The 63,631-nt window shown below is 40.9% G+C and overlaps 3 protein-coding genes across 5 annotated transcripts; 2 read left to right on the top strand and 1 right to left on the bottom strand.

The window, feature by feature from the left end:
- Positions 1 to 12,336: 12,336 nt before the first annotated feature.
- Positions 12,337 to 18,650, bottom strand: LOC119726672 (testis-expressed protein 264-like). The gene is made up of 3 exons (XM_038198449.1): positions 18,309 to 18,650; positions 17,109 to 17,330; positions 12,337 to 13,482 (listed from the first exon to the last, which is right to left on the bottom strand). The coding sequence occupies exons 1-3, from the start codon at positions 18,561 to 18,563 to the stop codon at positions 13,192 to 13,194; spliced, it is 768 nt and encodes a 255-aa protein (XP_038054377.1). The 5' UTR covers positions 18,564 to 18,650; the 3' UTR covers positions 12,337 to 13,191.
- A 2,888-nt stretch (positions 18,651 to 21,538) lies between these two features.
- On the top strand, positions 21,539 to 41,172 carry LOC119726673 (nuclear protein MDM1-like). Of its 2 annotated transcripts, none has more exons than XM_038198451.1 (15): positions 21,539 to 21,752; positions 22,686 to 22,800; positions 23,791 to 24,019; positions 26,024 to 26,240; positions 26,442 to 26,579; positions 27,331 to 27,513; positions 28,175 to 28,320; positions 29,609 to 29,762; positions 30,284 to 30,465; positions 31,265 to 31,408; positions 32,423 to 32,583; positions 33,443 to 33,553; positions 36,417 to 36,550; positions 36,975 to 37,293; positions 37,550 to 41,172. In XM_038198451.1, the coding sequence occupies exons 1-15, from the start codon at positions 21,735 to 21,737 to the stop codon at positions 37,903 to 37,905; spliced, it is 2,607 nt and encodes an 868-aa protein (XP_038054379.1). In that variant the 5' UTR covers positions 21,539 to 21,734; the 3' UTR covers positions 37,906 to 41,172. The 2 variants fall into 2 exon arrangements, with proteins under 2 accessions (XP_038054379.1, XP_038054378.1); XM_038198450.1 differs by lacking the exon at positions 21,539 to 21,752 and adding an exon at positions 21,819 to 21,988.
- Positions 41,173 to 47,307: 6,135 nt separating this feature from the next.
- Positions 47,308 to 59,712, top strand: LOC119726674 (monocarboxylate transporter 12-like). Of its 2 annotated transcripts, XM_038198452.1 has the most exons (5): positions 47,308 to 47,409; positions 48,573 to 48,833; positions 49,283 to 49,426; positions 56,136 to 56,993; positions 58,319 to 59,712. In XM_038198452.1, exons 2-5 carry the CDS (start codon positions 48,638 to 48,640, stop codon positions 58,447 to 58,449), a joined length of 1,329 nt encoding a protein of 442 aa, XP_038054380.1. In that variant the 5' UTR covers positions 47,308 to 47,409; positions 48,573 to 48,637; the 3' UTR covers positions 58,450 to 59,712. The 2 variants fall into 2 exon arrangements, with proteins under 2 accessions (XP_038054380.1, XP_038054381.1); XM_038198453.1 differs by lacking the exon at positions 49,283 to 49,426.
- The last annotated feature ends 3,919 nt before the right edge of the window (positions 59,713 to 63,631 follow it).

Below are 63,631 nucleotides of genomic sequence, written 5' to 3' on the forward strand. Positions count from 1 at the left end.
AGGTGTTTCACATGTAGATCTTTTAAAGATATACATTTTGTGGAACCGCAAACTACACCTCAAAATAAGGGTCAAACATAGTACATATTTAGGTTGTGTACTATCGGCATGAAAGCGTAATGCATGAATGGCCCATTGGCATTTTATTGAGAAGGGTTTATAAAGTGTGTCTCGGTAAACCGCGTACGGTATCTAATTTCTTTACAAATTATAATGGTGGATAAATTCCGCCCTAACACAAATATTGTATTGACAATGTTTCAAATGTTAACGGTGTTCGATTTCAATGCTGCCCGGACGGCTAAGTGCAATCGCACTGCCCAGCTTTATAGTGCAATGTCTTCATATCGCCGATTGAATAGTCGGGTCCGGTCCGGTCTAGATCCAGACTCTCTACACCAATGATTAGTCTGTCAGCATCAAAAGGCTAAGAATGCCCCACAGCTGTTAGCAGCCGTATAATGGGATAGTGTTACCCCTCCTAAAAAGGGTTTTGTAGGCACCTTTTGTGCCATACAAGTAGCCCGATACTCCAGATCTGTGACTACGATCAGGATCGCTCTGCAAAGATTCACTTTCCATGTGCAGATGTGGACCCCAGACAATGGCAATTGCGTTTATATATAGGAATGTCTTCGGGCCAATCTTACTGGATTCGATAAGAGATCTTCCACTAGAAGTCAACCGGTTATCGTCAGGGAGGCGGGAACGATATCAGGAATAAGATCTCTCAAGTAAGCCTATTCAAGCTATAAAGTGACCATCAGCCGTGCATGAAACAAAGACCAATCTCATCGGTTGCATTAAATCGAATCGGTGCGCCTTTATCAGGACATACCTTCTTGCGAAGCAAGACTGCCCATAAGACACGTTCGCGTCATTGCTGTGTACAGGCACTGTGTATAGACCAATACACACCTCGTTCCCAGGGTTTCGAGCAGTACGCTCCCACCATACCCCAAAACACGTAATACACGTTGGAAATAACAACACCAAGTACACGATATAAATCCATTACCAGCTACATTTAATTGCACTATCGAATCAGGATACAGGGAACGATTTCCCATACCAGGGCTTACTTTTGGAAACGAGGTTGAAAATAAAGTAAGCCCTGGGGACGAGGTTGACCAACACGAGCACGCTATGCTGTACATTTAGGGGAGCCCCTTCAATGGTGAACGCTATCGTACAAAATTAAAGCGACAATAGATTATGGCACATCATGACGGATCATCTTACAATGGCTCGCATAATGCTTTGAAGGTGGCCTCCGTGAGTGTACACTGATAGGCTGATAGCGTGCTCGGAATGGTATAGTTATCAATATGTACTACGTAAGAACAATACAAGTTGCTGACGATCTATCTCTCTTTCAATCCAACCATGTAAAGGGCCCTGGCTTATGCGGTGTGAATACACCATCGTGGGTACTTGAACTAAACAGTCGAGCAGCTGTGTGAGATGATTTCTGCCGTTGTGTAGTCTACCATCAGCATAGATGCATTATTTATATGACGTGTTCCTGTTCCATAATCTGCTGTATACAATTATCTATCTCATCGCGCTTTACCTAAACCATGCATCAACTAATTCTAAAGTGGGGACGATCCTATAAAAACTCACAGTCACGCGCACCCCAAAAGCCGCCTCGAGCCAAGGCTAGCTTATCTTTTGGGTCGTTATTGAGATCCGAAACTTGAAACCTCTTGTCTCAGCCTGTTTACCTTAGGTCAGAGGACGGACCTAACACTTCCCGCGCCGGCCAGCCATGGGACATACTTTAGTCAAATACTCCTCCCGCCCGCCAAAACTGTTCCCCCTTCTCAATTAACTGCTCGTGATGTACCCTTTGGCCGTTATCTGAGCTATTTTTACTGGACGCAACTCTTAGCCTGTGCGATGAAGGGTGGACAGGCTGTCATCACAGAGAAGTAATCTTATTAAGACATGAAAAAGAGAGGTAGAAAGATGCATAAGACTCAGATGAGTGCAGAGGATGTTTTTTTTTCCGGGTGCGTATACAGTTGTTGACATGCTTCAAGCAAATCTTATTTGGTGTTGCCTTGCTCTGTATTATGCTCGCTGGTGATCATTCACTGGTTCCCTTTCTGCCTTACTGCTCTAAGATGTTCATTTTATGCCATTGGAATTATGCTGCTCGTTGTGTGTTGCCTTGCGATATAGATAGTGTTTCGTTAGTGCAGTCCATCTGTAACCAAACGAATTAATGAGAGGATACAGCACTACCCTGAGGTATTAATAGCGATACAAAAAAATCTAGGGTATCATTTTACACCGATGTTGACTTGGTAAATTACTTTAAAAAGTGGCGCGTCCAGTTAGTCACGTCACTTGGGCCTCAAGCGAAAGTCAAACGTGCAAATGTTATGCATGGCTCCCGATTAGCCAATGAGATGCAGTGCACGTATCTAGTCTGATAATGATTGGTAAACATCATGTTTGTCATTTACTTTTGTTTGTGAGACTCAAGATGTGATGTGAGCACTAAAATCGTCCAGACGGCATCTTTGGTGAGCAGTCATGCCTGTGGGTGCCGTTTGGTATAAGTTAGCGAGACTAGTGACTGACCGTATGTAAAAGTAGTGAAATGCGGCCCAGCACGAATATTTGCCATTGTATAACCAAGTATTTTCTGCTCAGAAGTCCATGGAATTTGTCCTTGCTGATCTCCATACAGAAAGGCGTGTATACTTGCACTACATGCTGCCATTAATTCCCGGTTGCAATAGGTATTAATGCAGATCACGCATTCACGACGCCCAAAGTGCCAATATTGCAGACATTGCAGAAAGCAGGTGAACACGCATCGTGCCAAGGGACCGCAGAGGCACGCAGAGGCGTTCTGTTATTGCTTTGAGTCTGGTGCCACCTTTGCACCTTGGTACCGTCGCGTCTGCAATTATGTATTTTTTCCAAGTATTGTCAATAACCATTTAGCGCATGCGTCAGTTGGTAACGGAATGGTTCTCGGACTTAACTTCTTTTTGAAAAAAAATCCTTCGAAGCCATGCATGCATGAGAAGAAAAAGGTGACATTTATTCTATCGATTAGTCGGACTTGATTCAACACAGTTTAGGAAAGAAAAAAATTCGCCGGGGATTCGAACCCGCAGCATTGGACCACCAGATTAGCGTAGCGCTCCACAGTGAAGCCACGCTATCCGCACTGGAATATAAGCTTTACAAAAGTTACTTCAAATCATATTACATATTTTTTTGTTCACGTGAGATATGTTTCACGCATGCGTATTACGGTCAATAATTTTACTAGCCTGTAGAAAAAAATGAATGCGTCCCGTCTACTTTCATTTCATCGTTGACCGACTCTAGTTCAAGCTTCGCCTGCTGAAATAGTACAGTTTATACGTCATAGATTCAAACTGCAAACACAATGCTTAGGCTAAAAAAACATTGTGCAACACGGCATGTAGGTTTCAAATTAAAATAAGGACTGGAAATTAAATTCCAAAATTACGAGCAATATTTACCGACAAGGGAGACGGCCAGTCGGAATAAATGCTGAATTATATCAAGCCGGCGCGAAACATGAATGAATGAACTAGATGAATTGGAACGAATGCCGCGCCGCAAAACTCAATAGAAATTTAATTTATCAGCGCGCATGACATGAATCCACCAAGCTCGAGATGAAATGAAAGGGGATCTGCCACATCTGCCGAGTCTGGTTGGTGATGTTTTGATGTTTTAAAGTCGCTGTTTCTGTTTACTTTCTGCGTCTGCCCCTTGCGAGGATGTAAAGATTATCATTATTTAAATCCTCGCCTTATTTTTAGACCGTTTGTGATGGCGTGTGTAAATATATGGACGGATTTAAAATGAAGTTTGCTTCTTTTTACTCTCCTTAATTCTGATGAAATTTGTGGAAAAAGCCAAAACTGCTGATTAGGACTTCTGAAAATAATATACTGTAAAACTAAAGTACCCGTTATATAGTTACCAGTTAAATATGTTGTGTACCTCTTTAACGCCAAAATATTCTAATCGACACATCACACTCCGTTTGCATGCATGGTCCGTTCATTGTTCAGCTGGGAGAAACCTGCTTATGTTAAATATGGCATGGTCAGTCAATTTTAGCAGTTTATTTTGGCAATGCTTCCACCGTTTATACAAGTGTTCTAAAGGTAAGTCTGTTCTGTGAAAGTGTAAGCGTGGTCAATTTTGTAAAACGCTCGAGTAGATTACTTGAAAAGTTAGAAAAATATAATAGTTTTAAAAAAAAATAAGCTAAGAAGATATCTCGTATACGAAATTGCGTTGATACTATGTCAAAAGAAATACACCGTGCAAGGCTTTTGAGGCCTAAGCCGTTATTAGGTTGAGAGAAAAAGGCTTCCTGGGAAATTATGTGAGCTATCCACTCTTCTTCAATGAAAAGCACTGCTGGGAGACATTTCAGTGAGACAGGATATATGTGCATTCATTGTCGCGTCCGTCGCCAGAGCAGAAGATGATCCCCACACAGCGTCCATTCAGCTGCCTCTGGAGCACGCATTTACCGCTCTCAATTGCCTGGATGCAGTAGCCTTTTCTTCTAAAGCCGGCCATTCAAATGCACGCGGCCTTTAAACCAACATTCACAGTTTGTGATGACTGGAGATATGAAATCTTATACGTCCATAATTGCGTGGGATCACTATGTTATGAAACGAAAGAGAGGCTGTATACTTGCCAAAAACAAAGGCTTTTTCTCAAGTTGTTTCCCAGTAAAGGCTGTTATGCGCTTAAATGGCTATTATAAAAAAAAGTTTCAGTGCAATCCTTGAATGCACCTTTGTGTCCCATCTTTCCTTTATTTTCAACATTCGTAATTCCTTTTCAATGGTGCTGCGGTGCTTTTTTGGTTTTTATGTTGATGCGAAAATTAATAACAATAATAATACATGTAAAAATGTGGCACTTAGTGATAGCGCTTTATACCAAAGGTTAAACGTTTTATAATTAAATTTCATAATCAAAAACTGTGATGTTATTCAATGCAGAAACTGCATTGACAGCAGCGGCCGCTTCTGCATCAAAAGTTACCGGGAATTGGGTTGGGGGTTGCCACGGTACATTTTCTGTTTTGGGTGATTCATTGTTATTTCATGACAGCAAAGTCATTGAGCGAACTTTTTGCGAAAATGTTTTCGATGAGCAATACTTTGGGCTCCCAATTTGAACACAAAAACACCGTGAGTGAAGGGTGTATACCAAAAGTGACATCGCAACAACAATCTGATTGTGCATCAAGCTACCGTGCGAAGGACCCACTGACCAAAGATCGTTTCACGGATACCGCCATCAAAGGTGCGCAGCTTGCTCATGCATATAGATTGGGGTGTTTTTTTACTCGAGGAAGCCACGAAATGAGGCTAATCAAGCGTCGCGGGTTTTTTTCGTCTGGCATTCTGGGAAATTAAGGTCAAAGGTTGTTGTATGGCGGGACTTTAAAGTGTAAAACACCATGCGTACTGTTGCTGAAGATATGCTCTGAACTATCAAAAACATGTCTGTCAAATATTGATCAAATAACGTAAATTGCATCTGGTGGTTGACACTGGGGCAGCCACGAGTATCACGTGATGGCTAATCGAACCTCTCGTGTAAGGTTTTTTTTATATCACACGTGTAACCTAATCGAACGCACCCTTTGTTGTAATCTTATGAGGGGCATAACATTGAAAGTACGTCCCAACATGTTCAGGGTGCAGTGGCATGATGGGATGTATATGACCCCCACCACCACCGCCACCACTACGAACTAAAACGCGTGACGACAAAGATGGCCGTATCTGTGAAATGGCATACATTGTTTGTTGTGGTCACACAATTAGGAGTAATAAGGAGAGAAAACGTGGCTGTATGTTTTCGGAAACCGGTTAAATCACAATTATAGTGTCACAGAAGACATGGTTAAAGAACACTTGATTTCAAATAAAAAAGTAAGGAAAACTCATGACTCTTGAATATTCTGTTTTCACAGAACAATTTTCGTAACGAATTTTAATTTATTTTTTTTTCAACGAAAAACAAACTACATTCATTCCGATTTTGGGGGCATCTGCAACCCTTTAAAAAGGGATTTCATTTTGTGCACAAATAACCTGCCCTGCGAGAGCCGAATGACAATCTGTCAGCCAATAATTCGAATCTTGTGAAGAGATAATTCAATAACTAAACGTCGGTGGAATTGTTTTGTTTAAGGTCTCAATCAAAAGTGAATATAACTTTCATATTGCCAGGAAAATAGCAATTGAAACAATTATTCTATTTGTCGAGGTTATGCTAGCTCATGAAGCTCGGGGAATGCATAGTACTGACTCATGGAAAAGCTGGCCGCAACTTAATAACTGCATGACGTACGATCTGAAAAAAGGGAAAAACAATGCAAATAACGAAGACATTAAGAGACCCAGATCGAGTTTTGTGACCAGCGTTCTTTTCTCGTCACTATTTCATTAAGTGAGGGTATTTAAATCCAATAAATCGAAGCCCTTCATATTTCTCTCCCAATTCAGAAATCAGAAAATGTCATCAAAATAAACTCCTCTCTACCATTCTTCGGTTACCGAGTGTGTTGCTTATTTGACATTCAATATATTTTCTGGCCCCGTTTTCCGACATGTTTATTGTTCACATCTGGGTATTTTTGTGCCGTCTTGAGAGAATTCTGCTTCTGTAGTCACTCATGGTGTCGGTCTGATTACTCTGGCGGACTGTCCACTAGATTGTGTTAATATCTTTTTAGTTGAAACCAGACATGTGGGACACTTGTTATTTTGGTGAATTGAAATGTGATCTGCCAAAACAAAATGTTAACTGGCGTTGTGACTTTCTAAAATTGCCTCTGATCGACACAGCTTCATTATTGAAGAGGATTTTTCCCCAGTCACTTTTGCAAGACAAGTAATGATGTCAGAACTGGTTCAAAACTGACATTCAATATCATTATTAAGACGTATACATCCAAGATCTGGAAATGATGTAAACACAGGACCAGGGTATAGGGTTACAGATGTGTGAAGTAGTGTTTTAAAACTCCATTATAATTAGCTAGTAAAAGAAAAATGTCACACAAAGACTGCCTTCGTGCCGGCAGAGGGCGCCCTCCTAGGAAATCGGCTGTTGCATGATCTTTCGCGTATCGTCCCTTGCACCATGAACAACTTATTACATGTACATGTATTTTCAACGATTGAAATGCACCAGCCAGAGCGCCGGACACTATCAAGGTTTTGCGGACAGCGATCATATACAATCATGATTTGTAATGTATTTCATAGTTTAAGATTTACAATGCTTGCTTAATTGCTAGTTTTCTAGGAAATTTAGCCTATACATGTACTTCTAAACGAAACAGCGAGATTGAGAAAATTCAAACCAAGTTGAGCTGCGGAGTAGTTAGTTACCAATTTTGATTTTTTTGCGGCACGAAGTATATTTTCATCATTGTCATGAAGAGGATAAAGTGTTCAATGAAACACCTAATAACTTCCCTTTCAGATTAAATAACCTGACTCCCAATCCACTGAAGTACCAGCATATTTCAACTGTAATAACTGCTCACGTGTTATGTGACAGCGAAGGCTGAAATAAGAGAGCATGCAAATCACTTTAAATATAAAGAAAATATTCGCTATTTCCGAGTTTTCCTTCCTGAGCTATGACTTCAAAATCCACTCAAATGACAATAAGTCCGTAAGGGTTGTTGCGAGGATCAAGCTATCGGCTGAGCGTTAACACCAAAATCACCTCATATAACAGTAATAAGCAGACCTTCATCAGCTGAAACTAAGCTCTTGGTCAAATCCTCTGAAACCAGTACATTTTGGAACATTTGATTTTTCGAAAAAAAATATAAACCCCTTCTTTGATTCAGCAAACAATTCGAATACAATTCTGATGCTTTCTATAAAGATTTATTTTAATTGGATCGAATAAAAAACAAAAGCTCCACTCCGGTAAGTTCATAAATTTCGGATGTAGAAATATTTGCTTTTCATTTTCACCAACGTTCAAGGATCAACCCGCATGTCATGCAACACTTTTTCTGTTTGCCAACGTACTAAAAAATTCAGCCAGCAATTTTTGTACAAATATTTCCGGTCGGTCGGGTTACATTTGAAGAACAAGTGCGAGTGTACAATAAGCTCTGGCCGAGTGCAAAATGATCCCTGCCAGAGCTTAAAAATGCGACGCCTAAAATGGGACGCCGATGGCACATATGGAACACCATACTTTAGATTTATACCTAGATTAATAGCGACTTGTGATAAATACCACGTGCCTATAACATTACTGCACATATTTTGCCTCCATTTACAAACTTTTCATAAACATCTTTCCGAATTGTTACAAACAATTTTTGGGAAGTATTTAATTTATTGTGTTTGCTTTTTGGAAAATTAGAATTTAGTATTCATATTTTATGGTAAACTTATGGGGCTTATTTTGGTCAATTTTCCGGGGACAGACAGACAGACAGAATGACGGACAGACAGACAGACAGACCACAAAGTGACATGTAGAAGCTCCTGCCAGAGCTTCAAACGAGATTTTTGTACACTCCCGGTTTTACGCCCAAAATACAAAGCCTAAATAACTTTGCAAACTCTGTAAATACTTGTCTCGTTTAAGTTTATTTAGCTCTTGTTTCATCCACTATATTTTAGGCAACATTCAACGCTTTGTTTTAGGCATTCATCATCTACGATAAAAAAATCAAATAAAGTTTAAGGTTTCACAACACTTCACGTGAGATTTCTTTAACAATCAAACACAGAAGAATATCAATGAACCTTCTTGTTCGACATCATGTTTTCCCCTGCATTAACATGCAACTAATCATTTTAACTTTCTATTTCAACAGTTTATTGTACTGGACAAGTTATATACAGAACGGGTAAACTATTACCAAAGGGTAACGGCGCACAACAACAAATGGTAGCAAAACACAAGAAAACCAAACTTATTGGGAAGAGGTCGTCATTTGTCATTTTGACTTAACCACACACCTGATTTCAATTGTCAGACAAATATACATGTAGGTGCATATTATTACCGATACTGGCAGTAAATAATAACACTTAAATTCTGCATTAAAAGAAAAGAACGAATTAGCGGGTTTACAGAAAATAACAAGACATGTGATTACCCGGGTGTTTGGCAGTTTATCATATAATTTAGGCAATACTTATTAATACATGTACATATAGAACACATATACATTGAAAGTTGTGTCATTTAATACAATACTTTAACTACATGTACATTTCTGATTTGAAGAGTACAGGCATACCAATGTAACTTTATAATACTTGTTGGACCCATTTTGCCTGTTAGGAAAGTATTCAAAATTTTATAAGCAATTACATGTGTACATACTTTTATAATAATACCACATCAACCACGTTGATGCTCCAACTTAATAAAACTTGATTTCTCACGTGAATTGTAGGTCTAGTAAACGGCATAGGCCTCGGAGTAGGCGTGGCACAAAATGGTACAGAATTGTAGTAGTGTGTGGTCCAGTGTGGAATTCCAAATATACCCGCTGACGGCAAACTTTAAGGCTGAGAAAAATTACCGTTCTAAAAGTCTGGCTACCAAATACATCAGAAATTCTGACTGACTCGTCCATAACATACTAGGTACCGGTAGATACAGAAAATAGAGTAGCTGAACACCTAGACAATGTCGTTTCTTCATTGGTACATGTATATAGAACACTACACATGCACATGTACATTCATGTGACTGCACCAATTGGGATGTCATCATCAGCATGACTAGCCTGGGGCTCTATCTAGAGATCATGTCACCCTGGCTGTACACGATATGGCACCTCTTTAAGGTGTCAGGGTGCTAGATCCACACCCTCAGCAGAAAAGAAAATGAGCCTGACCCGGTGAAGACCGGGGTGTGACAAGGGCGCATCAGGCAAGGGGCGCATCAGGCAAGAGGCACACGTGGAACATTCGCCAAGATTAAAGGGCTCATGACATGAATTTTACTTGAGAACATATTTTGTGCAATTTTCTACTCCTCTTAAAATGTACGAAAACAAATCGACATCCCTTTTTGGTTAATTGTATTGAAAAGTGCACTTCTTTAAACATTAAAAATGTCCATGCCTTTCCAAACAAATGAGGGCGCTATTGCTAAAATGATGTCATTTTAGGAAGACACTGTTCACTAGTTTAGGGACTTTTTGTTTAAATTGTGAACCAAAAAAATTGTGCTCATTGAAAACATTTTGTGAGAAACCTTTGCTCATTGGCCCTTCAATGTACTGAAACAACAACGAATCAACAAACAATGACATGACAAAGAAAAGAAAATTTTCGACAGCAAAATATCAAACATTCTGGATTTTTTTGTGCTGAAATAGCTGCAACACTAAATTTTCTGCCTGAAATGACATCACACTTTTGTTCACGAATATGCAAATTTGTATTATCAAAAACAAAAAAGGCGCCAAAAATGCCCTTAAATTGGCAACATGAAAATTTAAAATGAGGTCAAATGGGACACAATGGTGCATTTTCAAGGACTGCATTCAAAACAATAACATGAGCCCTTCAAATGACTGTGTTCTGCGGAAAACAGTCAGCAAATCTTGCCTCCATACCAGAGTGCAGGGAGTTAACGTTTAAGCTGGTGACAGTTCAAAACCGTTCAACAGACTAAGGCAATGATATTAAATTTGTAAAAGTGGCCAGTGTTTGTTTGTTGAAACAGAGATATACAGAGCTATTATCCTTCATCGAAATATAACTGAATTTATTATTGATATTGAAATGAATATGGAAGATAACCGTGGTTGTTCTTATTGCATGTAATATTCCAAGATGTGGCGATCTTCATTACTTATACATGTACATGTAAATCACGTAGCATTTATGCTGAACTATTAACACATAACATTGGGCTATTTTCTGATCTACAACAAATTTGTGCGCTTCTTTTTAATACAATACTTATACATAAACACAAAATCTGTTTTAAGTTGATGTTCACATTTCCATTGAGCCATAAAATGGTCAATTTTGATCTGTTAAACAAAAAGTTACAATTAAAAAATTTCATCTCCCATACCAAAGCGACCAGAACCGCATATAAACTGTGTACATGTATAAGCAGTAACAGACAAGGAACACAGGAAAATACAATTCAACGCCAATCACCAACAGGGGTCCATGAACATCTTGACCTAGGCTCGACAAACAACTCAAAAAATGGTCACTTGAAAACTGCCATAATTCACTTCAAAGACATTCACGGCAGACACCAACTAAAAGGTTGCCACAGGCACAACGGGAAGTCCAAATTGACATCAAAGATAATGGAACTTGTGGGGGATAATTGCAAGATTGATTATCTGACAGGATTGAGGGTCTCTTCGAATCAAAGAAAAGAAGAAGAAAAAAGCTCTTTTACTAAGTGACGACAACTTAATTGTGAACTCAGTCCAGGAAAGAGTGAAGTGTTCTGTTCAAGAGTACTTAACTTCCTACACAGCTGTAGGACACCGGACATGCCGGAGCATGTGTGTGCTCATCCTTATCAAGTTCACTGACCTCAAATAAGAAATTCATGAGTATTTCTAGTACCATTTACAAAATAAGGCCGGGTAAAACAAATAAGTAGGTTCTGGTCCGGCATTTTGGCGAAAATTAAGGAGGCATTTTTTTTAATACTTTTTTGTTTTGTTTGTTTCACAGATTTTCCAAGAAGGTGGATGGATTCTTCAATTTTCTCGACTATTTTGCTGATACAAAATTGTGTCCAAAGGAGCCATAACCCTTTCTACATAGCTACAATTTTGTGGAAAACAAATTAACCCTAACTCTCTAACGTCTTTTACTAGGAACTGGACCAATTCCATCAAAATCCATAAATCACTATGTGTCTAATACAAAACTGTACATGACATAGTGGAATCCACCACTGACGCACTGGTTGACATTTGTGGATTTGCTACACATGACTTTTATCACAATAGCAGTACAGGAAGCTAGGCAAAATCAATCATATAACCCTAGCACTGCTTCAGGCCATTAGGCCTAAGTCCATCATACTCCATCAATATTCAGTCACGCCAGGCCTTCTGGACCAAGTCCCCCAAAATCCACCAAAATGGGGGGATGGATTTTGATGGAGTTAGGGTGGTTAGGGTAAAAAGACAATATACTGAAAATATATGTGTTCAAATATTTTGCAAATGTATGAATATAAAAAAAAAATTAAAAAGGAGGCAGCCAGGAAAAAAGAAAAGCTGGCGAGGATGAGAAACTAGTTTATATTTTAACATGGCCTCAACTCACAAGAACAATGTGACTTCTGGTTCAGTACTTCAAGTTCCCGGAGCATCCTAATTCTACCCTCTTTTCAATAATGAAACCAATTTTCGACGTTACAAAATGATGAAGTTTATTTACAGCTATTTTAAGATCTAAGTAACTACAAGGTTTTTTTTATCACTAACATACTGGGATAGTTTAACTGTAGAATGCTGTTCAGCTTGAATTTATATTCAGAAATACAACGACAAAACATTTCAGGGAGATCACTTGGGCTCTTAGTTTGCACAAGAACTGAAGCAAAGTCATCCCGGAAAAAAAAATGACAAACAAATAGCAACAAAACAAAGCAGGACAAAAATATTTTAGAAATACAAATTACAAACTTCCTTTCTCCCTTTCATCAGTCAGTTCCCTATTTTCTTACTGAGCGGAAACTCTGTTCTAACTGAATGGGTCAACAACTACTGAAAAGAGAAAAAAAATAATAAGTTGTTCTCTGTAAACAATTATTTCAATAAAAAAAGTCCCTTTAACTTTTGAAGAAATCACAAGAACCCATACTATTTCAACAAAAACCTGCCATAACATTAGGCCAAATGGCCGCCGTTTGGACTCAGGAAATGACACACCAGCTTTATATGGGCAAACACATGAAACATTGTAGGCCTATGCAACACACAAAGAGGCCAAAATGATGTCAATGTTTGAAATTCATCATTTTTTCGGTTTAAAAAGAAAACAATAAGGAGGCAGCCTCCAGAAAGGAAGCGGGTGGGGACGCTAAACTTGTTTTTTTTTTCTATTTGGCCTTACACATGCAGGATGGGCAAATTTCCCGGCAAAATAAGCAACAAATTGGCTAATGTGTTTCTTGGGGATCTACCTGCTCGAATGAGCTATCGCTGTTAGTACTTTCTTCGCCCGGGGGTACAGCGACTTTCTCCCTGGGCTCCTCCTCTTCCACGCCGCTTCGTTGGGGGTCTTCCTGATCTTCGTCTTCGTCCATCTGGTCAGCTGACAGCTCACTGATCTCCACAATCCCGCCTGTCTCGGGGACATAGAAGTCCTTCTGTTTGGAGAGCGGAGCTAGGAAGTGGATCAGCCCGTCGGCGTAAAGCTCGATGAAAGGGTAGGCACACAGGTCATTTGCCTAATGAAAACAACATTTTTCAAAAATTGGATAGTCAATGCACTTAGAATCAGTTTGTACTCCATACTAAACTGCAGCTACAAGTACCCCCATTTACCGTGCACATGTAACCCAAGCAGTTAAAACTGGAGAGTTGGGGGAGATTCCTGGGAGGGACATTCAAACACACAGCTGTCAGCCCCTGGGGCCAATTTCATGGGGCTGCTAAGCAAAAAAAAATTGCTTAGCATGAAAAGTCTGCCTTGGCAAAACCATGTGATGTATATTGCTTGCAAGTGATTGGTATTCAGCTGTTGTTTGCTTGTCATGAAAATCACATGGAGTTTTGGCTGGTAACCGGCTTTTTACTAGGCCAGACTTTTTGTGCTTAGCAAATTTTTGTGCTTGTTTTGTGCACACAGTTTAAGGCTTCCATACCAGTACGTTGTGCGTACATTGCGGCATACATTTGGCACAAACCAGTGCACTCATGTGTCACAAAGGGCCATTTATTGTCCTTGCATAGAGTCCACAGTTGCTGGAGCTTTGCATTGTGAAATATCTAGAACAGGAGCGTCACCAGACCACTTTGAATGGGAGGGGGGTGACAACCAAGCAGACAGACCATCCGTGCTAAAAGGTCTTTTTACCTGGCCACCCAGCTTCCACAATATTGAAAGGGGGGGGGAGGGTGGGGGAGGACATCAACTTCAAATAGGGGGCGCTGTTCAAAGCCGCTGATCATGGACACTACATGTATCTGACAATTGGGCATTCTTCCAAAATCTTTGCCGAAGGACACACAATTTTGCTGACAGGATGATTTTGCCGACAAAACAAGTGTGTTGTGTTAAAAAGCCACGTTTTTACTCTAAAACGATGTGTCCCTGATTTTTTTAATCTGAGCCTGAGAATAATAATAGGAAGCAAGAGCTTAAGAGGAGAAAACACAAAACCATTCAATCCTTTTATTTCTACAACCCTTTCTAATTCTATATGTTTGTTTTGATTTGTGCAATAAGTTGAGTGGTAGGTCAAAGTCTGCGCTGAATATTCACCTGCACAATTTATGTCCCACTAAATCTGCATTACTTAATTCTATTCATAACAACAAAATTTGAAAAGTGAAAGATTGTTTCAACACTGCTGTTAACAATGAAGTAAGAGAAACAAACTAAGTTTTTGACAAAACACTGTTTTGTAGTGTTGGAGCCTTATCAGCAAGGGTACATGTAAATGCTAATATGTGACATTTGACCACCAATGGCAGTTGTAGAATTTGAGGTATGTTTGCAGAGCGAAGTATTCATCAATTAATCACAATTCCATCGAGTGTGAATTTGTTTAGGCAGGAGATAAAATAACACTGCACAGAGATGACTAAACATAACATGCCAGTGAGGGGAATTATATTCATGCCTGCACATTTGGCATCACAAACTTTGAAAACACAGGTGCAGAGCACATGGTTGGAACTAAAACTAAACTTGAAGGATTGAACGAAATTTTAGCGGTTGTTGATTTATTTAAGGTGGTGTTCTACTGTGTACATGTAGCAGTCTGGCAAAGGGGTTATAGCATTAATTAAGACTATAAAAATGTTTGACATTTCTTTTTATGCACTTCAGATATTTTTCCAAAAACAGTCACTTGACAGATAGAAAATTTAAAACTAAGTTACAATGTACTACTTAAATCATTCAATATGCAAAGAGAGAACTTTACATGTGCATACATTACAAGTATGAGATGTACATGATGTACATGAAGTGAACAGAAATAATGGAATGTAATAATTAGGAACTCTTTGATGAGTAAAAGAATGAGTCAAGTGTAGAAGAAACAAAAATACGTTAGTACTCCTAGATCAAAAACACTTGGATTGTAGTCAAGTGTTAGTAAACATGTACATGTACTTTTACAGGAAAAATATGTACACGTGTATACAATACTTTTACAGGAAAAAGTACATGAACAATGTACTTTCACAGGGAAAAGTACATGTACTTGTACTTGCCTGTTTTAATTAACAATCTATTTAAAAGCTCACAATATTGTATGCACAGCAGGCATGAAGTGTTATGACTACCTACATTGTAAACACACCGGGAAATTGTTGGGGGGAAAAGAGGCCTTACATTTAATATTGCTTTGAAAGCATGTCTTTTTCCTCTTGGTTGGGTACAGGTAGACACTTTCTACTTTTATCATTAGCCTTTGGCAGACACAAATGGGAGGTTACTATTCACTTTGGGTAAACTCGTTTTCATTTGGGTATTTGCTTTTTCATTTTTCCAAATAGCGCCCCCCCCCCCCCCCTGCGCCCCCTATATTATGTTTGCCAAATTTCCAGGGAAATCACAAACAACTTGTCAGACCACACCTGGATTATGCTGTGCAAGCATGGAGCCCACATCTGGAAAAAGACAAAAGAGTTTGTGAAAAAAAGCAGGCAAGAGCTACGAAACTCATCCCCAGCATCAAGAACCTCTCATAAGAAGAGCGATTATTCACCAGACTGAACCCGACTACACTAACGAGAAGACAAAGCGGGGACCTCATCCAGACATACAGGATCATGAACCAGATAGACCAAACCAACCCAGACTCCATCTGTCCATGTTCCAGAAAGATACATACCAGAGCACATGAGGACATCCCCATAAGTTTGCTAAGACAAAACCAAGACTTGACAAAAGCAAATTCTTCTACAGCCAGAGAGTAGTTGAGTCTTGGAATAAGCTTTAAGCAGGAATTGTGAAAATTTGGGGTTTTAAATGGGTAGAAAAGCCCCCTCAATCCAGCCACACTTTTCATCACAACAGTATGAAGATGGAGGTGTGGCATCCAAGGTAAACCCAAGGTAAATCCAAAAGGCTCACTGGAATATTGAATTGTAATAACAAAAGCTGATCTCAGCAATGCAGGGATCTACATGTATAGCAATATTCCAACAAGTCCTGCAAAACTTGTATCACTATAACAGTACTAAGGCAAAGACAAATAAAGTTGAAAGTGCCCTCAAGATCATCCAAATTCAAATCTTTCAAGTTTTTGTGCAGCGTTTTTTCTATTTTTAATGGCACAAATGGGAAGTAAAAAAAGAAGAACAGGAAATCAGTGCCTGATCCGAAGAAAAGGTGCATGCCTGCTACATGTACATAGTTGCGCAAATGTCGTGGATGTACTACATGTACATGTAGGTCAAGATCTTGAAAGCAATAAGAGCAAAATTGCAGTCGTATCTCTAGACAACAGGGGTGTGAGTGACCACTGATAAAAATAGCTGAAAACAGCTGGAAAAGGTGTAAAAAAAACAAGCTGACATTTTGAAATCTCCTATACTTTTGTACAAAGCAAGTGAGGGAAAAAGCTGAAATCCAAAACAAAAAAGCTGAAATCAGCTTTATAACTGAGATCTTACACCCCTGACACCTGAGACAAGAACTCCCTTTTGTGTGTTTTGTGTTGTTAGAGGAACCTGAATATTTCGACAGTAAATATACGCTCTGCCCACTGTCCTGACAACAATCACAGCACTGCTGAGTTTCTACCGTTTCTTTTTAGAACCACACAAAGTTGCAAAAAAAAAATTCCTTGTCACAAGGTGCAACGGCAAAACTACCCTTATAACCATTTGGACTCACCGTCAAATAGTCACTTAGCGCAGCGTAGACTCTGTAGACAGCAATGTAGATAGACAAGGTGGTGACATAGGGGAATGTGGTTTGGACCATGTTGGACACCTCAGGGAAGTCAGCAATCTTGAAGCCTTGGTTGACCAGTTGTGTTTCCAGCTCCGCGTCGGCCTGGTTGTCGCCCTCGCTCAGGATCGTGCCCACAATGTATCGGAGGCTCGGAGCAGGATTCTGGTAAGGGAAAGCGTATTTGGAGAAAAACTGCAATTCACTGGGATTTGAAATTCAAGTCAGCCATTATCTTATTGGTGGCAGAGGATACATGAACATTATAACTGTGATACTGTGCAACTATTTGTGCTGATTTCAATATTGGGTTTTGTCGATATAAATCCCCTTTGCTTACATAACTTGTTTTTAATCTTTTTATCAAATAAATTGGGAAAGCACTGCACAGGATTTTGTCTGCCAGTCTGTTCTCATGAAGGGACAGGCGTGTCAACAATGTGTCACATCCTCATCGTTTGTCAAATTTTGAAAAAAAAGTGCTACAACTTCAATTCCAGGATTTGTTTTGTCTTCGCAACAGTTGGTTTTTCTTTCTTTCTGAATAGTGAAGGTTTATTATTAATTGTTCATTTATTTTTTCTTTTGCTAATTTATTTCAATATTTCATAATTTAAAGCCACCACCCTGCATAAACATAGCTAAACATGCTAAATGAAACACATGCACACCAGTCATGACAGTTGTATTATGCGCCTATCAATTGTCCCCCCCCCCCCCCCCCCCGGCTGCCCCACCCAAGACGTGGGGATTTTCACTTTTGAAGAGACAAAATCCAGGGGGGGGGGGGGACATTTGATAGCCCAGGGATAACAATCTTACAAGTTACATGTCTTAACAAAAACTAGTGGGGTCATTTCTCATGCATACTCCAAATTTCCAATGTCTACACAAAATGTTATCTATATCTGCAATTTAGTGCAGATTTAGTTGAGGTCGTGTGATCTGGTGATGTGACAAAATATACATCCTGACAACTGCCCTCTGTGTGTGTGCTTTAGACAGTGACAGTTGCAGTTTTGTATTTTGACAGTAAACAAATCAAATGCTCAGAGAAAAGAGCGCTTCAATATCTGTAAATGTGCTGTGATCATGCCAAAGATATTCTTGTTGCCAAAAACCTGTTAATTCTCAGCCGTTTACCGTTTTTGGATCGTCATAATACACTGCAAAACATCGGAGATTCGGCGCGGCTTTCGACACTTCAGTCCACAGTGGTCCGCCATCGCTGTAACTTCCACGAGCGAATTTGTAAGCTACGTGGATTTTAGAGATAGGAGACTTTTTTGTCCCAATATCAATGGAATGGAACAGGCCCGAATAGACAAGTAGGTAAAACACCGTGACCACTATGGCAATTAAAACTCCAATAAGTCCGAGTACTAAAATGGACGCCATTTTTTTTTACTAGGAGTAGGAAGTAGGCTAATCGTTCGGCTGAAATGGAAAACGTATTTTTCTACACGTCAGTACAATAGAGCAAATGCAATGCACCAATGTTTACCTCGCGTTCGCTCGGCCACGGCACTGAAACGAGTCGGAAACCAGACAAGTTGTAGGTTTTTTTACACGCAATTCGATAAACAGCTTGGTACCAGATCGATATTGCGAAGCTATGGCGCGCCACACACAATTTACGGCTTCATTCACACTGGGACATTGAAATGGACAAATGGTACGGGACGAAAAAATGGGCAGTCCGGCAGTCCTTGATGTCAAGGCAAAATAATATCTATCAGTTTAAAAGTTCTCTTGTAAACGGATTGAGGGAGCAATAAACTCAGTGAGTCGAGTTCAATCGTTTTGGCGTAGTCCCACACGAGATGCACAACAAGTTGGTGTGATGATTCCCCCGGGATGCTTTAATAGTAATACAGATACAATCACAAGTCCAACACAAGTCTGTCCGTGGGCCGTTTATTAATATTGTTACAAAAGTGAATAGACCTAAAGTGTTATATTCCCCACTTTTTGACCAGGGGATAGACCACTGAATCACCCCCTCCCCCCCCCCCGACACACACACGCACACCCAATTTCGTGCTGAACAAAAAGAAATGTCAAAAAATCGTGAATGAGATTCAGAGAGCATCCACCCCAAGCCGAATTGTGAAAACTAAGCCGCTGTTTAATAATGTATACAATACGTTTCACAAGACTACATGAACAGTGCCATCTAGTGTCAACACCACCCCCCCCCCCCCATGTCGAATCTCAACGTAGGTATCGACGGAATAAAGGGCTCATGCAATTAATCTTTTTTTTTTGTTATGCAGTCATTCAAAATACATGTGTCCCATCATTAAACTTAAATTGAATTTCGTTTTGCCATATTTTCAAAGTTATTTAGGTGCCTTTTTGGTTTGTATGCTAATGCGAATTTCCATATTCATGAGCAAACCGTGTGATGTCATTTCAGGCAGAAACATCAATATAACAGATATTCCAGCACCAAAAAAATCCAGAATTTTAGATATTTAATTGTTGTCGACGCCATTTCTTGATTCGATAATTTTGTATATTCATAGTGGCAGTAAGCCAATACGAAAACTTTTGTTCACATTTTTTTCCAGTGAGCAAATTTTTGGGTTCCACAATTTGAGCACAAAATTAAACGTCTAAATAGTCTGGTTCCCAGACCTGACAATTATTCCCGACGCTCACGTCTAAATTGTAGGTCAGGCAGCCTCCGTGGCTAAAAATAAACATGACGACATTGACGGCCCTTTTTAAAAAACTCGGCTTCGTTTCCGAATTCGCTTTATCGCATATAGCTTTTAATGTTCCGATCAACCCACATACGGATTTTGTTTTGCATACTGGCGGACGATCAGGGGTATTGCTATATTTGTTGACAGAATGATTTCCAACCGTAACCACCCCCCCCCCCCAAAAAAAAATATCATGTTGCATAGGCGTAGCCAGCGGGGGCGGGGGGGGGGGGAGTCTATTGCCGACGTTCACGCGAAGTTTCAAGAAAGGGCACTCGTTACACAAGGGCGCTCGTGAAAAAAAGGTACTTGTAAATAAAAAGGGCACTCTTTACAAAATATGGCGGGGGGATAAATACCCCCATTAACCCCCTCCCCCGTCGCGCGTCATCTCCCCCAGCGGTAGACGTTTGCATAGCCACACTGCGAACGTATGATGATCTGTGCAATGTTAATTCAGTTATGCGACGCCCGAGCCAATCGGAGCCGCCTTTACGAGTAGTGTGACGTCGTTTAGAGCACTGAGAAATTGAAAGGCGTTGATTGGTCAATAGCTGCCATGTATTTTCTTATATACAAAATCGGGTTACCGAAGACATGATAGAAAGCGCCTTGAATGGTCACAATCTGGAGGTCTAGTGTTGCATGTTCTGAACGCAGAACGCTTGCCGTCAAGCGTCTATTCCATACACTTCCCCCGCGGATCGAGGCATGATATGGTACCAAAAAAAAGAGCAAGATCTACCAAAAAAGAGCAAGATGGTACCAAAAAAAAGCTGGGCAATTACATAATTAACTAGTTTTCATTTCTTTATTTGTTAATTGCGGCATGCCACTTGGACCTTTCTGACGTACAAACATCGACAGTTGCTTTAAAGGGAGGTATCTTTGTTCGTTTCGCACTACATACTGTGATTGTACTTTTCTTATCTTATTTCGGATACTTTTGAGACACGTCATTTTACTAGACTTGTGCAAATGCTTAATGTTGAATTACATTGTGGCTCTTATTATTTTATGAGATTTCTGCACATATTCATGGTTTATGATTTCAGAGCTTACTAAGGGTAATGAAGGGTGTGTATTTACGGGTAGTACGGGAATTGTATCCGGGTACCCGTTAAAGAATTCCAACCCCAAAATTCAAATCTCAGAAGTTGCTTTTCACCATAAAGGTCCCCACGATCGATATCACATCGGCCGGTGCGTCAACACCGAGCATTAATTACAAGACTGCGGTGAGCTCTTTAGCTTAACGGTATATAGATTGCATTTTCGCAGGCGTCATGGAACATGAATCTGTTTTGTTTTTCCATGTTCGCTATAGAGCCTGGTTTTCGAAAAATTTTGAAAATTCCCCATAAAGGACATTAAAAATCTTCTTCTTTTTTCATTGTCTGAGCAGAATTAATAATGTTCTCGATTCCATAAACTGGTTCCTGATTCCGCCATTATCAGCACCGGGAAGAAGGAAAATATGCCTGAGATCGAAAATTCAGAAGTTCAATCTGCTAAAAAGTACTCTGGTGTTTGAAGGATTGATTTAGTTTACTAATATTCAGCTCAAGTAATATCCGTTCAATAGCCAAACAAAATTAACGGCTAAAGTTAGCTGGTGTCCGTCGCACCCAAAATATCATCTTGCTTCTGAATGTACGCGTGCAAAGAAATCACTGGTACCAGCTAAAGAACGCTGAGATCGCTACATCAACAAGAATCGCATGTCAAGTGAAGATGATTAAAAAATCAACTTAAAAATCACGCTGTTTAGCTCAAGATTAATTTGTTTGCAATGTGTTTTAATGGAACATTGTAACCTGTTCACCTTATTCAAGCATTATTTTGTGAAAGCTGCAGGATGCCGGTAAAAAACAAGGTAGGAGTCCTACCTTGGAGTCTAGGGACAAATAAATAACTGGTGTGCATGATGATTGATGATCACGACTTCAGCATGTCCAGCGTGTTCAGTGATCATCAAGTTAGCGTTGATGTATCCGGCAGGATATTTTGCTGACTTATAAACCAATGGAGATGAGATGGAGATGAGAGATGGAGATGAGATGGAGATCATCAGTAGCCCCATAAATGTGGCCAATTTACTGGACTACCTCCGTAAATAAATGGCAGTGCCAGCACTCCAGCAGTGGATATTTTGCCGGAGACGGCAAACCTTTACTTTTTTTGTTTAGTATTAGCTTGCCGGATATGCACTGAACTAGCTAGTATGATCCTTAGCATTATGTTTATGCATAACAGCACTGAACATGCGCAGTTAGGCTACTGTTTTTTTGTATTTTCCGGTGACAATTTTTTTTTTGACCTCCAAGTCCAAACTCTCCTGTCACGAAATGTTTGACCAAGTATTGGGATTACACATGTACTGTAGTACTTCTAGGGTGGGTTGAAATCCCTCAAATGTCAAACAAAAATGTGAAATTTACCAGAATTGCATTCACCAGGATCATTTGAGTCTCGCACTCGGCCGTCTGTCATTTGTCTGTCATCGTTTGCCGTCGACTGAGGCGTGCTTTAATTCTCTTGACCAACTACAGTGTGGCTTTCATTCCTAGAGGGTTTCCGTGCCTCATGCACGAGTAACCCTCGACCTTAAATTGCTTTGGTTCTGATGATGAGGCAGTACAGGAGAAAGATAGAATTGCACCTCGTTAACAGGGGCCATTGCGGGCCATGTACGTGTTAGTGGACTTCAACATTGGAATTATATAATTTTTTTCATTTTTTTCTGAAGTCGGAACTCCATTTAATTATGGCTTCATTGCCTACATTATTTTCTACCCACACTTTCCAGGCATTAAGCGAGTACAAGAAGAAGTTCCGATGGCATGATTCTGTGAAATCCACATCCTTCAGACCCTCTCCTGAGCAGAAGTCCCCAACTGCTGGTCTGTCGTCAGCTGATTCTGGTAAGAATAAAACATAAAAGTCAAGAGAAATTTGTGAAAGTCAAGAAAAATTTGGCCCTGCTCAACACAACCCTGTCAACAAGCTGCAAAAGATGTAAACAATCTTTTGGACCTTGATGCGTGGGCATTCAAAGGGATTTATAGTGAGGCAGATAGGGGAAATACATGTATTGGGGGAATTGTGCCTTTGATGATACAAGCATGGAATTTGGCACACAGTCAGTGTGCAATGTATGTCATGAGAAAGATATTTGGCTATAGGGCCATCGCACATTTGTCCTTTGAAAAAAAACATAGGTAGAATAACAAGCAATTTTCCAAATTTTCAAATTGGCTACCATTGCTTGTTATTCTACCTATATTTTTTCAAAGGACAAATCTGCGATGTCCCTTTAGCCAAATATCTTTCTCATGACATACTCTGTGTGCCAAATGCATCTGATGCACTGTGTTGCATCATTATTAACCCTAACCCTGCCAGACGCAACACAGTACATCAGGTGGAAAAGTCTGGTGCACTTTGAAACACTGAGCTACCAACACCAGTGTATAAACGGCTTCTGAGACCAAGAGAGCTAGTCCCATTTAACAATGCCACAGTTGTATCCTGCTGCATTCGTTGACCACAGACTCTGAGGCAGTTTGGCCTTGAGACTTTTGACCTGATGGATCTTGCTACACTGGGCAGGCTTGTCACTTAGAAAAGTGTTGCATGTTGCTGGGTTTGGTAGGGTTTCTAGCCAAAATACCCTGGAGGGAATAGGGTATTAAAGGGTTAATGTTGGCAGGCTGTCTGGTCAATATGTTGCTACTTTTGGCAGGGTTTCTTGTCAAAATACCCTGTAGGGTTAAGGTTAAATTAAAGGGTTAATGTTGGCAGTGTGTAAGGTCAAAATACTAAAAGACTTGGAGTTAAACGTCCTCTTTTCCCCTCTGGGTCCACTTCCCTGACCAAAATGTGCCTCTCAATCGTTTGTTTCCACTTACTAGGCCAACAGGAACCGCCTCTCCAACACAAGCGCTTTCCTCTCCCTTTCGTGGATAAAGTGACCTACACAACCAAGCAGTTCTTTGGGGATGTCTCTGGATCTGATGACGATGCCGGCAAGAGGAAGGGGCACATCGTGGGAGGAGGCCGGGGCGGTGGGATCGTACCCATGATGCCACTGAAGACGTACAAGGTTGGCGGGACTGGTGAGGGAGGCAGCAAGTCACATAAGTAAGTATCGGGCTCAGCCAGTACAATTGTGACACAACTCCAGAATCTAGTGACCCTTACCCATATCCTTTAAAATCCAATAGGACATTTTGGAGGATTTTTTTTGCAGGATAGAGAAAGTTAAAACCCTACATCCTTAACCTTGTGGCACTTCATGCCCTTGGAATATGTGATGTGATCAGGCTGAATGAGTCGTTTGTCAGGAACTTTCATTTGGAGATTCAGGCCAAAATAGGGCCACTTCATCACATATCTTGGTGTTCTGACTTCCATAATTTTTTAATAAAAGATGGTACCAGCATGCAGTTTTCACAGCAGTAATGTTTGATGGCATTTCATATTTACACCCTAACTGTAGAAGATACCGACGGCGGCGGCTGTGCTACAAATCATTTGGTCACAAACATCACACGGCGGGTGATAACTTCTACAGTTTAATGACTTTGTTGGCATTTGTAGCACACTTCTATGAACGATGTTTATTTTTACAAACATGTAAAAATCAACATCGTTCATAGAAGTGTGCTACAAATGTCAACAAAGCCTTTGCGCATATGTGCGCTGCGCTTACAAAATAATTGTTCGAATTCATATTAGTTTCTTCATTGATTTTTACATATTTATTGTTACAGATTAAACGAAGTCATCACCCGCCGTGTGTGTTTATGACAAAATTCTTTGAAGCACAAGCCGCCGTCGTAGGTATCTTCTACACTAACCTTCCCAAATACTCCAAAATCTTCTTTGCAAACTGGAGGATTTTGCAGGATTGAGCTGTTTGGCAAAAAAGATATGGCTGATTTTGGAGGATGTACAGTGTCAAGGTCTTAGGCTGGACCTTGTGTTGTTTATGCTCAGCCGTGCATAAAGTTAGGTCTAGATTATACTTCAAATCCTCCGCACTGCTCCAGAATGTCACTGGCTCTACCTCAATATATTGACAGTGATTGCTGGAGGATTTTGTAGGATTGAGTCATTGGTCACCCCTCCAAGGACCGCATTCAAAAATGATGGATGATGTTGGAGGATTGAGGCTGTATGTACTTTTTACATGGAGGAAGTTGGAGGATTTTGCAGGATTGCGGTGATGTCCTAGCAAAAATGCCTACGGAGTTAAGGTTAAGTAAAATATTATGTGCTAACTGTTTTGTCTGCACAGTGTAGTTTAGGGGTGTTCATTTACGGGCATAACGGGTGGTACAGGAACTGGGTACCCCTTTGAAAAAAACACGGGTAGCTGTTAGAGAAGCCCAACCCCAAATTCAAATCTTGGAAATTGCTGTTAAGATTTTTCACAAAAGTCTGCATGATGATACTGCCACATCGGTGTGTCAATACAACAGGATACAAATGTTTACAGTGAGCTTTAAATACAAACGAAGCTTTATGGTGAAAACTGCAAATGTCATAAACATGAATTATGTTTTGTTTTGGCATGTAGCCTGGCTTTCATTTTGAAAATTCCTTAAAATGACATCCACAACCAACCTTTTACATTGTCTGAGAAGTTACATGCACTAAGTTATTTGTCAAGTCGGTTATGGATACCCGATCCTATAATTTGGAACCGATTCCTGACATCAACGGTCGGGCACCTGGGCACTCTGTTCGGATTGACAGCCCACAGTTCTTGAGTAGTTAAGAAGCTTCCTTGCGTTAATGCCAAGGAGTTGGAGTTATTGAAGGTTTGTGGAAGGCATATTAATTATGCACGTTGTTGCTGTTTGACTCTGCAAGCATGCAAGACCTCTAATTATTCATAAAAACCTACAGGTTCCCATCAAAGTTTGTTATTTGAGGATATGTACTTGTTCCTGAGGACCAAATGTTTCCTTCTGTAATTTACAGGATTTCCTGCCCCCTTTTTTAATGGTAGATAAAATTTCTTGCACTATATATACCTCGGAATACCTTCGAAAACCCCAGGGCCGACTTAAATCACTCTTGATATTGTTGCAGAATTATTTCCATTTTGTTTGTTTGTTTGTTTGTTTGTTTCAACAGAGTCTCAAGATCAAAACCTGGCAAGGAGCCAATTAAGAACAAGACTTATACAGCAGCTAGTCTGAAGCCCACAAACGGCCACGCGACATCAGCTGACAAGGCCGACAATAAAGACACAAACGTCAACAATAACAAGGATGCCAGTGCACCGGGAAGAAAAGACAACAAGGAGAACACACACCACACTTCTAAACCTGCACATAAACACACAGTAAAGGTAACACTACAGAACATGGTTATGTTTTTACAATATTGGTGCGATTGGTTTGGTTTGGGGCTTTTTTGGGGGGGGGTGCCAAATAGAAGTAAAAAAGTAACAAGATTTTGTGTATACTGAGCATTCACTCATGCCAGCTTAGACTTCCTACATTTAGTCTTTGATTGACCACTTTCCATCCATTCTTTGTCATGTTGACAGCCGAATGTTGCCCTGCAGTATCAGGCAGGCATCAAGGACACACGGCCCAAGTCCGCCAAATACCTCTCTGAATACCAGCGAAATTACGAATGGAGGAATGCCTTGCCCAAGGAATCACCCCTCATGGCTGCAGAACAGGTACAGACCAATGCAATCCTTACTGTGACTGACTGAACACAAACAGTTCCTTATTCACAAATGGCTGGGTAGATCATTTGGTAGAGCAGGAATTTTTTTTGTTTACGTCTAAGCACTGAATAAAAGCAGTGCCCACTTGTACCAGAAGGAACCAAAAGAAAGATAACAAAGTGCAGTAACGATAACAATATACATTGTGTGAAGAAAAATTACAAATTATTAAGAAAGTTATGCGTCCTTGAGCAGAAGGCCTTGGTTCCTGTTGTCGTAGGAACTGGAAACATAGCTGGAATGAAGGAACGGTCATACTACATGTATGCCAGTGACCAGTGACCACTCCCAGCCGTTACCAGTTAATCCTTGCAAGGTGAAACTTCTCAATGAAGAGCTAGCCCTGGTAGACCTTGATGAAACTCTTACGGGGGGGGGGGGGGGGGGGGGGGGCTTGGTCTTCAGATGTGCTGGCACTTCTTCTGCGTGCAGTCTGTACAATAAACGAAGACCTGTCACAGTTCTCTGATGTGATAAGCGGTCAATCTTCAACTCCTGCGGAGGAGCCTTGCTGATACGTGCGGCACGGCGTTGCGCATTGTCCAGCTTCTTCAGGTGCATGTTACTTGCTGACATCCAAGCAAAGGGGGCAGGTTCAAACTCCACTGCAGTCAATTGCTTTGTTCAATTTTATAATCAACCTTATAACCATTTTCTTGTTTGGTTTGTATTGATGCTCTGTGTTTCTTGTCAACTGTAGATGGTGTATAAATCTCAAGCCAACGTGGCTCCCTTCGTCCCAGACAAGATCCCACGCCAGAGTGAGTACAAGATGCAGTTCAGGGACTGGTCACCGGTCAGGCAGAAGTCTTCCACAGCCCACCAGCAGCTGATGGAGAATGCGGAGAGAGACATCAAAGCCAAATACCGTGTCAAGACAAAGGTTTGTGCTGAGATCCGAGCATGGTTGTAAGGATCACAAAAGTAACAAAAAAATGACTCAAAATTAAAGTCGATCAGTTTCATGTCAAATGACAAGCTGTTCCGATCAAGTGGGACAAAGACATTGCACTGTCATTTCCTTCGACCGAACTTGTGATTTGTAGTGGTCTTGCAATTGACTTCTAATTTTTCTTATGATTTGACTTGTGATTTAACTGGTGACGGTTGTTTGATTGACTTTGTGTATTTGTCTTGTGGGTTTGTCATTGACTCGTTTTTTGCAAGGTGATGGACTTGAAATTGTCTAATTGACATATGATTTGACTGGTGATGGACTTGTGACTTGACTGGTAGTTTGATTTGTGATTATATTTGGATTTGACAACAGTTCTATCAAAAATCCATTCCTGCTGCCATGGCCTACTGTTGTTACCTTCATGTTAAAGAGTAGAGATTTATGGACAATTCTGACATGGGTTGTCCTTATTGCAAAGAGATCACATGATGTTTCTTCCCTTATCTCACATACATTGTACAGGAAAATCTAAAGATCAGGCTATTCCGTCAGAATTAAATTCAACTCCCCTTAGAGGTTTGACATTTGAGAGAATAATAAAGTTTTGTTACCCCTTTAGTTTCTATGATTTTGTTTTTCCCCTCAGAGCAAGAAGTCCAAACGCTCCAGTCTAACACCGGATAAGATGCGACCGGCTGGCGTCCCATCAGTGTATGCACACGACGACCTCAAATTACTGAAATCGGCCGAGAACCCAACCAAGCCATTCTTTCCACATTCCACAACCATAAGGTGAGGACGAAGATTTCAAGCAAAATCGTTTCTTATTGAGCAGAATGGAAATGAACTCTTTCGCAGAATGGAAAACCGCAATCTATTGCAGAGTGTATTTGATAGTAAAACATTCACTGCATTTGTTCACTTTTGTCCAGACAACTATGGCACAGTGTCAGAAAATGTTTGATGTTCAATCAAATTTTCACCCTTTGCTTCACCCTTCCTGAGCACTTTTGAGGGACCAATTGTTGAGGTCATAAAACAGTTCCGTTAATTATCATGTAACCTGCATCCAAGACTCATCTTGACAGCGTAGAAATGTATGTACAAGAGGATAAAACTTGTTTAACTCTATTAAACCCCCTAGGCCCTTTTTGGTAGGAACCATCCTCAATCCTCCAAAATCTTCCAAAATGTTGAACTTACATGTATGTTCAAATGAAGGACACCCACTGCTTTAATCCTTCAACATCGTCCAATAGCCCTGCCTCTCAAAATACATTCAGCTTACAATCCTCCAAAATCCACCTCTTCTTCAAACACCATTCATCCCCAATCCTCCACAATCAACCAATACTGAATGTCCAGTGCCCTCAAACCTCCACAATCTTCCAAAATTGTATGTTTCGTTTATCCTCAATCCTCTAAAATCCTCAAAAGCCACCCGGAGGACTTTGGAGGATTGAGGAAGGTTAGGGTCAAGAACAAAATCAGTGGTCCCTCATTCAAATGGCCACGCAGCCAAACCAGTGCTTTTTTATCTTTTGGTGTAGATGCATAGAGTTAAGGGTCCAATTTAATGTACTAGACACATTGCTTGTACTCTCCAATGACATCATTGAAGTGCAATTAAACCCTAACGTACCTGAATCCATGAAAATCCACACCCCTGTTTTGGAGGATTTTGGCGGATTCGGGATACCTCCATATTGAAAAAGTTGGGGGATTTTGATGGATTCAGGACAGAAAGCCTAGCAGTATTTGCTGGATTTTGATGGATTCAGGATACCTCCATATTAAGCAGATGGGGGACTTTGATGGATTCAGGATCTCTACAGTTTAACTCCTTGGCTACCAACATTTTTTTGCATGATAAAATTTGTGGATTTTGGCGGATTCAGTATACTTTCTAATAAAAGGGCTCAAGGGTTAGGGTTAAAGTAATACTATCTGGGCTCTACCTTCCACAATTCTGTAAATCCTCAAAAACTTCTTGAAGGATTTTGCAGTGATCAAAGAAGGTTAGGATGAATCAATGCATTGCCTCTACTAGTTGAGAATGATGATTTCATCTCCCTTTTAGGAAATGGAAATCGGAGTATGCATCCAACTTTAAAGAGCCTGACATATATCAGTATGAGAACGGGATATGGAAAGGGGCGGACCCTCCACACATCGTGCCAAGAGACGACAGCTCCATCGACAGACGAGAAGCCAGGCCCAATTGGTTTGCTGAGGTGGGAAATGCTGGCTTGGTTTGAATGGATTAACACCCAATCGCCCCCAAATCACCCAATATTCTGAGAATTCAGGCCATTTAAGCCCACACACTATGGATTCCCTGCAGAAAGAGTATATGGCGCTTTATGACCTCATTGGAGCTTCAGTGTTTGGGACACATTTTATGCATGTACTGGTTTGCACGTGTGTGGCTCAAAGTGATGGAGCTATATTAAATTACATGTACTAGAGCGCTGACTCGATGTACAAAGTGATGCCTGCTGGACGAATCCATGTTTGTGTACAACCCTATGGAAAACTCGAAATTGTGTACGGCTTTTGTACGGCTATTTGCATATCTGCGTTTGTATTCAGTACAGGTGCGTTATTGAAGCTGGTACTTAATCCAAGTAAAGCCTTTTGATAATAATTTGGTATTTTACTTCTGGGATAAATGCAAATAATCCAAATGCTTTTTAAGTTCCAATTCACGGCTCGAAATGAGGAATATAACCTTGTGTGTTTTTGGCTCCCACAGGTCTTAGAGCTTCGTCAGAAGGCAGCAGACTACCGGCAGAGGGCTCAGGGAACCCACTTCTCTCGGCAACACCTGGCCCAGATTCTAGCCAATCAGGCCCGTCTATGGGACGAGAGCAGCACAGCCACCAGCACCATCAGTTCACTCTCGGCGCCCTCTGTTGACACAGGGTTGAAAGATCGGTAAGAATGTAACACTTGTTTCCGACTAAACGTTCCAGTGTCGCGCCAAATAACAAAGTGCTAATTACACCCCTATTATACTACTTGAAAATAGGCCACATACATATCACCATGGTCCAATCATGGGACTAAAAACAAAAAATTAACAAAACAAAAAACCAACAATTTACAACCTTCTGGGGGGGGGGCCTTGGGTGTGCCACTGCTTTAGAATAATTTTGTTTGGCATGACACTGAATGCCACTCTAAAAGGAAGAAGCATGACAGTGTGAGCAAGGCACAATACAGAAAAGCTACTATGTGACAATTGATGTCACACACCCCATTATACATTACACTGACATGAATGACAAAACATTTCTAATATTTGGTTTTGCCCTTCACCGTCGTATTTTTTATAAACACTGTATACTCGGTGTTGATGGAGGACTGGCAAGAACAAATGCACAACCTTTCTCGGGTGGCACTGGAACCCACGACCATCTGCCTACTAGTGCAGACGTCTTACCACTCAAACACCAACCTTGCCAAGCTGTGTATAAGAATAAATTTAGCGTCAGGGAGGGAGGGTTTTGCCTTTCAGCAATCTACGTAAGTTTTAGAGCATTACCGTAAACACAAACAAAAATTGGCTCTAAGACATAGGGCCTACTGATGGAGCATATGGTAAAATTTTTACCAATTCAGCTACTCATACCAACTGCATTGGCAAATGTGGATAAGTAAATCCTTGGAAGTGCTTCATGAGGCTTAAATAGTTGGTTTGCAAATGGTCTGATCAAATGATATTCATTTCTAGAAACCAAGACAGTAAACCAGCGCCAGTGAGTAGGCCGGAGGGTTCTCCACCAGTTAACAGACGCCTGGCCTGGCCACAGGACAGCAATGGGGAAGGGAAAAATGGAGGACCACAACCCTTAGATAACGGTGATCTTGAGTCAAGGTAAACACAAACATTAGTGTGGAATTCAGAATATATCTTAGCTATTGGCATATATGCCAATAGCTAAGCTTGCATTTTTTTTAACTGCGTGCTCAGTTCCAAAAAAATCTTCAAAGGTTAAATTGGGTGACATTTAAATCAAGGACATCTTGCAATTGGTTTATAGTGCCCGTTGAATGAACTTGTAACTGAAGTAGGCCACATGATGCCATGTGCTGTTCCTGCTTGGAATACGAGTTCATATTCCGTATTGCGTTGTGCATCGGAACCAGGTACCCGACCGCTGATGTCTGGAACCGGTTCAAGGTTATGGGATCGGGTACCAGTAAGCAACTTCACAAATTACTTAGTAACTTCTCAGACAATGAAAAAGAAAGGTTTTGAAAGCCATTTGTGGGAATTTTCAAAATGAAAACCAGGCTACATTGAAAATCAGAACACATTTAATATTTATGTGCTTTTTAACATGCAACAGATGACGTTCGCTAAAGTTGCAGTTTACACTGTAAACCTAAAAAGCCCTTTAGACAACTTCTAAGATTTGAGTTTTGGGGCTTGGGTTTCTTTTACGGATACCTGGGTATCCGTGTTATACTTAAATAGGGTACCGGGTTCCCGTACTACCCGTAAATGCACACCATTAATATTGCATTGAGTGTGTATTTGTGAAATACTGTGGAAGAATATATTTCAAATATCTGTCTTAAAAGTAAAATCTATGTTGCTTTGGATTTTCCCTTGGGAGGGTAAAATCTGAATTTGTAACCCACAGTGAGTGAATTACTGTTTTGGAAAAGTTTTGGAAAAGTTTACAGAGATACCACTTACTCAAGAAGAGAAAGTGATTTTTATCTGATGACAGTCGGGGTCCACTGATTGCAAAGTAAAGTAAAACCTCTGGTTCTTCTCCGAACCAAATCTCTTGTTAAAAGTATTCTCTTCAGATAGTGGAGCCGCAAAGTTGTATTCACCGCTGTGCAAAATCTCATTTGATAATATTTTCTTCCTGTGCAGCATTGGCAGTATTCCAACACCAGAAGGCTATAAGGGGTCAGTGACCCCCAGCTCAGACGAGGTTGATACCATTGAGGAGCAGGGGAGGCTGCCTACACCAAGGTTGCGGGAGGAGGGGCTGTCTAAACGCCATCACCTGGACCGTACCACCCCTGCCACAGGTCAAATACTCTGCTTTTTAGATGGACATTTTAATAGCACAAGTACCTACACGTATAGCACATGTAGTTTTTCCTGAGCAAAGTTTATTTTATTTCAGCAACTGTCTGAGCAGCTATACTAGTGTGGCCCCAGCAGGAGCTTATTAATCTTCAGGCACACAACTTTTCCTCGGATCCACTGATTTCCTCGTATTTTGCTTCTCATCACAAATGCCATTACAAATTGAAAAATACTGCACAAAGTCTTGTGTGGTTTGGAATTTCCTCGGTTTTTTTTTCTAAATTCCAAGTTGCATGCCTGTTATTTTCCAGAATTTTTGTTATATATTACATAAAAATAATCTCTTGAAGACTGCTGTACTGAACCTGAAAAAAAAAACTGGTCAATATTATCAATTACAGTGTCAACCTCAAGAAATGTTGCATGTTTTTTTATTATTTTAAACTGAGACTCAGTACAAACTTAAGTTGGAAGTGCTTAGAAACAAAATAAAACTTCGGGATAAAGAGTCAAGAAATGGCTTCTGCCTAGTCAGACCAAGTCATGGTTGATTATGGACTTCATGGACAAGTACCCCGTCAACGGTGATGTAGAGGGAGATAAAACACACTCAAATGCCATTGCTGTTGTTGCAAAATTGCTTTGGTTTTACATGCTTTCAGATGAACACTTGTTCCACATTAGGCCACGTAAAAAACAACAGTTGATCGTCGCCGCCCGCATCCTTTTTTGAAGCCGCATCCTTTTAAAAAAAGATGTTTTGTTTTCTCACCTCAAAAAACTAACTTTTTCTTGTATTTCGCTTTAATAAACTACATGGAACATGTTTAACATGAATATTTGATATATTTTATCCAGGAGGTGCTATTTTAACGTCGCCTCAGCCAAAGCATAGATCCCTGTCCCCTCCAATACCGGCACCTGTTACTAGTAAGACGCAACCTGCTGCAGCAAAGACATCAGCACCGGGTGAGAACACATGATTCCTTACACTTGGCGGTGATATAATACGCAACATTACAGTCAATGTAGGATCTATGACTATGTGATTGGCATGCAGTGTTTTAGCTTTAAACAAAATGGAATCCTCAAACCTGCACCCGATTTCACGAAGCGCTGCGACGCGTCGCAACTCGAGTTGCGACGTGTAACACGTCGCAACTCGCGACGCGTCGTATCTTCCATTTCACGAAAGTTGCGATGTGTTGGACGCGTCGTAAGTTCCTTGACAACGGCTTAAAACACGTCGCAAGTTAAGACGTGTCTTGTGGTCGTCGCAAAATAAGAAGAGTCATTTCTAAGCCAGTTTTATGCCATAAACATTACATTAACGAGATTATAATACCGAGGCAATGTGTGTAAAGTTGTAAATAGAAAATTCATTGAATAATTATGAATTAGACCGGAATATAAGAATTGAAATTTCAAAGTAGCTATACAGTCCAATGTGAGTTTGTTTTCCTTCAAAATTGCATCGCACGGCCGCCATTTTGTTTTACGTTTTAACAAATTTCGAGCTGAGATCCGACGACTCTTTGTTGAATATCAGACGACTATTTACTGTACGCTGACTAAATACATAAAACAGTCACCGAGTTGTGCTATAAATACACCTACGACGCGTCGCACTTACGACGTGTTTTGTGAAATGGATCGCAGGACGCGTCGCAGCTGCGACGCATCGTAGAGATACGACGCGTCGCATCACTGCGATGCATCATAAGTTACGAAGAGTTTGATGAAATCGGGTGCTGGTTAGGTGATCCATGGCAACAAAAGTGTGGTATAATCCTGGAGTGCAAGGTATTTTACGAAAATATGTGCACGTTTTCCTGTTGCAACACACTTGTAATGGAATAACAGATAAAAAAAAGTGGCCACATCTTGCTGTTCATCAAGTTTAGTTCAAGATAAATTATACAAATCACATTCATGGGATAATTCATAGTATACAACACCTGAATAAATCCCCGTCATCTGATTGGTGAATTGTAGATCACGTGACATATTATTATTCAGTATAATGCACGGTGCGACCATGCGTTATACCCATGCGTTATACCGTTTCACTTTGCGCTTGTTCCATGACGCGGTATTTGCGTGCAAAATGCATGCTGGTGTGCGCGTTCAGCGTAGCGCGTATTGTTCCAAAGAGCCAGCGCTACAGCGTTGGGTTCAAACATTTTCATGAAGGGGTAGTTCAACATCTTTAAAATCAAAATAAATTGTAGTTTATAATTTACCAATCAAATGACGAGAATTTATTCAGGTGTTGTATAAAACAAATAACGAATGTTTTACGTTCGTGCGATGGAAAGAATAATTTCATTCGGTGACAGATTGAATGTTCTATTCCACTCGGCTTCGCCTCGTGGAATAGAACATTCAATCTGTCACCTCACGAAATTATTCTTACCATCGCACTCACAAAATTCGTTATTTGTATATTGTTATACCGTGTGCTTGGATACTGTAGTTTCTTTGGTCTAGGACGGTCACGTGTCTGGTCAATGAAAACGCACATCACACATTCGGTTTGATATTACACTGTGTTCATTGCGCGCGTGTGGAACCTACCAGCACGCTATAGCTTTGCATAATGAGAACTGCAACGACAAACGCTCAGTCTCATGTCCGGCAGGACATCAAACCTTCAGTTATCAAAGGTTACATCGCAGTGATTCAATTTATTTCTCACTCAGTTAGTCCATAGAGCAAGGACCCAAGGAGTTCGTACTCCAAGACTTCAAAAGTAAAATGATGGTCGCTGCGCTCGAAAGCTACAATAGAAAGCACCTGGCGGCCAGCTTGCTCAGTTGCTCACTACGCTAATCTCGACACAATAGAGATCCGCGCTCACTAATGCCAAAAAAAGGAGTTTGCATGGCTTCGTAGACAGTACGCATGCGCAGTTGTCATACATCGCTAAAAATGAATGATTTTGAAGTGTTTGTTCGGAGATGGCTAATACTGGCTAACAATGTGGTCAACATCACTGAAACAATCATTTCATGAAGAACAAAATGCTCTGTACCTTTAGTGTGAAAACTTGTGAAATTTTCCAAAAAAACACATTTCATCAATGATATATAGCCAATTAAAATGTCTGAAAATACAAGAAAACTTATCTGAAAGAAATCCAATTTATCTCCAAATTACAGGGACAGATAACGCTTTTAAGCACCAACAACTGCACATTGCTAACTTGAGTTCATAACTCACATCTAACAACTGCGCAGTTGTAAAAACCTATCTTGTCGTAAAATATATTTTTCAAAAAAGAGCACTGATGTGACATGACTTATTATGCAGCATATAGGGAGGTTGTTGGTTACCAACTAAAGAGGCGGCGACGATCATCGTGTTCAAAGGCCGCTGGCATTCACGCTTTGAATGGTCGAGGCTTGCGGTCACAGTGCTGTAGCTATAGACATTCCCGAGGGATTGGTATGTTAATGGTCAAAATGTAAATCGCCCAAGAGTTCTGACTCCTTGGGTCCTTGCTCTATGGTTAGTCACAAGCATTTGTCTTTTTGAGTTATTGGCACGATATAATAAAACAATTGTTGGCTGCCGTGATGTGGGATATGCCGTTTTTAACCCCCTCGGGGCGCATAGCACACTCAGCTTCGCCTCGGGTGCTATGCGCCCCTCGGGTTTAAAAAAACCCGTCATATCCCACATCACAGCAGTCAACAATTGTTAACTAGTACACATACACAGTGTACACTAAGTCCCTTATATAAGTGTTGAACTGATACCACGTGTCAAAGTTTTTGACAGTGAACTTCCAATTTGCTAATATTTTATTGTCTCTCGTCTTATTTCCCAGATCAACGCAGGAACATCATTCCCGGTACAATAACCCACGGCTTTGCCTATGATAGTGATGAGGATTCAGAAGATGAACGGTCCAGTACTCCAAGGGTGTCAACACCACCACCCCAACTGGACATGAAAACAAGGGTAGGTGTCACGTTCCACACGGAGGTTTTGGAGGATTTTGTAGGATTGAGGAAGGTGAATCCCAGCCACTGTTACTTTACATGGGGCTTGATGCCCCTTGAAAGTTGGTAGATACAAAGGGTATGCCACTGGGTTTCTGCACAGAGGAGGATTTTGTAGGACTGAGGAAGGTGGATCCCGGCGACTGTTGCTTTACATGGGGCTTGATGCCCCTTGAAACTTCGTAGATATAAAGAGGCTTCCACTGGGTTTCTGCACAGAGGAGGATTTTGCAGGACTGAAGAAGGGAGAGCCCAGCCACTATTATTTAACATGCCCCTGAAAAGTAACAGTTCAAAAGAACATACATGTACACAGTGCAGCATTTTGGAATTTACAAATTTCCGAGGAGTTGAGGTTCATTGTTTTTTTTTTGAAATTGTAGATTCTGAACCAGCTTCAAGGATCTCCCACTGCAGGAGTGACCACCACAGACCCAGACCCCATTCGGGAGAGCACATCCAACCCACCTCCCTTCCAGCGGCATTCTAACAACTACTTTGAGACCAGCCAGGCCATGCCAGTCCTTCCCAGGAGGATTGAACCCCCGCGAACCTGGGCAGCCCCCCAGCATGGCGACCCACGCGGGCTGACTTCAAGGGACGCTGAGCAGAATGGAGAGACTGTGAGGACAGTGGCATCTGGTACCCAGACTCAGATGAATGGTAACAGGCAGGGGCCATTACAAGCTCCAGGGGTCAAAGGTAAACAGACAGATCCCTTGAGTTTAAAATTATAAAGCGTCTGTACACGGCAGAGTTTGCCGTCTCATAGTGAGAATGTGTGTCACTAGTCTGCGTTTCGTAATAAGGGTCTTAGTATCTGTCTAAAAATGTATGGGCTTCTGGAATTTTGTGTGCGATGGAACAAGCTGATTTTTTTTATCCTCTGTGTCCCACAACATGCTTTTTTGATGCTGTGTATCCAACAATAGATTTAATCCTATTTTGGAATTCACAGGGCCATTGGATAGGCCAAACTCAGGCAGCATGTACGGCCGGCCAATGACAGCTCACCCACAGTCCAGGCAAGAGGCTGAGGCCAATAATCAACCCGAGACCGCAACACGAAACCTCAACAATCACCGCTCAGAAAGGGACAACGCAGACGCCCAGAGGAAGCGAAACGAAGCCTGGACGGTCCCTACAGACCTGCCCAGGGGCAAGATGATGCCGGACAGCCCACAGTGGACGTTGCCACTCCGTGACAGCGATGAGTTGTCTCTATCCATCATGTCCAATGCCTCGAGTTCCTCACTTGCCTCTGAGGTACTGGAGAGGGCGCGCAAGAGACGCGACGACTTCTGGGGGAAGTAAGCGCCACATCAGGACAGTATAACTACTTTTTATGTACAACCATTTTTACAGGGATGTAAGTCCTTCTGCAGTTGCCTGATTTCAGTTGTGTTTTTTTTTCTTCAAATTGTAAATAACATACAGGCACCATACATGGGTGTACATGTATACCTGTTTACCTCAAAGTTCAGGCAAAACTGTCACTTACATCCCTGTTTTTAAACCACTTTTTATTTACAGATAACCTCAAGGTTATTGCATTGATTCAGAGCGGCTATTTACTTTATATCTTTTTACGCATCTGGTCTACACAGTGGTCTGGATTTGGCCCATTTATTGACATGACACAGTAATCCCAACCTAACTTTCTCAAAACCCATTATTGCTGCTGCTTCTAAAAAACAGAGAAAAGAATTGAACCTCCCCCCCCCCAAAAAAAAAAAAGCCACAGGGTTTAAACAGTAGACTAGAGGCCCTTGAATCCTTACGAATATTGCCTTTCATCTACAGTTGCAAGGGGAAAAATGGTAGTAAGTGATATCAAATACTGAATCATGGTTGGGCTCCTAACTTCATTCCTAACACAGTCCTGAAATTGTGCATGAATTGCATTGTGTTTGTGTGCTTAACCAAGATATGCTAAAGGGCACAATGTTTTTGCTGGACCCGAATGTTTGCTAGACTGAGTCACTGAGCGACTTACTGAGAGTGACTCACTGAGTCCCTGACTGACTCGCTAAGTCACTTGAGTATAAATAATGACCTCAACTGAGACTATCGGATCCAGCTTGACTAGGCAAGCTTAGTCTTGTTGAGTTGTTAGCACTGCGGATGACCGTTGAATAACGAGTGTTAGAAAATTCTGTTCCATTTTGGCAGCGATTTTGACAGTTTCATTGTTCTTTCTACAACAAACCTCAGGTATTTTTAGAAGTAGGACAATACTACACAGGTTTCTTAGGAGTGTGAACAGTAGTAGGGTCAATTAGATTCCTCAAATGGAGAAATTCAAGGGAAACTGAGTAGTTTTAGTTTTATACTGTCAGCAGCTTTGTTTTAATAAGTGTCTGCATGTTTGTGGTTTGTGTTTTTTTATTCTCTTGTCTGAAGATTATAATACCTTCTTAAACCAGCTCCCTCTACCTACCCCACCCCACTCAAACCCCCATCAACCCACACCATCATGATCAAATGTTGTAAACAACTTCAATCGAGGACCCCCTATTGTCCCTCTTTTGTTTGTACTTTTTAGGTAGACCTTCCATATGTTTTGTACGCGATCGTCAATTGTAGACCTTTGGGAAGTGGGGACCCTATTGTCCTCTACTGTTCAACGTCCCCTATTGAATGCATAAACAAACCGCAAATTCCCCGCAACCTCACCCAACCCCCGCCCCCACAACCTCACCCGAACCCTGGCCCCTCACCCTGTATGCAGTACATTCCGTTGCATGATTGAACCCAGTAAACACCCGCCTTGGCACTAAACAGTTACCATGCTCCATGCAACAAACTGTGACAGTGGATTCTGTTGTATCAGCCTTGGCACTTTGAGCAGCTACCAAGTAACCATGCTAAATGCAGCAAGATGCAACACAACACAGGACTTGACTGATAAACGCAACAACAGCTTTTATCCATTGTTGCTTTCACCTGTTGTATTTAGCAGGGTTAGGTCAGCCAAGAATATGAGTTGCTATATCGTGTGCTTGGATTACTGTAATTTCATTGGTCTAGGACGGCCACGTGTCTGGACAAAATAAAGGTACATGTATGTCACACACCGAGGGTGATATCGCACTGCGTTCATTGCGCGCGTTGGGCGCACGTGTGGAACCTGCCGGCCCACTGTAGCTTTGCGCAGTGAGAAGTTCAATGTCAAACGCTCAGTCTCGTGTCCGGCAGGACATCAAAACCATTAGTCATCAAAGGTTACATCACAGTGATTTAGTTTATTTCTCACACAGTATTACAACCATTTATCTTTTTAAGTTATTGGCACGATATAAGCATAACGTTTTTAACACCCTCGGGGCGTACAGCACCCGAGGCGAATGCGCCCCTCGGGTGTTAAGAACGTCATATCCCACATCACAGCAGTCAACAATTGTTCAATGTTTTTGCTGATTTACAAGTTTGCTGCTATGATGCTGCACTATGGCGGAGTGCAAAGTGTAAAGAGATCAAACTATTTTCTGGCTACAATGATCAAAGAAATGTTGAGTTGATTTTATTGAATTTGAAAGAAGAAGGATAAAACATTCCAAAGAGCCACTGAGAACATGTTTTGAATTAAGCTTGTGGCTGGGATCATTTAAAGAGGTTTTTTGTAGTATGCTGTACTTTTTTGTGCGTGTCATTTCTTTTGGATTTCAGGTGTGTGTTTGTGTGGCTTCCTTTATGTCATGTGTTTGCCTACTTTGATAAAACTTTGGTATATTGCGCAATCAAAAAAGGCACCAAAATAGAAAAAAGATTCAGTGTACCATACTACGAAAGTGGATGTTAAGCTATTTTTTTTATTTTGATTTCCAATTCAGTGATTGTACTGGTATACATCTCAAATTCAGGCATGATTTTATATGCAGTTTGCATAATGGACTGGACAGGTTTTCAGAAAGTTCTGAGATAAGTTGAACTTAATCACCGCTTATTTGTTATAAAACTACACTCATTTGTTTTTAATCTATTTCCCTCTCTCTTGTATGTTTTAATTACTGTTATATCGTGTTTAGAACAGCCAGTGGACCAACTAGAATTTTTGTAACTTTTCCAAAGTTTGTTTTAACCCTGTTGTAAACTTACATTTATTTAAGAAATGTACAAAGATTGTTTTTAATAATTCCCTCGTATATTGCACAAAGCAGAAATGTACAGTGTTTTTTGTGGCTCAGTACATTCGTGTAAATATTTGTAAAATATTTTTTACAGTACAGACTGGAATTTTTAATAGACCAGATTTTCGTCTTTTTCTGAAATCGATATGTACTGTTTATTAAAAGAAATTCAGTGTACATAATAGAAAGTAGAGAAATACCAAGTGGTTTTTTTTTAGAAACATCAGGGATTTTTAAATAATTTCATTGTAAATGTTACCAATTTTGAAGAGAAAAAAAAAACACTTTGTGCGAACTTTTCTAAAAAAAATTCTCTGTACCTTTTAAGTGTGCATCTTGTGATAATGTGTGCATTTCGAACATATTGAAGTATTCCAAAATAAACATGGCTAACTCAAGCCATTGTTTTGCGATTAGTTAAATAAATCCTACAGTAAACGTAATCATTGTGCCTCTCTGTCCTAATGCATCATTATTTTCATTGTATCCACTACTTTTCGAGGGAGGCCAATCTCCATAAAAAGGAGTGATATCTTATTCGCGAGCTGGATACTCCATTATTTAGCTAGAGTGGTGTTTCAAAAAACATGAAGTGAACTTGTTGAATAGAATCGTTTTTTTTTTCACAGAAAAGTTTGGATTTTTTTTTTGACCGAAAAGGAAATAAATATGTGATAACGGTAATAGCATTACTCCAAAAAGTACTTTTACAGTTAATATTCTGAAATTACACTGCAAGCTGCTATGGATGCTAATTCGGTAAGCTTTGCTCTGTTTTTGTTTGTAATGAAGACCATCGTCTCGAGTAATTGCAAACAAAGGTTGAAGCTCTTCCCGAGCAAAACTGACCCGTTTTCCGGATCACCTGTAATTTGAACCTCCTACCGGTCCAAACTGACCTGTTTTCCGGGTCAACTGTAATTTGAACCTCCCTGTCAAAACTGGGTCGTTTTCCGATCACCTGTAATTTGAACCTCCTCCCGAACATCCCAGTTCTGGGTTGTGTTCAGGCGACCTGGATCCGGGCTGCATCTGGGCGACCCGGATCAGGGTTGTGTTCAGGCGACGCAGATCCGGGTTGCGTTCTGGCGACCTGGATCTGGGTTGTTTTTGAACCCGTTAATGTTATGGTCCCCTGGGACCCACCCTTAGGAAAATTCCCCCCAGTCACCACAGTGTGGAACTTCTGTGTGAACACAGTGTGTTCACATAGTGTCCATACAGTGTATACACAGTATGGTCACACTGTGATCACACTGTGTTCTCTGTGTGTGACACTGTGAATTTGGAACAAATTCATAGTGTCATGACAGTGTGAACACAGTGTGTTCACATAGTGTCCATACGGTGTATACCACTCAGTGGTCACACTGTGATCACACTGTGTTCTCTGTGTGCGACACAGTGAATTTGGAACAAATTCATAGTGTCATGACAGTGTGAACACAGTGTGTTCACATAGTGTCCATACGGTGTATACCACTCAGTGGTCACACTGTGATCACACTGTGTTCTCTGTGTGCGACACTGTGAATTTGGAACAAATTCATAGTGTCATGACAGTGTGAACACAGTGTGTTCACATAGTGTCCATACGGTGTATACCACTCAGTGGTCACACTGTGATCACACTGTGTTCTCTGTGTGCGACACTGTGAATTTGGAACAAATTCATAGTGTCATGACAGTGTGAACACAGTGTGTTCACATAGTGTCCATACGGTGTATACCACTCAGTGGTCACACTGTGATCACACTGTGTTCTCTGTGTGCGACACTGTGAATTTGGAACAAATTCATAGTGTCATGACAGTGTGAACACAGAGTTTTCACAGTGTTCACACTGTGTGCACACTATGTGACCATATAGAGATCACAGTGTCCACACTGTGTGACAATATAGAGATTACAGTGTCTGCACAGTGTGACCATATAGTGATCACAGTGTCCGCACCGAGTGACCATATAGTGATCACAGTGTCCACACTGTGTGACAATATAGAGATCACAGTGTCTGCACAGTGTGACCATATAGTGATCACAGTGTCCGCACAGGGTGGCCATATAGTGATCACAGTGTCCGCACAGTGTGACCATATAGTGATCACAGTGTCCCCACAGTGTGACCATATAGTGATCACAGTGTCTGCACAGTGTGTCCATATAGTGATCACAGTGTCCGCACAGTGTGACCATATAGTGATCACAGTGTCCACACAGTGTGACCATATAGTGATCACAGTGTCCGCACCGAGTGACCATATAGTGATCACAGTGTCCGCACAGTGTGACCATATAGTGATCACCGTGTCCGCACAGTGTGACCATATAGTGATCACAGTGTCCACACAGTGTGACCATATAGTGATCATAGTGTCCGCACAGTGTGACCATATAGTGATCACAGTGTCCACACAGTGTGACCATATAGTGATCACAGTGTCCGCACAGTGTGACCATATAGTGATCACAGTGTCCACACAGTGTGACCATATAGTGATCATAGTGTCCGCACAGGGTGGCCATATAGAGCACAGTGTCCACACAGTGTGACCATATAGTGATCACAGTGTCTGCACAGTGTGTCCATATAGTGATCACAGTGTCCACACTGTGACCATATAGTGATCACAGTGTCGATCCACACAGTGTGACCATATAGTGATCACAGTGTCCACACAGTGTGACCATATAGTGATCACAGTGTCCACACAGTGTGACCATATAGTGATCACAGTGTCCGCACAGGGTGACCATATAGTGATCACAGTGTCCACACAGTGTGACCATATAGTGATCACAGTGTCCGCACAGGGTGACCATATAGTGATCACAGTGTCCGCACAGTGTGACCATATAGTAATCACAGTGTCCGCACAGGGTGACCATATAGAGATCACAATTAAATACAGTTCACAACAGAAAGTTTCCATTATCGCTTTAAACTGAGCGGGAAATCTATATTAAAGGAACACAATAAGAGGCATTAAAAAGAATAACTAGGATGAATTAATCAAAACTCAAATGCCAGTGGCATCTTGAAAATAAGACAAACAATCAAAGAAAATACGTAAAGATCACTTAAACCGTCTAGTAAAGGGATAAAGGATACATTGCTAAATAACTATTTACAAAAGCAATCAAGACTGCATTAAAGTACAGTTTCCTCAAAGGATAATAGATGAGATTTTCGTGATATCTCAAGACCGGTGTCGATCGTGCCAAAAACCGTCCGGTGCAAAATAGTGTCCGCTGAGCATGCGCAGTAGGCACAAGACTCTATTTGGCACGTAAGTACGTGCCAAATTATTGTGTCCGGTGCCCTCGAGCATAGGGTGCATGCACGTATGTACGAACAACTTAAGGGCCATTCAGAATTTTCAATGTTTTAAAATTTCGACTGTTTTTCCAAATTATTTTGACCCACCCACCCACCCCTAATTTCGATTAATAAAAAACTGAACATGTACATGTACATGCACTTGCATGTACATGTACATGTACTTGAACACCATGTACATGTGTGTCTAGTTCAGTGACGGCGTGAAGTTGTCGGTCTTCCTCTTTTGCACTGGTGACCTTCAGTTTTCTTGTGTTTTTCCAGCTGATATGCTGTTCGGAATGACAGGTTGCAGTTTTGGAAGCCACAAAGATGACCGTGGTTTTGTCGTTTTCTGGATGAGGTGGATGACATGTGACATACGAGGTTGTGCCTGTCACGTGAGGTAGCTGAGAAAAACATTCGCTCGTACCCCCCCCCCCCCCCGCCTTGTTTGCAGGGCGGGGGGTACGACTGTAAGAAAACATCAGGTTTGGGCAGACATCACATCACAGCTAGGCTGCGGTCCTCGTAGTCTTGGAGTCCAGTGGTTGAATAGTCCAGTTTTTACAGCGATTGGATACACGTAGGCCTACATGACGCACATGTACAGTACACAGTGGCGTCGCCACGGGGGGCGTGGGGGGGGGGGCGACAGCCCCCCATGAAACCTTGTCGCCCCCCCCCCCCAGTCGCCTCTAAAAAATTATCATTAATCTACATGACGCCCCCCCCATGAAATGTTTCAGCCCCCCCATGAAACCTTGTCGCCCCCCCCCCCAGTCGCCCCTAAAAAATTATCATTGATCTACATGACGCCCCCCATGAAATGTTCCAGCCCCCCCCCCCAGCCCCCCCCCCCCCCCCCCCCACCCACCCACCCACCCACTGAAAAATTCCTGGCTACGCCACTGGCCCCGGTTGACCATGCACACCATGGCTCGAACTATAGTTTGATCCGGTACACTCGCTGGCTCCGTCCAGCTGTTGCTTCCCCGTCACTGACTGTAGCGGTCCGCTCCCGCTTCAGTCCGGCCGTCTCTGCGAAGCGAAAGCTCGTACCGTGCCCACTCGGTTCAGCTAGAATCTTTGGCATACTTGGTTCCCCAGTTAGTGTTGTGAGACTCCGACACCGTTGTTGAAACCAAGGAAAAGCCTGACGTTGGAGGAATCCCCATGAAGTTAAATAAACCAGTAAAGTCACTGAGTGAAAGCTCTGTTTCCCGCCAAATTCGTTATCATAGATAATAATGTTGATTCTAATATAAAGTTAATGAACTAATAGGGAATGCAACAATAATTTCAGGAATGAATTGCAGGGCAGCTCCGTCGCACAGCCTTTAACGTTTCACCACTTGAAACTTAGAACTGATAGACACATGGATTACAAGATAAGAGAACTATTCAATTGCCTCATTGATGTTCTCCGAAGTCACCGTGTTAAAATTAGAAAAAGTTTTAACTATGGAAGGTTGTGAATCTTTTCTTTTAAAACTGAGGGAGGAATTATGTAGTCATATTTATTTTATCGTCAATGTAAAATTGTGTCATTTCATTTTGTTCCCGGGTATTTTCTTGTTGTTTCTTTAGTGTGTGTATTTAATGTGAGTGTAGACGTATGTATGTCAACTAGGTTGTTTGTTTTTATGGTTTGCATTTTTCTTTCTGGGGAATGGGATTGCTTTTGTTTCTCGGTTTTGTTTTGTTTTGTTTGTAGTAATCTTTTTAGCCCGTTTGTCATTCATTCCCGTTATTGAGTCTGGTTGTTTGTTTTTGTTTGTTTGTTGGGGTGTAAGAGTATTTGTTTATTAGTTCGTTTTTATATTTTTGTATCTGTCTGGCTTGTCCAATGTTTCACTCTATGATTTTTTTGCTGAGTCTTGTCTCATCTCCCCGTCTTGTCTCGTCTCGTCATGTCTCGTCATGTCTCGTCTCGTATGATTTGTACAATTTACTTTTCAATAGTACTTTAATTTTTATGAATGGAATTTTAAATCTGTTTTATTGGCAGGGGTTTGGATAAATGTCTGATGACAATTGTTTTTTTTTACTTTTACATATCCGTGGCAGCCTGTCCAACTTTTAGCTTTTATTTTATGTTTTAAAATTTAAAATAAAATAATTGAATCATATAAATCAAATAAAGTTTCTTCAAGTCTTTATTACGCTGGAGATTTCCCGATCGCAGTACATAATGAGAGGCAGCCCAAATAGGCGCGACCTAATCCGGCCAAATTACGATATGTATACTAGTTTATCTGTAATAATAAAGAATTTTGGCCCCTGCACTTGAGGGTCTGTATTTGTAGAAGTGAAGGGTCCATGTTCCTGAATTTAGATTTCTGAACAAAACATTTGAATGGAATCTATATTGATATGGAGTGGAAGGAATCTGTTTGTTTTTGTTTTTGTTTCAAAATGGCGATGGGGTGATCATCGTTGGAGGGAAAAATCACCTAAAAGTCATAGGTCAACCCCCCCCCCCCCAAAAAAAAAAAAAATTTCCAAAAAGGTAAAGAGGATTAATTCAGCTTTTATTTGATGTATGTTTTGATCACCTGTGAGGGTTCAGAGTATGTTCCCCGATTTGTTTAAATTGGGGTATTTATCTTTGGTGCCTATGGGAATTTATGTTTTGGTGGATTCCCAGCACAACTCCTCACAATAAGCCCAGTGTTAACAATATTTCTCGTTGTGGGTCTGAAAATGAAAATTGTCGGTTTGTGTATTATGAATATGATCAAGTGAAATTATTTATGCAGTATTTTGCCCATTTCCCTCAAAATTGCATATTGTAATATTGTACATTTTTATCAATTTGCTAGAATATGTGATACCTCACCAACAAGTATCTTTTAACGAAATTCAATCAGAATATTTATCAATTTTAAAAAAAAAATTTAGTTGTTGTGTTACTTGTTGGTGTCCCTGCCACACTGTACGATGGTGTAGCCGTGTGTTATGCACGTGGATTGTGTACTTTCGTTTTGACGGGGACTTTACTGAATAGAGTCAGGTGACTGTATATAGAAATTTCTTTGAATAAAAGTCGAATCGTTCATTCATGTGCACTTGTTATGCAAAGCAGGGGCAGTGGTTCAAGGATATCTAGTATGTCGACTTGCAGAAAGTGTGCAAGAACGCGACTTGAATGCTTTTATGAGTTCACAATACAACGACGCTGTTTAGTTATTTCACTGTGTGACACAGTGAGAAATTTTGGAATCATAATGGCGTCAGCGATACTTGCTGGGGAGCTCTTGCGTACGACTTTCTGTATTTTGGTACTGTTGTTTCCAGGGCACATTGTGTGTACAGTAACCCGACGTACCCAGATTATTATATAATCGATGTTGGTCGAGACTCACGGTGAGTTAGAAAAATTGTTAGTACGTTGTAAGTTCACGGACTCCGTCGGCTGCTCATCGAAGAACCGTGCTCCCCATATATATGTGTATTTAACATGTTTTGTTACAGCGAGGGATGACAGGCGCAATAGGAAATAATTTATTTCCGTTTGAGCCTGCGAATTAGGAAATAACTATCTTTCTTTGTTTTTAAAATCTTTTTTCCATGGAAAGTGAATTTCGATTTTCAATTATGTAGCTTGACCCACCCACCCACAATTTGGAAAAAAGATCGAAATTTTAAAACATTGAAAATTCTGAATGGCCCCTTATTGGATGAACAAATCTGTGAAATCTGACAGGAAAAATAGGACAGATTTTGGCAGGAAAAATCGTACAAATTTGAAGCCTTAAATAGTAGCCTATTTGGCAGGAAAAATCGGACAGTATTCGGGGAATCCGACAGTATTATACGCTGGAGGAATCGGACGGTATTTGGCAGGAAAAATCGGACGGTATTTGCCAGGAAAAATCGGACACTATTTGGCAGGAAAAATCAGACAGTATTTGGCAGGAAAAATCAGACAGTATTTGGCAGGAAAATCGGACAAATTTGACAGGAAGAATCGGACAGTATTTGGCAGGAGGAATCGGACTGTATTTGGCAGGAAAAATCAGACAGAATTTGGCAGGAAAAATCAGACAGTATATGGGCAGGAAAAATCGGACAAATTTGACAGGAAAAATCCAACAGTATTTGGCAGGAGTCGGACAGTATTTGACAGGAAAAAACGGACAGCATTTGGCAGGAGAAATCGGACAAATTTGACAGGAGGAATCGGACAGTATTTGGCATGAGGAATCGGGGGAAAAATGATAGTACATGTATTGGACAGGAAAAATTGGACAAATTTACGTTTAAACTATTAGGGAAAGTTAGTCAAAAAAAATTCCGAATTCTTAGTAAGCACAAGTAATAAGGAAAACTTTAAAACAGATTGTAAAAAGCATAAGCAAATTCCGGTGAAAAGAAAGCTGTACGACGCCATGACAGCTCGACAGGCAAGGCACGACACGACACGACACCGGCACGACACCGGCCTTGAATTGTTATGCGCCTGTAATTATAATAATCCCATAGAGTGAAAATAGAATGGTCATTTGTGCTTATCTTTTGTTGGTTAGTTTTGCTTAGGCAACTACACAGCGAAGGCGAAAACTACTAGAACACCAGACAGCGGGGCTTCATTATGGGCAGAGTTCAAGCTGGTCATTCCCACCAGGGCTGGTACGCAGTTCTCTGCTTCTTTGTCAGCTTCGTATTGTGGTCGTGGGTCCTCAAGGCTTTGGGAGTGATGTTACCAACACTACAAGAGCAATTCGTGGCCCAAACCTGGCTGGTCGGCTGGATGATAGCCATCATTAATGCAGTCTCATGCGTTACCGGTAAGGTTTGAAATTATCGCATCTGAGCCACTTTATAGGTGCGCCTGATATGGTCGTTTTAGAGCAATACAGCACAACCTGATCAGACCAAAGGTTCAAATAAGTGTTTGTCAAGACAAGAAGTGGCAACCCTGTACCTCCACAGTACTGTTTTAGTGTGTGTTTTTTGTTTGTTTTGTTTTTGTTTTTTTTGCTGAAGCTCTTTTAAGTGAGTAGTTCACATAATTATTAATTCAGCACAAATACACAAAATTATGCATCATTTTTATCAAAATGTCCACACGGATAACGAATTTGAAGTGTACAGCGTCTGTACAATGATGGGATGTTGGATGTCCCGATTTTCCTACTTTTAAGATTCCCACCAAAGTTCGTTCCGATAAAGGCAAACAAACATGGGCCCATAATAGCACGTAAAGAAATTACCAACCATTTTCGTGTTGTAATAGGTCTCCTTGCTACACCACTTGAGGCCATGTTTGGTACTCGCACGGTGGTGACTATCAGCGGTTTCATGCTCGGTGTCTCTATGATCATCGCTTCTTTTTCCACTAGTATTGTCATGTTCACATCAATACTAGCGCTGGCAGCAGGTAAATATGTTATTACATGTACATTGTACTTTCAAGAGGTCGTACCATGCAATGCATGTTCAAGGGGAATTACGGCCTGAAATCCCCAATAATCGTATGTGATTGTTTACTTATCCTATTTCAAAGCTAATTTGGTTGAAAGGAAACTACTTAATGTCTTACCGTTCCTGAGAAAAGCCCCCCCCCCCCCCCCCCCGGCGGACATTTTGTGGCATGAGCACGTATTTCAAGCCGTCTCTATTCAATGTACAGTCGAGCACTGTTAAAACAAGCTCGGGTTGGGTTGGGATTCATTAAGGGGTTTTCAAAATGCACTCGTCTTAAAGATGTTGAAAATAATGTTTTTTAATCAACCGGGTCGCCAAAAATGCTCGTCGTAGCCGTCATGGGCGTCGCGAGGGGGGGGGGGGGGGCAAGGCGAGGCACTTGCTCCCCCCTTGGAAAACAAAAACAAAATAAAAAATATAGGTTCGCGTTTGTTGAGTTACAAACGCAGAGTGGTCGGGCTGGCATATGTTCTTGTGTTTACAGTGACTTAATCATAATTGAACTGCACATTACCCCTCTCATTACCCTGCATCCATTACCCTGTGTTTTCACAAAGAAAATCACACAACCTGCAGTTGAACTTGTTGCTTTACCTCGAAAAGACTTGTAGGCCTATCAGGAAGCGAACATCTGGTGCTGCATGGATGGCTACTCAAGCATACAACCAGTTGGGACTATTGGTAGACTTGCCAGAGCCTCTAACGTCGTTGACGTTTATGAAACATATGCTATTGCTAATCATATCATAAAATGGCTTTGATGGGTTTTTTTCTTTTGCATGGGGATAATAAAATTCTGCACTGACTTTACGACAAAAAAGGTGTGTTTACACGCTGTGGAAATATTAATTTTCAGCATTCAGATATGCGAGGATAACTAGCAGAATTTTAGGAAGCCCATGCATGCAAAAGACATAAGCCATTTTATTTTTGATATTGAGATAATCAAATGTTGCATATATTAAGCTTCAAACACGTCATAGAGGCTCCCTCAAGTCTACCGATTCCAATTCTGACCATGAATTCAATTTTAATATTCTCGTCCATTTTCTGATATTTTTCGCGATAACCGATTGAAATCGCGCTTCGCCAGTTTTTCTCTCATATCTGAATGCTGAAAATTAAGTAACCTTAGTGCAGAATTTATTATGCCCATGCAAAAGACAAAAACAAAATAAAACAAACAAGCCATTTTATTTTAAGATTAGCATAATTCTTTTGCATAAACTCTAACGACGTTAGAGGCTTCGTTAACTCTACCAATAGTCCCAACTGGTTGTATGCTTGAGTAGCCATCCATGCAGCACCAGATGTTCGCTTCCTGATAGGCCTACAAGTCTTGTCGAGGTATTAAAGCAACAAATTCAACTGCAGGTTGTGTGATTTTCTTTGTGAAAACACAGGGTAATGGGTGCAGGGTAATGGGAGGGGTATTGTGCAGTTCAATTATGATTAAGTCACTGTAAACACAAGAAAATATGCCAGCCCGACCACTCTGCGTTTGTAACTCAACAAACGCGAACCTCTAGTTTCTTGCTTGATGACGTCATTATTCACAAACGGGAAGTGATACTGATTTGTGGATAAATATCCATTGTGAAGTTTATAATTAACGCATGAAAATCTGGAAAATATAAGTGTAGTATTCATAACACCTTACTTCCGGTTTGATGACGTCACAGTATTTGGAAGTAAAAGGTGAACATTGTAAATTTGTAATGGATATCGTTATTTGGACTACGAAGATATACAACATGGATCAAATGATAGAATTTAATTGAAAATATGATCATTTTCAAATTCTAATAGAAGTAACTTCCGGTCTGATTACGTCATGAATTTGAAACCTTGCCAAGTTTTCTGTGGTTAATCAGAGAACATCAAGGGGCATTCTGGTAAAATTTGAACGGATGGTTTTCAAAATAAAGAAAGCAAACAATATTAAATGTGCCGCTAGGGGGCGTCCTTTTGAATGATGACGTCATCACACTTTTTTGTGACTGGCATTTCTCACTAAACACTTTCATAATTTATATGTGTGTAGTAAAATGCTTCCGCTTTTGAGTTATATTCGGTTTTTATTGCACTTCCGGTAACACCGGAAGTAAAGGTCAAGCGGTTTTGTGTGTGGGGACAAGAAATGTTTCTCACGGCATAGTCTACAACCTCACGAAAAAATTAACACGATACTCTATTCAGTTCAAAAGATATAGTGCAAACGATTTTGTCAAAATTTGCCCTGGAATCGCTTGTAATTTGATATCTGATGACGTCATGATGACATAACACAATTTATAACATCTTTGTAACATGGTACAAGTTCACACTATGTTTTATGATCAGACCGTGAACCGTTAGGAAGAAATTTTGCTTTGTTTTGATTTCAGGCTAATGTCTTCATTTTGAATTCGCCTAACTTTGACCTTCCGGTTGACCCGGAAATAAAGGTCAAGCGAGTTCATGCACACGACAAAAAATGTTTATCAATTTATGGTCTATCTGAATATAAGGTTGGAACATGATTGATTGTGTTGTTCAAGAGTTAAAGGTGAAAGAAGTTCGTCATTTTTCCAACGAAAATCGCTTGTGATTTGACACCCGATGACGTCATCATGACGTCAGAGTAATATTCACCACTAGGGATGAGGGTCAATTTATGTTGAAAGTTACAAGTTCATACCATATACCGTTTAGGAGAAAACCCGCGGGTTGTGCCCGACCACTCAAAAAAGGAAAAAGAGGTGCGGAGCCATATTGCTGTTAATTTGATGTGGGGGGGGGGGGGGCAAATGCTCCCCTGCTCACGCTCGGAAAAAATGATAAATTGAGAATATAATGAAAACGTTAAGGAATTTTTGGGGAAAATTTCCTTTGCCCCCCCCCCCCCGAAAAAACGCCCATGGTTACCGTCCTCTCGTGTTAATGCTTCTCGTATTAAGCCAATTTTCTCCCATAGAAATGTGCACGTTTTGGTCGGGACTGACGAAATATGCTTGTGATAACCGTGTCCTCGTGCAACCGTACTCGTAATAATCGTGATCGACTGTACTATACACGTTGTGTGTGTCACGTAAAACACATATCACGCATAACACATATCACAAACACAAACCAATACACAAATCACGGGCGTCGCTACTTAACTCAGTTAAGTTTTACGATGAGCAAAATGTCCAAAACTTTTCAATATGATAGGGCCAAATTATGATGATTTACTTTTGAAGTTGGACTTATCCCACTGAAAAAATAATCCCATTCAAAGTAATCAACATAATTAACCATTCATATATTTGTGGAGAAAATTAGAAATGGAATTTTAAAGGGATAATTTTGGGCGGAAATTATCAATTACACTCAGTTTGCGTGACAGTCCGTCGGCCAATTTCATTCTGGCACACACATTCAAAATGGTCTAGCGACGCCCGGGCGCCCGTGACACCAATGTTGTTTCTTACACATCCGTAGAATGCGATTCACAACTTGCACTCAACAGCTTAATTTATCCATCGGAGACAAAATATTACACACTGAGTATACAGTGTTTGTACGTCGGTGAAGGGCAGTGGCGTAGCAAGGAATTTTTCAGTGGGGGCGCTGGGGGGGGGGGGCTGGAACATTTCATGGGGGGGGCGTCATGTAGATCAATGATAATTTTTTTAGAAACTCAAAATCTCAGTGGGGGGGGGCAACTAGGGGGCGACAAGGTTTCATGGGGGCTGTGCCCCCCAAGCCCCCCCCCCCCCCCCCCCCCATGTAGCTACGCCACTGCAGGTCATACAGTTAAAGTTTATGTGACCTTGTATGAAAAGTCAAAGAAAAGTAACTCCCATGATCTATTTGACACCAAGTTTGTGTTAACTTGCCGGTAACGCCCTAAAAGCTTCTATGCTGTTATGTTTACTTTTAGGTACCTTCAATGGTTCTATGTTTAATTAACCTGTTCATATGTTTAATTAAACTAATAACGCACATATAGTTGCCAAATATGGCACTAACAAGTTTGAGGTCGGCAATTTCGTCTTTAAAAATCTGGGTACGTCGGGTTACCGTACACACAATTGTCCTGGAGACAACAGTACAGAAAGTCGTACGCAAAAGCTCCCCAGCAAGTATCGCTGAACTAAACAGCGTCGTTGTATTGTGAACACATAAAAACATTCAAGTCGCGTTCTTGCACACTTTCTGCAAGTCGACATAGATATCCTTGAACCACTGCCCCTGCTTTGCATAACAAGTGTACATGAATGAACGATTCGACTTTTATTCAAAGAAATTTCTATGTACAGTCACCGGACTCTTTTCAGTAAAGTCCCCGTCAAAACGAAAGTAAACAATCCACGTGCATAACGCACGGCTACACCATCGTACAGTGTGGCTAGGACACCAACAAGTAACAAAAAAACTAAAATAAAATTTAAAAATTGATAAATATTCTGATTGAATTTCGTTAAAAGATACTTGTTGATGAGGTTCACATATTCTAGCAAATTGATAAAAATGTACAATATTACAATATGCAATTTTGAGGGAAATGGGCAAAATACTGCATAAATAATTTCACTTGATCATATTCATAATACACAAACCGACAATTTTCATTTTCAGACCCACAACGAGAAATATTGTTAACACTGGGCTTATTGTGAGGAGTTGTGCTGGGAATCCCTGAAGATGTTATTTTCAACATAATTTCTAAACAATTTAATGGGACATTCCTGTGACATGAGCCTTCCAGATGAACAGTTTATGTGTGGGAAAGTATGGTACACAAACATGACTGTGTGATTCAAAAGCAGTTGTTGATGCGATCCCTGAATTTACAGCACTCCGTTTAACGGTGCACACCAATACATAAATTCCCATAGGCACCAAAGATAAATACCCCAATTTAAACAAATCGGGGAACATACTCTGAACCCTCACAGGTGATCAAAACATACATCAAATGAAAGCTGAATTAATCCTCTTTACCTTTTGGAAATCTTTTTGGGGGGGGTCGACCTATGACTTTTTGGTGATTTTTCCCTCCAACGATGATCACCCCATCGCCATTTTGAAAAACAAAAAAACAAACAGATTCCTTCCACTCCATATCAATATAGATTCCATTCAAATGTTTTGTTCAGAAATCCAAATTCAGGGACCTGGACCCTTCACTTCTACAAATACAGACCCTCAAGTGCAGGGGCCAAAATTCTTTATTATTACAGATAAACTAGTATACAAATCGTAATTTGGCCGGATTAGGTCGCGCCTATTTGGGCTGCCTCTCATATGTACTGCGATCGGGAAATCTCCAGCGTAATAAAGACTTGAAGAAACTTTATTTGATTTATTTGATTCAATTATTTTATTTTAAATCTTAAAACATAAAATAAAAGCTAAAAGTTGGACAGGCTGCCACGGATATGTAACAGTAAAAAAACAATTGTCGTTTATTTAACTTTGTGCGGATTCCTCCAACGTCAGACTTTTCCTTGGTTTCAACAACGGTTTCGGAGTCTCACAACACTAACTGGGGGAACCAAGTAAGCCAAAGATTCTAGCTGAACGAGTGGGCACGGTACGAGCTATCGCTTCGCAGAGCTAGAGACGGCCGGACTGAAGCGGGAGCGGACCGCTACAGTGACGGGGAAGCACTTTGTGCTGGAACATTTCATGGGGGGGGGCGTCATCAATGATAATTTTTTGAGAATCTCAAATTCTCAGGGAGGGGGGGGATTTTACATTGACGATAAAATAAATATGACTGCAATAGTTCCTCCTTCAGTTTTGAAAGAAAAGATTCACAACCTTCCATAGTTAAAACTTTTTCTAATTTTAACACGGTGACTTCGGAGAACATCAATGAGCCATCGAACAGTTCTCGTATCTTGTAATCCATGTGTCTATCAGTTCTAAGTTTCAAGTGGTGGAACGTTAAAGGCTGTGCGACGGAGCTGCCCTGCAATTCATTCCTGAAATTCTTGTTGCATTCCCTATTAGTTCATTAGCTTTATATTAGAATCAACATTATTATCTATGATAACGAATTTGTTGGGAAACAGAGCTTTCACACAGTGACTTTACTGGTTTATTTAACTCCAACGTCAGACTTTTCCTTGGTTTCAACACCGGTTTCGGAGTCTCACAACACTAACTGGGGGAACCAAGTAAGCCAAAGATTCTAGCTGAACCTAGCCTTGACCAATGCTGTCAAGCCAAGCTTTTCCCTGAACTGTCCGGCAGCCGTTTTACCCTACTTGTCACTGCAACGTACGCCGCTCGCAGCCCCCTGGCTAGCTAGCTCCGCTTGCCTGTACTGCGCGCGCGATGTGCTCCTAACACAAATCCGCACACGGACGTACGTACACGTACATGTACATGGTACACGTACGTGTACATGTGCAGTATACAGTGAATGGGAGCAATAACGAATGTCACGTGATGTGAGTTCCACCAATCAAATGACTAGGATCTGTATGTCAGTTATATAAACTGGAATATTGCATTGGCCTTTTACATTAAACAAGTTAATGGAAGCAACGTTAACAATTTCGAAAAAATATTAGGCCTATACAAAAACACAATGCTGTCACAATCCCATATAGCATAGGGATCCTTCATTTTAATACGTCTGTCGAATTTGATCACTCATTGATTTTCTCGTCTAACATCCGCAGGTCCTGCTTTAAGTGTCGTCCCTATACTGACAAGGGCGCTAATTGGGCGCAGTTTTCCGACAAACTATGGTATTGCAGCAGGAATTGGGGGTTCGGGAGCTCCAATAGGCCTGATCACTGCTGGGCCATTTGCCCAACTGTTGCTGGATACGTATGGCTGGAGAGGGGCTTTGCTTATTCTTGGAGGGTTCGCCCTGCATCTTGGGGTGTGTGGCGCCATCTTGCGTTCATCGTCGACTGATGAAACCGAGACAAATAGCAGCTATCAGCCGTTGAGCACCGACGCCAATGAGGAACCTCGAGTTGGTTCATCAAGTGCCGAGGAGAAAGGCAACCTGAAGCAGTCATCATATAATACCTTCAAAGACCCCCTCAAGTCCATGGTGAAACACATTGGAATCTCAGTTTGTTTCCAGGTCTCATTTTGGTTCACAGCAGTCATCTTAATATTGGGCCGTTTTGTGGATGATCATTGGTTGATCTATTACGTTTCTCAAGCAGAAGCAAAAGGATTCTCTCCATACGAGGCTGTGACATTCACCACAGCCGGAGGGGTCGGCAACGTCGTTTCCAGGATTGTGTTTGGTTTTATCGTCGACAGAAATTTGTTGAATTTACGACCGGCGTTGGTGCTGATGATCGTACTGAGTTCCTCGGCTCTACTGATAGCTCCCTGGTTAAATACCTACTGGCTGATGATGGCCGGCTCCTTCGTCTTTTGTGCTGGGAATGGAGCAATTGCCTTATTGAATGATCTGTACACTAGGGAGCTGCTTGGAACTGATCTCTTGGTATGTGCTTTCGCTTGGATGGAAACGTTGACGGCCATTTTAGGTTTCAGCCTTGGATTCTATCCAGGTAAGGCATTTCGTGTCTCATCTTATTGCTTTTGCGAGAACAGAATATTGCATGCAGGGATAGTGTCATTAATCTCAATGCAATTCTGATGTCTTAGGTTTGTCGACAAATAAATGCCATGTAAACATTGTATACCGTCCCCATCGACCAATACATGCCATGTAAATATTGTGTACCATCCCCAAACCAATGAAAGTATACAAATATTGAGTGGCTCAGCGTGGAATGGGAGGAATATTATCGCAAGGTAAAATCTGGACTTTTCCATTTCACGAGACGAAGCCGAGTGAACTGGAAAAGTCCAGGTTTTACCTACCGAGCGATAATATTCCTGCCATTTCACAATTTAAAGCCACTCAATATTTGTTTTATATAACTGACATATAGATCCTTGTCATTTGATATATTTGAACTTTTTTTTCAATACAAAACTGGAGGAAAATGTATTTCTCTCTTCCAAACCACCCCTTCACGAAAATGTTTGAACCCAACGCTGTAGCGCTGGCTCTTTGGAACAATACGCGCTACGCGCAACGCTGAACGCGCTCACCAGCATGCATTTACACACAAATACCGCGTCATGATCCTAACTGTTGAATAGTATTTCCCATTCCCCATGGGCGGATAGTATACAAATATAACATGGTTAGAGGGTAGACAGTCGATATTCGCTCCCCGAGGTATTGGAAGTTGACAAACTAGTTCCCGAGGCGAAGCCGAGGGAACTAGTTTGTCAACTTCCAATACCGAGGGGAGCTAATATCGACTGTCCACCCGAAATAAACCATGTTATATTTGTTTTACTATACCTCATACATATTCAGTTGCCAAATTTTGTTTTATTATTATGCACCTAAAACAAAATTCGGGGAAACTTGTACAGCTCACAAAAAAATTCAACTTCAATTACTAGTTCGGTTCGTTTGCAATATAATACAGTTACTACAGTTGTAAATACAAATGTTTGCAATGTGTACAACTTTCTTTTGTACAGGAGACATCTTTACACGGATCTGTATGTCAGTTATTATAATGGGCGCTATCATCACGAATACAAGTTGTTCCATTCACATTGTCGATGGTCACCTCTTTTAAGGGTTCTCACAGCCATACACCAATGGTAGTTGCTTATTCGTGTCCATGTTAAAAAGTTTATACGTTCAACATTTTATATTCCCTACCATTCCCCTGTCTCTCTAAAGAAATACCTGTTGCGTAATATAAGGAGATATTTTTGTTGATTAAAATGAGGTATGTTGACATCGACGAAGCACACGAAATGTCAACTGTTTGGAACTGCTTTTCTTGTTTCTTTTTTTTTTCAGGTTGGATGTACGACCAGAGTGGGAGTTTTGATTGGGCCTTTTTTATTCTGGGATGCATATCAGCTCTTTCGTTGGTGGGGCTGTTGATGGAATGGGTCCTGTCGAGATGCAAGTATCAGCAGACGGCTTGAAATACGCCTAATTAAACTACGAGAATGCTGACGTGTGACATCAAAAGAAAAAAAGTTATAGAAAGGATCGTGTACCGTTTCATTGCAATTTGTTGATTGTGGATGATATCATTATTATATAAATAGTTTAATAAGCCAAATTGGTGACGAATCACCCATTTTCGCACGAATTTGGATGCATGTTTAGATCAACATTCAATTAAATAAATAAGTTTAAATGTAAAAGCATATGCGATTGCACTTTTCAACGATTCAATTTCAAAGATAATGCATTCATAAAATGTCATATCGGGTCATTCAAATTCGCATGAGCTTCACGTTGCGTCAGTTTGGGAATTCGAATTCGCAATTAAGCAAGCATTTGCGAAATATGAGCAAAGGTATTCGAAGCCGGTTCATGTAATTACTTTGTTCGTCAGTTTGTTCTTTGTTTCTTTGTTCCAATTTTAAAAATGCATAAAAACTAACTGTTTCCCCGAGATTCGGCTACAAATTACTATATTTTGCATAAAAATAAAGCACGTGTACTGAAATGAAGCTTGTTTAAAATAAAGCTAATTGAGGAAAAGGTTAGAGATATAAGAAAACCCAGATCGCAACTTAATTAAAGAGCAAAAGGTAACAAGAACGTTTAAAATAGTATGTGAACGCGATAAAAAGAGGTATAAAGGATCTCCTAGTTCAATGTTGCCTATTATAAGTTTATTGTTTATGTGTCGACTTTCGTGTACGATGTTTAATTGTTTCGCTTCACTAGTTTACACTTTTACTTGTTCAGATTATAAAGACAGATAGGCCTAACATAATTATACTTTTGAACAAAAGAGACTAGCATGAAACCAATAATAAAAGAACATGTGAAAAGTGATACAAATATAAATCTCGCATCTTGCCTTCGTTTCCCATTATTTTTAATGCAGAAAGTACTAAATGGGATGCGCGGAGATGAAAACGAAAATAGGTTTCTTATGCAAATAACCCTAAACCAAACAGACTGCTAAATTGAAGGATGTGTTAAAAATGAAAATGTCAGGTCTGACAAACGAATTTGAACGTCTGGAAACTTATACGAACCAAGCGATCGAATGACAGCAAGGAGCTATATGTCGTTTCAAATCGGCCACTATCAAGATGAATTTGAACGCTGTTTTTGCGAAATTGGCCAGGAAAACCTATAGGCCTAGTAAATTTTATGTCAATACTGGAAGTGAAACGCCGATATAACGAACAGGAATCTACAGAAATTGTTCGTAATAGCGATCGTTCGGTATAGCGATTTTAAGCTGCTCGTGCTCCGGTACTCACTTTCAACAAATGGCGCCCTTCAGAACTTCACCCTGCACGCCTGGGCTACTGAAAAACGCCAACTATTAAATTATGTAATTACACAGTTTTTGAGCTTACTACCTACAACAATGGTGACTTTTCTTTCTATTCCTTAAGGAAAAAAATAGCCACTTGATAATTTTCAACAACAAAGTTCGGTACCTATTGTACACAAAATCGGGAGCCAAGGACGATGGATCTAGGATCTAGGATCTCAATTTCAAATCAAAAGTTGCTGAATCATGTTTTGAATTGTTTTGAATTGCAGCTATACGCGATGTCGCGCACTGATCCGACGAATTATAGCAACCGCGCACGCCCGCGACACGAACTTCGTATATCGCGGTCTAAAAGTACCTTAACCTGGAGAGTTCTGCACAAACTATACCTTGTTCGGAAGCTTGTGATGAGGCCAACAAGCTGACAAAAGGACAGGTCTTGAAAACCCAGTACTTGCGGAGAAAATTCGAGATATAGCGCATCAATGCCAGTAGTACACCTATGTGCAGTCAGTCTAACAGCAATGCATGCATTCGCCCGCGACACGAACTTCGTATATCGCGGTCTAAAGGTACCTTAACCTGGGAAGTTCTATACACAAACTATACCTTGTTCGGAAGCTTGTGATGAGGCCAACAAGCTGGCAAACGTACAGGTCTTGAAACCGAGTAGTTGCGGAGAAAATTTAAGATATAGCGCATCAATGCCAGTAGTACCCCTATATGTGCATCAGTCTAACAGCAATGCCTAGCCTGCAAGCGCCTGTGCGTCGTGTCAATGCTTGCACGCGCTGCGCCGAATAACAAAACGAACTACTAATTTAAATTTGCCTACGGTGCGTCTTAAGACCCACCGTTGGAAAGGCCTTCTTTCGTTGATTACTTCAAAATGACAGCTTGCCAGAAAGATTAATTTCACAGGGAGTTTAGTCCACTTACTATCTTTCAACGAAGTATGTTTTTCAACAATAATACGCCAGTTACTTTTCGGATGGCTGCAAATGATGGACTATAGCTTTAAAGCCCGAGTCCATCATTTGCAGCTATCCGAAAAAGTAACTGGCGTAATTATTGTTGAAAAACATACTGGTTGAAAGATAGTAAGGGGACTAAACTCCCTGTGAAATTATCCTTTCTGGCAAGCACTCATTTTGAAGAAATCAACGAAAGAAGGCATTTCCAACGGTGCTTCTTAAGAAGCACCGTAGGAAATTTTAAATTAGTTGTTCGTTTTGTTATTCGGCAGAGCGCTTACAAGCATAGGAACGACGCACAGGAGGGCGCGCGCTTCGCCGAACTACTAACGGAAATTTCCAACGGTGCGTCTTTGGAAAGGCCTTCTTTCGTTGATTTCTTCAAAAGGACAGCTTGCCAGAAAGAATAATTTCACAGGGAGTTTAGTCCCCTTGCTTTCTTTCAACCAAGTATGTTTTCATCAATAATTACGTACGTCAGTCACCTTTTGGATAGCTGCAAATGATGAACTGTAGCTTTAAACTGAGCGGAAAATCTATATTAAAGGAACACAATAAGAGGCATTAAAAAGAATAACTAGGATGAATTAATCAAAACTCAAATGCCAGTGGCATCTTGAAAATAAGACAAACAATCAAAAAAAATACGTAAAGATCACTTAAACCGTCTAGTAAAGGGATAAAGGATACATTGCTTACTATTTACAAAAGCAATCAAGACTGCATTAAAGTACAGTTTCCTCAAAGGATAATAGATGAGATTTTCGTGATATCTCAAGACCGGTGTCGATCGTGCCAAAACCGTCCGGTGCCAAAATAGTGTCCGCTGAGCATGCGCAGTAGGCACAAGACTCTATTTGGCCCCTAAGTACGTGCCAAATTATTGTGTCTGGTGCCAAATAGTGCCCGGTGCCCTCGAGCATAGGCTGCATGCGCGTATGTACGAACAACCTATTGGATGAACAAAACTGTCAAATCTGACAGGAAAAATAGGACAGATTTTGGCAGGAAAAATCGTACAAATTTGAAAGGAAAAATAGCAGCCTATTTGGCAGGAAAAATCGGACAGTATTCGGGGAATCCGACAGTATTATACGCTGGAGGAATCGGACGGTATTTGGCAGGAAGAATCGGACGGTATTTGGCAGGAAAAATCGGACACTATTTGGCAGGAAAAATCAGACAGTATTTGGCAGGAAAAATCAGACAGTATTTGGCAGGAAAATCGGACAAATTTGACAGGAAGAATCGGACAGTATTTGGCAGGAGGAATCGGACTGTATTTGGCAGGAGGAATCGGACTGTTTTTGGCAGGAAAAATCAGACAGAATTTGGCAGGAAAAATCAGACAGTATAATGGGCCGGAAAAATCGGACAAATTGGACAGGAAAAATCGGACAGTATTTGGCAGGAGTCGGACAGTATTTGACAGTAAAAAACGGACAGCATTTGGCAGGAGAAATCGGACAAATTTGACAGGAGGAATCGGACAGTATTTGGCAGGAGGAATCGGGGGAAAAAAATGATAGTATTGGACAGGAAAAATTGGACAAATTTACGTTTAAACTATTAGGGAAAGGTAGTCAAAACATTTTCCGAATCCTTAGTAACCACAAGTAATAAGGAAAACTTTAAAACAGATTGTAAAAAGCATGAGCAAATTCCGGTGAAAGAAAGCTGTACGACGCCATGACCAGTGGCGTCGCCAAGGGGGGGGGGGGGGGGGGGGGCAGGGGGCACGTGCCCCCCCCCCCCCTGGAAAACCTAGTGCCCCCGAGTGCCCCCCCCCCCCCCATCTGAGATTTGGGTTGGTAAACAAATATATATATATATTTTGTTATATTCAACTCCCATCATCTGAGTTGGTTTTTCAGATCGAATTTAGCATCAAATGTGGCACCATTTTGCATCTAGCCCATCCTCCGTATGCGAAAATTTTCCAAAGGGGAGGAGGGCACCCCCTCCCCTTAGACCCCTCCCCCAGGACGGCGATCCGTATCCACCTAAGTGCCCCCCCCCCCCATCAAATGCTGGTGCCCCCCCCCCTGTGCCCCCCCCCCCCCCCCCCCCCAGACTGAAAAGTCTGGTGACGCCACTGGCCATGACAGCTCGACAGGCAAGACAAGAAGTGGCAACCCTGTACCTCCACAGTACTGTTTGTGTGTGAGTTTGTCTTACATTCCCTATGTGGACTTGTGAACAAGAGATGTCAACATAATGCAGGTTGTGTTAACGTTATGTGGACTAAGCTGTGTCCACATAAGGTTTTGCCCTTTCTGGAAAACAGGTTTAGAGGCATTTTTGGGTTAGGTTTATCCGTAGCAGAATGAAGAGAAACACTATAATAGGGAATCATAGAAAAAAAAATTGGTTAAAAGAGTTTTCACAGTTTAAGTAAAGTTATTTTTTGTACCGAGTTTTCTTAACTACGCGAAAACAAAGGAATGTCCACACAAGGTATGTAACGTAAACCTGGGTGGGTGTGTGCGTGTGGGTGACTACAAATTTGTATCCTTGTGGAGACACACACACAATAGGGAACAAAACATTGTAAAGGTCTCCACAGGGCAATTTTTATAGATGAATAGGTCTCCACAAGGTTTTCACGAAATAGATATATGGGTTTTACACAAAAACTAGGAATTTCCAAGGTGGGTTGATCCGTCGCAAATGGAAGAGTTTTAGAAAAGGGATATTAAGTCCAAATTTCAGCCAAGGAAACTAATTCTGGTTAAAATAAGAGCATTTTGAAACTTCACTTTCAAAATTGAACACTTACTACACGAGAACAAAGGAATGTCTCCACAAGGATACAAATTTGAGAGGGTGTGTGGGGGGTGTGTGTGGGGTTTTTTTTGGGGGGGGGTTGGCTGAAGCTGTTTT

Source organism: Patiria miniata, unplaced genomic scaffold, assembly GCF_015706575.1.
Source record: "Patiria miniata isolate m_02_andy unplaced genomic scaffold, ASM1570657v1 HiC_scaffold_2, whole genome shotgun sequence".
Taxonomy (NCBI): domain Eukaryota; kingdom Metazoa; phylum Echinodermata; class Asteroidea; order Valvatida; family Asterinidae; genus Patiria; species Patiria miniata.

Coding starts and splice junctions, on each gene's coding strand:
- LOC119726672 (XM_038198449.1), bottom strand. CDS start 18,563: ATGGCGTCCATTTTAGTACTCGGACTTATTGGAGTTTTAATTGCCATA. Junction 17,331..18,308: donor ATTATGACGATCCAAAAACG/GTAAACGGCTGA, acceptor TTCCCTTACCAG/AATCCTGCTCCGAGCCTCCG. Junction 13,483..17,108: donor CGCTAAGTGACTATTTGACG/GTGAGTCCAAAT, acceptor TGTTTTCATTAG/GCAAATGACCTGTGTGCCTA.
- LOC119726674 (XM_038198452.1), top strand. CDS start 48,638: ATGGGCAGAGTTCAAGCTGGTCATTCCCACCAGGGCTGGTACGCAGTT. Junction 48,834..49,282: donor TGCAGTCTCATGCGTTACCG/GTAAGGTTTGAA, acceptor GTGTTGTAATAG/GTCTCCTTGCTACACCACTT. Junction 56,994..58,318: donor CAGCCTTGGATTCTATCCAG/GTAAGGCATTTC, acceptor TTTTTTTTTCAG/GTTGGATGTACGACCAGAGT.
- LOC119726673 (XM_038198450.1), top strand. CDS start 21,962: ATGTGGCCAATTTACTGGACTACCTCC. Junction 26,580..27,330: donor CCCTCATGGCTGCAGAACAG/GTACAGACCAAT, acceptor TGTCAACTGTAG/ATGGTGTATAAATCTCAAGC. Junction 28,321..29,608: donor CCACATTCCACAACCATAAG/GTGAGGACGAAG, acceptor TCTCCCTTTTAG/GAAATGGAAATCGGAGTATG.